This window comes from Pristiophorus japonicus, unplaced genomic scaffold, assembly GCF_044704955.1.
Source record: "Pristiophorus japonicus isolate sPriJap1 unplaced genomic scaffold, sPriJap1.hap1 HAP1_SCAFFOLD_105, whole genome shotgun sequence".
In the NCBI taxonomy this organism is placed as follows: domain Eukaryota; kingdom Metazoa; phylum Chordata; class Chondrichthyes; family Pristiophoridae; genus Pristiophorus; species Pristiophorus japonicus.
Window position 1 is genome coordinate 8,243 of NW_027250702.1, and position 72,089 is coordinate 80,331.

Sequence of the window (72,089 nt, forward strand, 5' to 3'; positions counted from 1 at the left end):
TATCATTAAGGAAGAAATAGCGGGACATCTGGATAGGAATAGTGCAATCAAGCAGATGCAGCATGGATTCATGAAGGGGAAATCATGTTTAACTAATTTACTGGAATTCTTTGAGGATATAACGAGCATGGTGGATCGAGGTGTACCGATGGATGTGGTGTATTTGGATTTCCAAAAGGCATTCGATAAGGTGCCACACAAAAGGTTACTGCAGAAGATAAAGGTCCGTGGAGTCAGAGGAAATGTATTAGCATGGATAGAGAATTGGCTGGCGAACAGAAAGCAGAGAGTCGGGATAAATGGGTCCTTTTCCGGTTGGAAATCAGTGGTTAGTGGTGTGCCACAGGGATCGGTGCTGGGACCACAACTGTTTCCAATATACGTAGATGACCTAGAAGAGGGGGCAGAGTGTAGTGCAACAAAATTTGCAGATGACACTAAGCTTAGTGGGAAAGCGGGTTGTGTAGAGGACTCAGAGAGGCTTCAAGGAGATTTGGATAGGTTAAGCGAATGGGCTAAGGTTTCGCAGATGGAATACAATGTCGGAAAGTATGACGTCATCCACCTTGGGAAAAAAAACAGTAAAAGGGAATATTATTTGAATGGGGAGAAATTACAACATGCTATGGTGCAGAGGGACCTGGGGATCCTTGTGCATGAAACTCTTTTTGGAGTTAACCTGTAAAACAAAAACATTAATCGGTGCCACCTGCCCTGGATGACACACCAGACATTTACAAGGCCCTCTTTTTTTTTTTCCTTTTTTTTTTTTTATGTGCACTACAATAACATTTTCCTTTTTCCAGTGCCCCCTATAAAAGGGGAGGGGGACACTAAAAGCACCGGCAATTAAAACAAATTAAACTTTAAAACGTAAAATCAAATTAAAATTTGGTTGCCGGGCGTGATGATGCACTCTCGTCCCTCCGGTGCCCACCTCTCGCGGAAGGCCGCGAGCGTACCGGTGGACACTGCGTGCTCCATCTCCAAGGACACCCTGGACTGGATGTAAGAGCAGAAGAGAGGCAGGCAGTCAGGTTGAACGACCCCCTCGACCGCCCGCTGCCTGGACCGGCTGATGGCACCCTTGGCCGTGCCCAGGAGCAGTCCTACGAGGAGGCCTTCGGACCTACCCGCTCCCCTCCGCACAGGGTGCCCAAAGATCAGGAGAGTGGGACTGAAGTGCAGCCAGAATTTCAGGAGCAGCCCCTTCATATAATGGAACAGGGGCTGCAATCTCGTGCACTCAATAAAAACATGGAACACGGTCTCCTCCAGACCGCAGAAATTGCAGGCGGCCTGGGAGTCCGTGAACCGGCTTAAAAATTTGTTGCACGGCACTGCTCCGTGCACCACCCTCCAGGCCAAGTCCCCGATGAATAGTGGGAGGACCCCTGCGTAGAGTGCCCTCCATCGGGGACCCCCGCCTCCTCCGGACGGCAAGATGGTATGCCATGGCGTGTCCGGACGGCAGGCGAGGATGGCAAAGTTGAGAGTGTGCAGGAGCAGCCCGTACAAGAAACCCCTCCGCGCCGAACTGAAAGGCACGGAGGGGATTTCCCCGAGGCGCCTCAAGTTGGGAGGCGCCGGGCCCCGTCCCAAAAGGTTAGTTTGCAGGTGCAGCAGGTAATCAGGAAGGCAAATGGAATGTTGGCCTTCATTGCAAAAGGGATAGAGTACAAAAGCAGGGAGGTCCTGCTGCAACTGTAAAAGGTATTGGTAAGGCCGCACCTGGAGTACTGCGTGCAGTTTTGGTCACCTTACTTAAGGAAGGATGCACTAGCTGTGGAAGGGGTACAGGGACGATTCACTCGGCTGATTCGAGAAAAGAGGGGGTTACCTTATGATGATAGATTGAGTAGACTGAGTCTTTACTCCTTGGAGTTCAGAAGGATGAGGGGTGATCTTATAGACATATTTCAAATCAGGAAATGGACAGACAAGATCGAGACAGAGAGGTTGTTTCCATTGTCGGGGGAGACTAGAACTCGGGGGCACAGCCTCAAAATACGGAGGAGCCAAATTAAAACCGAGTTGAGAAGGAATTTCTTCTCCCAGAGGGTTGTGAATCTCTGGAATTATCTGCCCATGGAAGCAGTTGAGGCTGGCTCATTGAATGTTTTCAAGTCAAAGATAGATAGATTTTTAAGCAATAAGGGAATTAAGGGTTACGGGGCGAGCGCAGGTAATTGGAGCTGAGTCCACGACCAGATCAGCCATGATCTTATTGAATGGCGGAGCAGGCTCGAGGGGCTAGATGGCCTAATCCTGTTCCTAATTCTTATGTTCTTATGTTCTTATGTTCTTAAGTGTTTTATTAATAATTAAATTGATGGTAAATTGAATTGTGCCAAGAGATTAAGTTGATGGAGATTGGGTTGTATTTATATGCAGTCCCTCTTATGATGGTGTTGGTTTCGGCAGGGTTATTATTTTTGGGGTGGGGGTCTGTTTGTGTTTGTCGTTTAAAATTGGTTTTTATGTGGGTTGTTAGTTCCTTACTCTTTATCCAATTGGTGTCTGTAAGTTAGGGAACGTATTAATTGTAAGTAAGTCAATAGTATTTTTTGGATTTATTAATAATATTATTCCCGGTGTTCTAAGTTATGGATGTTAATTGGGGAGTTATTGTTATTGTTTAAGCCGTTGAAGGATCCTGTGGAATCTGCCTGTGGGAAACGGAGGCTGTTGCTGCTGTTTGGCTGAATGTTGATTGGTCACAGCGTGGAGCCGTGTGTTCCTGAGTCTGTGTCTTCCCATTTTATTCATTTAAACATTTGTGGATTAAGTTTCAGTTACATGGGGGCGGGAGGGGGGAGGTGGGATTTGATGGGCTTGCTAATTTTTTAGGTTGTGGAGAGTGGGTCCGTTGATTATTTGTCTGGGTTGGAGAGAGCGGTGGCTGAGTGAAAGAGTGTTCGAAAATCAGTTGCTCAAATCTGCCAGCAAGCTCATGGTCTGCAGGGCTGCAGTGATACCCGCCCTCCAGTATATCTCAGAGACATGGACCATGTACAGTAGGCACCTCAAATCGCTGGCGAAATACTACCAATGATGACTCCGCAAGATCCTACAAATCCCCTGGGAGTCAGATGCACCAACATCAGTGTCGTCGACCAGGCCAACATCCCCAGCATTGAAGCACCGACCACACTTGATCAGCTCCGCTGGGTAGGCCTCATTGTCCGCACGTCAGACACAAGACTCACAAAGCAAGCACTCTACTCAGCACTCCTTCCCGGCAAACGAGCCAAAGATGGGCAGAGGAAACGTTACAGGGGCACCCTCAAAGCCTCCCTGATAAAATGCAACATCCCCACTGACACCTTGGAGTCCCTGGCCAAAGTCCGCGCTAAGTGGAAGTGCATCCTGGAGGGTGCTGAGCACCTCTAGACTCATCACAGAGAGCATGCAGTAATCATGTGCAGGCAGTGGAAGGAGCATGCAGCAAACCAGACTCCCCACCCCTTCCCTCAACCACTGTCTGTCCCACCGGTGACAGAGACTGTAATTCTCGTATTGGACTGTACAGTCACCTGAGAACTCATTTTTAGAGTGGAAGCAAGTCTTCCTTGATTCCGAAGGATTGCCTATGACGATGATGACCTCCGTTTGTTGGGGCCTTTTGTTTTGCTGGGAACGCCGATTTTATTTTTTTGAAAACGAAATGTATTTCCGATTTTGTGCAAATGGACCTTGCTGTGGGATTTCGGATAGGTTGTGTGCGGGAAGGAGGGCTCTGGGTTAGCTTGTGTGTGGGGGGTCTCGCTTAGGTTTTGTGGGGGTCTCGGTTAGGTTGTGTGTGTGAGTGGGTCTCGGTTAAATTGTGTGTGTGGGGAGGGTCTCGGTTAAATTGTGTGGGGATGTATCGGTCAGGTTATGTGTGGTGGGGCTCAGGTTATGTTGTGAAGGTGGGGGGGTTATCGGTTAGGTTGTGTGGGGGGTCTCTCGGTTAGGTTGTGCTTGTAGCGGGGGGGGTCTCGGTTAGGCTATGTGTGTCGAGGGTCTCGGTTAGGTTATGTCTGGGGGGGTGTCACGGTTATGTTGCGTGTAGGGGGGGACACGATTAGGTTGTGTATGTGGGGGCACTCCGTTAGGTTGTTTGGGGGAGTCTCGGTTAGGTTGTGTGTGTGGAAGATCTCAATTAGTTTGTTTGTGGGCGGGGTCTCGGTTAGGTTGTGTGTGAGGGGGTTTCTCGGTTAGGTTGTGTGTGGGGGGGTTACGGTTAGATTGTGTGTGAGGGGGTTTCTCGGTTAGGTTGTGTGTGGGGGGGGTCTCGGTTAGGTTGTGTGTGGGCGGGGTCACGGTTAGGTTGTGTGTGGGGGGTGGTTCGGTTCAGTTGTGTGTGTGGGGTGGTCTCGGTTAGGTTGTGTGTGGGGGAGTCTCAGTTCGGTTGTGTGTGGGGGGGGGTCTCGGTTAGGTTGTGTGTGGGGGGTCACGGTTAGGTTGTGTGTGGGGGGTTTCGGTTAGGTTGTGTGTGTGGGGTTATCTCGGTTAGGTTGTGTGTGGGGGGTCACGGTTAGGTTGTGTGTGGGGTTTTCGGTTAGGTTGTGTGTGTGGGATTATCTCGGTTAGGTTGTGTGTGGGGGGTTTCGGTTAGGTTGTGTGTGTGGGGTTATCTCGGTTAGGTTGTGTGTGGGGGGTCACGGTTAGGTTGTGTGTGTGGGGGGGGGGCTCGGTTAGGTTGTGTGTGTGGGGGGTCACGGTTAGGTTGTGTGTGGGGGTTCACGGTTAGGTTGTGTGTGTGGGGGGGGGGTCACGGTTAGGTTGTGTGTGTGGGGTTATCTCGGTTAGGTTGTGTGTGGGGTTATCTCGGTTAGGTTGTGTGTGTGGGGTTATCTCGGTTAGGTTGTGTGTGGGGTTATCTCGGTTAGGTTGTGTGTGGGGTTATCTCGGTTAGGTTGTGTGTGTGGGGTTATCTCGGTTAGGTTGTGTGTGTGGGGGGGTCTCGGTTAGGTTGTGTGTGTGGGTGGTCTCGGTTAGGTTGTGTGTGTGGGGGGTCACGGTTAGGTTGTGTGTGTGGGGGGTCTCGGTTAGGTTGTGTGTGTGGGGTGTCTCGGTTAGGTTGTGTGTGTGGGTGGTCTCGGTTAGGTTGTGTGTGTGGGGGGTCACGGTTAGGTTGTGTGTGTGGGGTTATCTCGGTTAGGTTGTGTGTGTGGGGGGGTCTCGGTTAGGTTGTGTGTGTGGGTGGTCTCGGTTAGGTTGTGTGTGTGGGGGGTCACGGTTAGGTTGTGTGTGTGGGGGGTCTCGGTTAGGTTGTGTGTGTGGGGTGTCTCGGTTAGGTTGTGTGTGTGGGGGGTCACGGTTAGGTAGTGTGTGTGGGTGGTCTCGGTTAGGTTGTGTGTGTGGGGTGGTCTCGGTTAGGTTGTGTGTGTGGGTGGTCTCATGTTAGGTTGTGTGTGTGGGGGGTCAAGGTTAGGTAGTGTGTGTGGGTGGTCTCGGTTAGGTTGTGTGTGTGGGGGGGTCACGGTTGGTTGTGTGTGTGGGGGTCACGGTTAGGTTGTGAGTGGGGGGGGATCTCGGTTAGGTTGTGTGTGTGTGGGGGGGTCACGGTTAGGTTGTGTGTGGGGTGGTCACGGTTAGGTTGTGTGTGTTGGGGGGTCACGGTTAGGTTGTGTGTGGGGTGGTCACGGTTAGGTTGTGTGTGTTGGGGGGTCACGGTTAGGTTGTGTGTGGGGGGGTCACGGTTAGGTTGTGTGTGGGGTGGTCACGGTTAGGTTGTGTGTGGGGGGGTCACGGTTAGGTTGTGTGTGGGGGGGTCACGGTTAGGTTGTGTGTGGGGGGGTCACGGTTAGGTTGTGTGTGGGGTGGTCACGGTTAGGTTGTGTGTGGGGGGGTCACGGTTAGGTTGTGAGTGGGGGGGGATCTCGGTTAGGTTGTGTGGGTGGGGGTCTCGGTTAGGTTGTGTGGGGGTGGTCTCGGTTAGGTTGTGTGGGTGGGGGTCTCGGTTAGGTTGTGTGGGTGGGTCACGGTTAGGTTGTGTGGAGGGGGGTCTCGGTTAGGTTGTGTGGAGGGGGGTCTCGGTTAGTTTGTGTGGGTGGGGGTCTCGGTTAGGTTGTGTGGGTGGGTCATGGTTAGGTTGTGTGGGTGGGGGTCTCGGTTAGGTTGTGTGGGGGGGTCACGGTTAGGTTGTGTGGAGGGGGATCTCGGTTAGGTTGTGTGTGGGGGGGTGTCTCGGTTAGGTTGTGTGTGGGGGGGTCTCGGTTAGGTTGTGTGTGGAGGGGGGTCTCGGTTAGGTTGTGTGGAGGGGGGTCTCGGTTAGGTTGTGTGTGGGGGGGTCTCGGTTAGGTTGTGTGTGTGGGGGGTCTCGGTTAAGTTGTGTGTGTGGGGGGTCTCGGTTAGGTTGTGTTTGGGGGGGTCTCGGTTAGGTTGTGTGTGCGGGGGGGTTCTCGGTTAGGTTGTGTGTGTGGGGGGTCTCGGTTAGGTTGTGTTTGGGGGGGTCTCGGTTAGGTTGTGTGTGGGGGGGTTCTCGGTTAGGTTGTGTGTGTGGGGGGGTTACGGTTAGGTTGTGTGTGTGGGGGGGTCTCGGTTAGGTTGTGTGTGGGGGGGGTCTCGGTTAGGTTGTGTGTGGGGGGGTCTCGGTTAGGTTGTGTGTGGGGGGGTCTCGGTTAGGTTGTGTGTGGGGGGGGTCTCGGTTAGGTTGTGTGTGTGGGGGGGGTCACGGTTAGGTTGTGTGTGTGTGGGGGGTCACGGTTAGGTTGTGTGTGGGGGGTCTCGGTTAGGTTGTGTGTGGGGGGGGGTCACGGTTAGGTTGTGTGTGGTTGGGGGGTCACGGTTAGATTGTGTGGGGGGGAGTCACGGTTAGGTTGTGTGTGGTTGGGGGGTCACAGTTAGGTTGTGTGAGGTTGGGGGGTCACGGTTAGATTGTGTGGGGGGGGGTCTCGGTTAGATTGTGTGGGGAGGGGTCACGGTTAGGTTGTGTGTGTGGGGGGTCTCGGTTAGGTTGTGTGTGTGGGGGGGTTTCGGTTAGGTTGTGTGTGTGGCTGGTGGTCTCGGTTAGGTTGTGTGGGGGTGGTCTCGGTTAGGTTGTGTGTGTGGGGGGTTTCGGTTAGGTTGTGTGTGTGGGGGGTCTCGGTTAGGTTGTGTGGGGAGGGGGTCTCGGTTATTTTGTGTGTGTGTGGTGGGGGGTCTCGTATAGTTTATGTGTGGGGGGGGTCCTCGGTTAGGTTGTGTGTGGGGTCTCTGTTATGTTGTATGTTTGTGGGGGTGTCTCGGTTCGGTTGTGTGTGTGTGGGGTTTCGGTTATGTTGTGTGTGGGGGGTGGGCTCTTTAATTTTTGTGGCTTTTATGGATCGAATAGTCGGGTCAATTCGTTGTTGGTTATTTTAGGTCCTAGTGCCGATTAAAAGCCTCAGGCTGGAATTAAGGTTCGGCCGAGGGTGCAGTGTTGTTCCCGGCGAAGGGATTTGTCTCCGGATTTTGAAGGTGGTTGATTTTAAATTGCTATTACCTTCTTTCGGGAAGATATATTGATGTACGTTGATGTGCTGATTTGTATTTTGAAGATTTTAAATGTTATTAGTTGTTTTTTGTTATTTTTGTATTTATTTTAACAATGTCTGTATTTGGGTGAGGATTGTTTTAATAATTAATTCGGTTTTAGGATGGGGAAGGTGGGATTATTTTAATTGTTAATAGTCTGAGCGGGTTGATCAGAGTCCATGCCACGTTGGAGGACCACGTGGGGGGAGGGGGAGGGATAATTTAGGAAGCACTTTTTCCTTTGATTGTTTTAAAATTTATTTTCTAAAATCATGTGTGTGTCATCATCACAGGCAGTTCTGGGAATCGAGGAAGACTTGCTTCCATTCTAAAAGTGAATTCTCAGGTGACTGAACATTCGAGGATCCGCAAGATCCTGCAAATCCCCTGGGAGGACAGTGGCACCAACGTTAGCGTCCTCGACCAGACCAGCATCCCCAGGGTTGAAGCACTAACCACACTCGATCAGCTCCGCTGGGCAGGCCACATTGTTGGCCTGCCCGACAAGAGACTCCCAAAGCAAGCGCTCTACTCTGAACTTCTTCACAGCAAACGAGCCAAAGTTGGGCAGAATAAACGTTGCAAGTACACCCTCAAAGCCTCCGTGATGAAGTGCAATATCTCCACTGACACCTGGAAGTCCCTGGCCAAAGACCGCCCTCAGGGCAGGAAGTGTATCGGGGAGGGCACTGAGCAGCTCGAGTCTCGTCGCCGAGAGCAAGCTGAAATCAAACGCAGGCAGAGGAAGGAGCGTGCGGCAAACCCGTTCCACCCATCCTTTCCCTCAACCACTGTCTGTTCCACCTGTGACAAGGACTGTGGTTCTCGGATTGGACTGTGCAGCCACCTAAGGACTCATTTTACGAATGAATGCAAGTTTTTCTGTTGGGCAGCGGGGGACGGGGAGCAGAGAAATATCAGTCCCGCACCAAACGCTTATCCTACTAGTTCTAAATAGCAGTACAATTAGAGCTTCTATGCAGAACATCTTTTGTTAAGAAGGGAAATAAGAACATAAGAATTAGGAACAGGAGTAGGCCATCAAGCCCCTCGAGCCTGCTCCGCCATTCAATAAGATCATGGCTGATCTGGCCGTGGACTCAGCTCCAATTACCCGCCCTCTCCCCATAATCTTTAATTTCCTAATTGGTTAAAAATCTATCTATCTGTGACTTGAATACATTCAATAAGCTAGCCTCTACTGCTTCCTTGGGCAGAGAATTCCACAGATTCAGAACCACTGGGATAAAAAATTCCTTCTCAAATGAGAGAGAGGCTGTTTTTTCAAGAAAAAGACTGACACGGTGGGTTGGAAGTGTGGAGAGAGTGAGGGAGAAGTTTCCCAAGGGTTGGGGGAGAAAAGTAAGTTGGGGTTTTTGGTGGGGATGGGGTCGGGTTTACCCTCACTTCATGATCCATCGTCTTGATGGCTAATTATAGTCGAGAGGCCAAACGTTTCGCCCGTACTGGGGCTTCATCAGAGACCAGGAAAAGCAAGCGGGTCGTGGGGCTCAAGGGTCAGAGGGTATCAGATCGAGAAACTTACAGTGAGAGGTTATGGAGAGTTTAGAGCTCCACCTTCCACCAGGTCAGTCGGAACGAGAAGGTTTGGGAGGTGGGAAATAAACGATTTAAACCTCCTCCCTCACAGTGATAAGGTATTAATCCTGAGCTTTGTCTGGAGTTATGGTTCTTGTTTTTCTGTTGAGTCTGTGTGATCAGTGGTCTTCCCTGTTTGTTAGGTAAAAATGTGGAGTTCCTCCCCCTTTTTGTTCATGTTTGTGTGTAGTGTGTGATGCGTCACCTGGTTGAATGCCCGTGGTTCAGGGTTGGGATTTTTTGTGGGGGGTCTAATGTTTTGATTTCTGACAGTTTGCTTCTCTCTTTTAAGTTTTTTCTATCCCAGTTTCCCCTTACTTCCTGTAAAAATGTTTTTTTGATTTGAGTAAATCATTTTTAAAACATTTGTAAATTTATTTTTGTTTTGTACTTTTTTTGGTTTTGTTATAATTTGCGGGTTAGTTCTGTTCGGTTTTTGTTATAACTCTCTTCGTTCAGTCCAGTCTTTTGTTTTATTCCTGATTTGGTTCGCTGTGTCATCTATTGTTCCCGATTGTTGTGGGCCCTTCTGGTTCCTGGTCTACTCGGGGGAGGGCGGCTTGGCACTCTGTTTTACACACATTTCTGTTTAGCTCCTGCTTCCATGAGGCGGAGGCAAGGGGTGGGGGTAGATTTAGGGGCATTTAGAGAAAGGACTTGGGGTTAGGGTCTGCATTAATATATTTTAGGTTAGGGTTCAGTCTTGGGGATCTAGCGTCTGGGGTTAGGACTGAGTTTGGAAGCTGTGGTGTGGGCCGTGCAGCATTAGGTTAGGTTCGGTTTCAAGGGATTAGGATCCAGAGTAAGGGTTGGGGTTTTGGGTTGTGGTCTGCACTGTTATGTTTTATGTTAGGGTTAGATTTTAGGGGGGTTCGGGTCCTGGGTTAGGGTTTGGTTTTGGGGTAGGAGTCTGTGTTTACAAGTTTTGTGTTTAGGTTTCTGAGGGTTAGGATTTAGTTTTAGGGTTAGGATTTGGGGCTGGGGGCTAGATTTTAAACTTCTGCTTAGGGTTCGTTCTTAGGGAGTTGGGGCCGAACTAGGTTTTGGGGCTGGAGTCTGGAAAAATGATTTCTTGGGTCTCGAGTTAATTTTATGGTCCTGGGTTAGGATTTGGTTTTGGGGCTGGGGTCTGTGTTTACAAGTTTTACCTATAGGTTTATGAGGGATAGGGTCTGAAGTTCGGGTCAGTTATTTTCATTATTTTAAATTATTTGAATTAAGAGTATGATTCTTTCTGTTCTGGTTACTTCTTTTTTGTTATCGGATGCTCTGTTCATGTTTGGGATTATTTAGGGTTTATTGTTACAGTCTGGGAACTAGGATTTGCTTCAGGTTTGGGCTCAGGCCTGAGAGTTCGGCTATTCTCTCACAGGGCCGCCCCTCACAGCGCCACTGCTCACAGTGCCGCCCATCACAGAGAAATGATCTGGGCTTGGGTATATGGGGCACGTGACTGAAATCTCTAGGGAACGCCAGAAAGGTCCCATGGCCAATTGTGAAGTGGAGGTTAAGTGCTTTCATTGTCAATACACAGATTAGTAATTGGGGCAGGTAGATGTGAAATGAAATTTAATGCAGAGAAATGTGCTGTGATAGATTTTGGGTGGAAAGTAAAGGGAGGAAATGTACAATAAATGGTAAAACTTTCAATGGAGCCTGGGAACAAATAGATTTATGGTTGTAAGCTTCTAGTTAATTCCTTGTCTTACTGAATATCGAGAGTGTTAAATCGGTGTGCTTGTATTTACTCTGTACAGCCACCAGAGGGCTCATCCCCTGGGGTTCCAAGGGATCCCATAATCCCTTGGGGTCACACTTATTTAAGGAGGCTTCACAGGTTTGATAGTCACTCTGGAGACCTGCAATAAAAGACTAAGGTCACACTTTACTTTGAGCTCACAGTGTTCAGTCTGACGCTTTCTCCATACACACCAACCGGCCACAAGATACAAACAGCGAACCCAAAGATGCAGAGAACAGTGAGCATCCTGGAGAAATTCTCGGAGGGAGAAGTTTGGGAAACATTTGTGGAACGACTCGATCAATACTTCGTGGCCAACGAGCTGAATGGGGAAGAGAGCACTGCCAAATGAAGGGCGATCCTCCTCACCGTCTGTGGGGCACCAACGTATGGCCTCATCAAGAATCTGCTTTCTCCAGCGAAACCCACAGAGAAATCGTACGACGATTTGTGCACACTGGTCCGAGAGCATTTGAACCCGAAGGAAAGCGTTCTGATGGCGAGGTACCGGCTCTATAACTACAAAAGGTCTGAAGGCCAGGAAATGGCGTGTTATTTCGCCGAGCTAAGAAGCCTTGCTGGACATTGCGAATTTGAAGGACATTTGGAACATATGCTCGGAGACTTATACATAATTGGCATTGGCCACGAGAATATACTTCGCAAACTTTTGACTGTAGAGACCCCAACCTTGAGAAAGGCCACAGCGATAACCCAGGCGTACATTGCCATCAGTGACAATACGAAGCAATCTCTCAACACACAAATACTGTGAACAAATTGATGTTGTTTTTGAATCATAATGTACAGGGCAGGTCAAACATATCTGCAGCTGCACGTCCGCAGATGACTCAAAGTCCATCATCAAGGATGATGAAGGCAAGGCCATTAACATCTTGTTGGCGCTGACGTGGTAGTCATCGATTCCATTGATGCCGATTCAAAGAGTACGTTTACAAGGGCTGTGCAACAATGGGACATGTCCAACGAGTGTGCAGGCAAGCTGCAAAACTTCTTCAACCTGCAAACCACCATCTTGCAGAGGAGAACATATCCATAGAAGATCACGATGAACCAGAGCCTCGGACCGAGGAGGCAGAGATACATGCAGTGCAAACATTCACCACGAATTGTCCACCGATAATGCTGAATGTTGAACTTGTTGAACTAAATGGACTCCCGGTGTCAATGGAGCTGGACACATGGGTGAGCCAGTCCATCATGGGCGAAAAGACTTTCGAAATTTTGTGGTGCAACAAGGCCTCAAGCCCAGTCAAAACTCCAGTTCGCACGAAACTAAGAACTTACACGAAAGAACTGATTCCTGTAATAGGCAGTGCTACCATAAAGTTATCCTATGATGGAGCGGTGCACAAGCTACCACTCTGCTTGTTACCAGGCGATGGTCCCATGCTGCTCGGCAGGAGCTGGCTGGGAAAGATACGCTGGAACTTGGACGACATCCGAGAGCTATCGCCCGCTGACGACACTCCATGGGCACAGGTCTTAAACAAATTTCCTTCGCTGTTCGAATCAGGCATCGGGAAATACCAAGGAGCAAAAGTGCAGATCCACCTAATTCCGGGGGCACGACCCATCCATCACAAGGTGAAAGCAGTACTGCACATGATAGAGAAAAGGGTAGAAATCGAGCTCGACCAGCTACAAAGCGAGGGCCTCATCTCACCGATCAAGAGAGTGAGAGAGAGAGAGAAACAGAGAGAGAGAGAGAGAAGGCGAGAGAGAGATAGAAGGCGAGAGAGTTCCAGTCCTCAAGGGAGACAACAATGTCAGAATCTGTGGCGATTACAAAGTAACTATCAATCGTTTCTCCCTGCAGGATCAATACCCACTTCCAAAAGCCGACGACCTCTTTGCAACGCTGACGTGAGGAAAGGCGTTCAAGAAGCTGGATCTGACCTCAGCCTACTTGAGGTAAGAACTGGAGAAATCATTGAAGGCTCTCACCGGCATCAACACGCACAAAAGTATTTTTGTTTGTAAGAGATGCCCGTTTGGAATTCGATCGGTGGCGACGATATTCCAGTGAAACATACAAACTTTACTGAAGTCGGTCCCGCACACCGTGGTCTTCTAGGACGACAACTTGTACACAGGTCGGAACACAGACGAGCAGCTGCAGAATCTGGAGGAGGTTCTTAGTCGACTCAACCGCATGGGGCTCACCTTAAAATGTTCAAAGTGCGTTTTCCTGCCGCCTGAAGTGGACTTCTTGGGAAGGAGGAATGCGGCGGACCGCATCAGACCCATCAAAGCGAAGACGGAGGCAATCGAGAACGCACCGAGGCCACAGAACGTGGTGGAACTGCGGTCATTCCTGGGACTCTTGAATTACTTTGGTAACTTCTTACCGGCACTCAGCACCCTGCTAGAAGCACTCCATGTCTCACTAGAAAAGGGGCGAATGGGTTTGGGGCAAAATCCAAAAAAGGGCCTTTATAAAAGCGAGAAACTTGTGATGCTCGAACAAATTGCCTGTGTTGTATGATCCATGTAAACGTTTGGTACGAGCATGTGATGCATCGTCATACGGTGTCGGGTGTGTATTGCAACAAGCTAATGATTTTAGGAAACTGCAACCGATGGTTTATGCATCCAGGAGTCTGTCTAAGGAGTCTGTCTGCAGCATGACTGGAAACGAAGTGTTAGCGCGTGTCTATGGGGTAAAGAAAATGGATCAATACCTGTTTGGGCTAAAATTTCGAATTAGAAACTGAACATAAGCCACTTATACCCCTGTTTTCCGAGAGTAAAGGGATAAATACAAACGCATCAGCCCGCATCCAGAGATGGCCGTTCATGTTGTCCGCATCCAACCATGCCATCCGCCACAGGCCAGGCACAGAAAACTGCGCCGATGCTCTCAGTAGGCTGCCATTGCCCACCACGGGGGTGGCAATGGGCAGCCTGCAGATATAGCCAAGGTTATGGAAGCATTTGAGAGTGAGCAATCACCCATCACAGGACAAGCAGGACCTCTTATATCCTTAGTCAAAAGCTGTGTGCTTCACGAGAGTTGTTCCAGTGTCCCAGTGGAAATGCAGGAAGATATAAAGCCATTCCAGTGGAGCAAAGATAAAATGTCTATATAGGCAGACTGCCTGCTGTGAGGCAATCGAGTAGTGGTCCCCAAGAAGGGCAGAGGCACCTTCATCAATTACCTCCAAGTATCTGCACAGGCATCATAATGATGAAAGTGATAGGCAGATCCCACGTGTGGTGGCACAGTATCGATGCGGACTTAGAGTCCTGCATTCACAGATGTTACACATGCTCGCAGTTAAGCAATGTACCCAGGGAGGCGCCTCTATGTTTAAGGTCTTGGCCCTCCAAACCGTGGTCTAGGGTATACGTCGACTATGCCGGCCCAAGCTTGGTAAAATGTTCCTTGTGGTTGTAGACGCGTACTCCAAGTGGATTGAATGTGAGATAATGTCGGCTAGCAAGTCTGCTGCCACCACTGAAAGCCTGCGGGACATCTTTGCCACATACAGCTTACCCGATGTTCTGTTGAACGACAACGGGCCATGTTTTCCCAATGCTGAGTTCAAAGAATTCATGAACCATAACGGGATCAAGAATGTCAAATCTGCGCCGTGTCAACCAGCGTCCAATGGTCAGGCAGAGAGAGCAATGCAAACCATCAAGCAAGTCTTGAAGAGGGTCACTGAAGGCTCACCCCAGACTCGCTTATCCCGAGTCCTGTTTAGCTATCGCACGAGACCCTGCTCGCTCACTGGGATCCCACCTGCTGAACTGCTCATGAAAAGAGCACTTAAGATAAGGCTCTTGTTAGTACACACTGAAATACATGAACAGGAAGAGAGCAGGCGGCTTCAACAAAGTGCGCACCATTACAGCACAAATGTGTCACGCGAGATTGAATTCAATGATCCTGTATTTGTAATAAATTATGGACCAGGTCCCAAGTGGCATCACGGCACTATCGTGGCCAAAGAGGGGAGCAGGGTGTGTCGGGTCAAACTTTCAAATGCACTCATTCACCGGAAACACTTGGACCAAATCAAACTCGGATTCACGGACTATCCTGAGCAACCCACATTGGACCCTACCTTTTTTGATGCACCAACACACACACCAGTGGGAAATGACACCACGTTGACCACGAAGCAGAACCCATCACCCACAGCAGCCCTGCAGGGCACAACACACCAGGCAGCCCAGCAAGGCCAGCTGCACAGCAGCCCGGCGAGCGCCCAACAAATGATTCACCTACACCACCTTTCACACCGAGATGATCAACCAGGACAATAAGGGCCCCAGATCGACTCCCATTGTCAATAGTTATACTGTGCGGGAGAATGTTGTTAGAAATGTGGGCTTGTATTTACACTGTGCAGCCACCAGTAGGCGCATTCCCCGGAGTGCCAAGGGATCCCATAATCCCTTGGGAGCACAGACATTTCAGAAGGCTTCACAGGTTGGAGAGGCTCTCTGGAGACCTGCAATAAAAGATTCAGGTCACACTTTACTTTGAGCTCACAGTGTTCAGTCTGACTCTTTCTCCATACACTAGTCTGACATCACAATTGCAATTTTCCCGCCTATCACATTGCCTGTATCTTGCGGTGCTCACTGGGCAGAAGGCTGCAAATGTACCTGCAGACGCTGTGTGATCCCGAAACTCTCTCTCAAATAATGTCTCTCCAACTTTAGTCTCTTTCTTTGCTTTCTGTGTGTGTACAGTATAAATGGAACCACTGTCTGTTTGTCACATAGGCCCCAGGCATTAGGTGTCACTCCCAGAGTTTGAGCTCCCTGGACTTTCTGTGCCATATCTAATCCGTGCTGTAGCTGCCCTTGCATTGTGTGGTGGAACTGTGTAGATGGTGTTTTGCTCTGTATCTAACCCGTGCTGTACCTGCCCTGGGAGTGTGTTGGTACATTGTAGATGGGTCTGTACTCTCTGTATCTAACCCATGCTGCACATGCTCCGGGAGTGTTTGACGGGACAGTGTTGAGGGAGCTTTACTCTGTATCTAGCCCGTGCTGTAACTGCCCTGGGAATGTTTGATGACACAGTGCAGAGAGAGCTTTACTCTGTATCTAACCACCTGTACCTGCCCTGGGAGTGTTTGATGGGACAGTGTAGAGGGAGCTTTACTCTGTATCTAACTCCCTGTACCTGCACTGGGAGTGTTTGATGGGACAGTGCAGAGGGAGCTTTACTCTGTATCTAATCCCCTGTGCCTGCCCTGGGAGTGTTGATGGGAAAGTGTAGAGGGAGCTTTACTCTGTATCTAACTCCCTGTACCTGCCCTTGGAGTGTTTGATGGGACAGTGTAGCCGGAGATTTACTCTGTATCTAACCCCCTCTACCTGCCCTGGGAGTGTTTGATGGGACAGTGTAGAGGGAGCATAACTCTATATCTAACCCCCTGTACCTGCCTTGGGAGTGTTTGATGGGACAGTGTAGAGGGAGCTTTACTCTGTATCGAACCCGTGCTGTACCTGCCCTGGGAGTGTTTGATGGGACAGTGTAGCCGGAGATTTACTCTGTATCTAACCCGTGTTGTACCTGCCCTGGGAGTGATTGATGGGACAGTGTAGCCGGAGATTTACTCTGGATCTAACCCGTGCTGTACCTGCCCTGTGAGTGTTTGATGGGATAGTGCAGAGAGAGCTTTAATTTGTATCGGACCCGTGCTGTACTTGCCTTGGTAGCGTTTCATGGGAAAGTGTAGAAGGAGCTTTTCTCTGTGTTTAACCAGTGCTGCACCTGCCCTGGGAGTGTTTGATGGGACAGTGTAGAGGGAGCTTAACTCTGTATCTATCCCCGTGCTGTACTGGCCCTGGGAGTGTTTAATGGGACAGTGTCGAGGGAGCTTTACTCTGGGTCTCATCTGTGCTGTGCCTGCCCTGGGAGTGTTTGATGGGACAGTGTAGAGGCAGCTTTACTCTGTATCTAACCCCCTGTACCTGCCCTGGGAGTGTTTGATGGGACAGTGTCGAGGGAGCTTTACTCTGTATCTAACCCCCTGTACCTTGCCCTGGGAGTGTTTGATGGGACAATGTAGAGGGAGCTTTACTCTGTATCTAACCCCCTGTACCTGCCCTGGGAGTGTTTGATGGGACAGTTTAAAAGGAGATTTACTCTGACACGTTCTATAATCTATCAGACGTTGATGCATCAGAGTATTTCTCTTTAGCATCACCTGGCACGTGAAGGACCATAATATTAAAAGAGACTGCATGATCCGCCTGTTCGCTGTGCAGTCATTTCGCCTCTGCAGCACAACGTAAAAAGGCTGGGGGAATTGTGTCGTTACAATGATCGGACACTAGGTGGCGCAGCGGCTCCTTCACCGAAGGGACTTGGATTCAAACACAACTCAGACAGGACGGGTGATGAATAACTCTCAGGGGAATAAAACAAAGTGTGATAGGGAAAGGGAACGATGTGAATGAGCCTTGGAGAATGGAACTCAACAAAGTCCAACATATTCCATTTATCATTCATGATTTATTAACAATTTCACATCGAACAATTTACAGAGACGTTTTTAAAATGTTAACACAAATTGAATATAACAAATGAGCGTCACATTGAGCCTGGAACACACGCGGCCTGAGCTGCCAGCTATCTGTACAACTGCAACAGACACCAGGGAGAGAGAAACAGTTCAACATAAAGCGAAGGGAATAATTGTGAATCATGAATGAGAAAAGTGACTTCGTTATACATGAGATATTCAAACAATTATGAAACTCAGAGATACATTTACATTATAGCAACGAATATCTCACTTCTCAAACACAGAGACGAAAAAACTGAAGTCAATTGAATCCGGGAATCACCAAGAGGACCTAGTTTATTTTCAGGACACAGTGATGTTAATAACCAGATGAGGAAAATCCACGGCGTCCGAGATCCAGCCGATCACTTGACCTGTAAAAGAGGGATAAAAGATTGAAGCAGGGCTTTAGTGCTTTGGGGCAATTATCTCAGGGTTTTTATCAATGAAACGTTCAGAGATTTGGCAAACCGCTTCAGTCAGCTCGAAGCGAATGCAGTGAATCTTCTCACCTTCACCAGAGTGACGGCAGCGCTGTAGAACATGCTCAGGAAGAACAGGATGATGAATGTGGAAGCGGTTGTCCAGATGTTGCCGCTCTGGCCCTCGTAGTCTTCATCCCAGATGTGATCTGAGGAATCTGCGGAGATGTAGAGGAGGAAAATATTCAGAACATTTGCTAATCCAAAATATCATATTATTATTATATATTCTATTTTATTTCCTTAAGGTATTAGTTTGTTCTCTAACTTGATGTTCAATGTATGCCCTGTGTTAAGTTAATCACTCTCAACAATTTATCTGTGTTCCTAATTCCACAGTCGCTCTACCTTTATGATCCTCCTACGTCCGTGTTGGAAAATTTGACAGTTTTCCTTCAATGTGACACGCTCATTGATTTTGTATCAATTTCATAGGATTTACCGTTCGGGAATAGTATGATGTAATATCGAGGGAGGTTTACTGAGCGATACCGATTATTTTAACAATAGTTTTAGCGACCTAATTATTTGGAAACTGTCAAGGGGGCAGTGTAAGACGTCAGATGTGAGTTATAATCTTGATTAGTTTGTGACGGTCAGTGTTCTGAACTTAATTAACTTGCATCAGTTTCCAACTAAGAACGTTAATTCAGTGTGTGTGAAGGACCAGAATAGAGGAATGTGAGATATTATGACATCAGAAATGATTTATTGAATATAATGGTTGGGAGACTGTTCCAAGAGTGTATTTTAATTCTATATTCATCGATAGCCTGATGTATTTTGTGCACTTTAGTGTTTACATATATGTGCATGACGATCACTTGTTCTGGTTTAGTCTGTGTTTGTGTGTTGATGTGTGTTAATGTAATGTTGATATGCAAGTTTGCGGGTGTTAATGCGCGATTCTATGTATCTATATTTAAGTGTAAGTGTGTGTTTATTTTCGTACGCTTGTGTACGTTTACTTGTCGGTCTTTGTGTGTTTGTATGAAATTTTGTGTATTTATGTTTAAATGTCTGTGTTTTGTATAAGTACGTTCACGTGTGTGTTTTTCATGTGTGTGTGTATGGTTATGTGTAAGTATTGTGTATGTTTAGGGGTAAGCATGTGTGCGCTTATGTGTAAATGTGTGTGTTCGCATGTAAATGTGTGTGTGTGTGTTATGCGTTAGTGGGATTGTGTTGATGTGTGTGTTTATGCGAGTGTAAGTGCATGTGTGTGTGCGTGTGTGTGTGTGTATGTGTGTTAATGCGTGTGTTTTTGTCTGTTTAGTGTTAGGGTGCGTGTGTGTATTTTTGCTGTCATTCAAACTTTAAGAGAGTACTAATAACTGGTTCAGACAATAAACGTGTGTATTATATTCTGGGCACGTGTAATATCCTGTGTAAGTGTGCCTATGTGCGTGTTTATGTGTAAGTCTCTGTGTGTTTATGTGTAAGCGTGAACTTTCACAAAAACACACGCACTCACTTTTGCACGCATTCTTCCCCGCTCTGTGTAAATGTTTTCAGCGTGAGACGCCAGGTGACGTCAGGCGACGGAATGCAACAATTCAACGATGGGTATCTCTCTCTGGTGGGAATTGAGGGGTACAGTGGCTTAACAATTGCCGTTTCCCCTCACTGTGTTGGAGGATCTGAAACACAATCAGTTAACAATTGCCCTTTCGCCTCTCTCTGATGGGGCAGTGGGAGGTACAGGGGGTTAACAATTGCCCTCTCCCCTCTCTCTGGTGGGGCAGTGGATGTACAGTGGTAAACAATTGCCCTTTCCCCTCCCCCTGATGGGGCAGTGGGAGGTACAGGGGGTTAACAATTGCCCTTCCCCCTCCCCCTGATGGGGCAGTGGGAGGTACAGGGGGTTAACAATTGCCCTTTCCCCTCCCCCTGATGGGGCAGTGTGAGGTACAGGGGGTTGACAATTGACCTTTCCACTCTCTCTCTGGTGGGGCAGTGTGAGGTACAGTGGGTTGACAATTGACCTTTCCACTCTCTCTCTGGTGGGGCAGTGTGAGGTACAGTGGGTTGACAATTGACCTTTCCCCTCTCTCTGGTGGGGCAGTGTGAGGTACAGGGGGTTGGCAATTGGCCTTTCCACTCTCTCTCTGGTGGGGCAGAGTGAGGTACAGTGGGTTGACAATTGACCTTTCCCCTCCCTCTGTTGGGGCAGTGGTCTTACAATGAGTTAACAGTTGACCTTTCCCCCCTCCCTAGTGCGGTAGTGGGAGTACAGGGGGTTAACGATTGAACTTTCCCCTCCCCCTGGTGGGGCAGTGGAGGGTACAGGGGGTTAACAATTGTCCTTTCCCCTCTGGTGGGGCAGTGGAGGGTACAGGGGGTTAACAATTGACCTTTCCCCTCTGGTGGGGCAGTGGGGGGGTACAGGGGGTTAGCAATTGACCTTTCCCCTCGCTCTGCTGGGGCAGTGGGAGTTGCAGGGGGTTAACAATTGACATTTCCCCTCTCTCTGGCGGGGTAGTGGCAGTACCGTGGGTTAACAATTGACATTTCCCCTCCCCCGGGTGGGTCAGTGGGTGGTACAGGGGGTTAACAATTGACCTTTCCCCTCTGGTGGGGCAGTGGGGGGTCCAGGTGATTAACAATTGACCTTTCCCCTCTGGTGGGTCAGTGGTGGGTACAGGGGGTTAACAATTGACTTGTTCTCTCTCTCTGTTGGGTCAGTCGGTGGTACAGGGGGTTAACAATTGACTTGTTCTCTCTCTCTGGTGGGGCAGTGGGAGGTACAGTTCCTGTTCCCGTGTCGCCCTCATTTCAGATCCAAGAGGGTGCGATGCTGCCAATTAAAACCGGCCCCAAATCTGAAGGGATGGACAACACGAGAAACAATGACACATAGATCTAAATGTGCTGCATTTGTTTGTCGGAAAATGGAACTTTGCAGGTTCTGCCAGTGGGAAGAAAGTTGCTGAAATTACTTTGAGGAATCCTGTCATGAAAGAGCTTCACTCTGTCTCCAAACTGTGGTGTATCTGAGCTGGGAGCGCTGGCTGTACAAGCTTTGTGCCCAAGTCCGACAGATATTCTGATTCACATTAACAGCCCGCCTCTTGTCAAAAATGGGAAACAAAATTAATTGAGCGGCTGTGTGTGTAACTCACGATTGGAAGAAAAGGCCTTTATTGGTTTTTATTTAAGAACTGAAATGCAATCGAGAGATTCTCATTGACAAGCATTGACGGTGTCCATCAGACCAAGAGAAATGTTCACAAAACTGGGTTTACCGCTGGATTTATTGACTGTTCTGATGATGGTCTTCAAGGGGATGGCTTCATGTCCTACCACACAGGAGTAAGAAGCACCGCTGGCCCACTCCTCGGCTGCAATGGATAACAGGCTGTACGTGAAGAAAGAGCTGCTGCTGTTCTCCGTCTTCACCTCGGTGTTCGTGTAGTTGCCCGAATTCACCGGCTTGTCATTGACGGTCCACTTGACGAAGATCTCTCGCGGGGAGAAAGCTCTCACTAAGCAGGTGAGGCTGACCAACCTCTGAGCGGAGATTTCTTCTGCCGAGGGCAGGAGGACAGACACGGCCGGTTCCCGCGGATCGTTAGCTGCAGATCAATTACAATAAACATCAATAAACTGGAGACTTCCAGAGACAATGACACCGGTGGTTAAATGTGCGAGATACGTGGTTTGCGCTGAATTTTAAAGGATTCCCTTTTTCGCCTCTGTGGCCTGTCCAGTTTTTCAGCCCAGAACAGAATGGAATAAAATCCTTCTCGCTGGGAGCTTGAAGAGTTGTACTGGAAAATTACACAGGAATCACTGCTAGGAACCAGGCCATTCGGCCAATTGATTCATACCAACTTTTATGCTCCACACGAACCTTCTCCCAGCTCACCATCTAAACCACGTAACATGTCCTTCTATTGCTTTCTCCCTCCTGCAATTATCTAACTTCCCCTTAAATGCATCATCCCATATCCCAGAGTATTTAGTTCGTGGGATTACCATTTGAATTATCAAAGTAATCTATTAATATACTTATTTGAACGAATTGGCCCATGCACAAGCACCGGGAATAGTCACAGCCTCTCACGTGTTACTAAAATCACGCCACTCACCCATTTCCTTGTGGATGGAACCTCTGATCGGAGTGTGCATATCCCGATGGCTCGCCACGCAGTCAAACACATCCCCACTCAGCCAGTCTTGTGTCGAGATGTCTAACTTGCTGATCACACTGTCGCCGTCTCCCGGTTCACCGTGATTCCCTGGTTTCAAAATGTCCTTTTTCCGCTCCCAGGACACGGTGACTCCAAAAGGAGCATTCGACACGATGCAGGTTAAGGTCACTGTCGCCTCCATTAAGACCTGCTCGAGTGACGGCGGCGAAAGAGTGATTTTTGGATCGTTGCACGAGGAATCTTCTGTGAAGCAGAAATGAAAGTCAAGCAAAGCTTCATCTCCAGAGTCAGGATAGCAGCATTCTGTTTAACTCCCAAAAGGAGAATAAATCACCTTTGAGATATTAACCTCTCGTTGTTGCTTAACAACCATCATTATTAGAAGGACAACGAATTGGCAACCATCCCGGGAGACGCTTTAACATTTCCTGTGTATTTGCACCCAGAGCCACCTGTGATCGGCTGTGAGGCAAAGACCCGGCATAAAACATTGAATAAAGTTGGGTGCAATTGTGTTATGCACTGAATAGCGCTCGTCCCGAAAATCCTTGCTCCTTTACGCCCGTCTATCGATCCTACTGCCCGAACGCATTTCCGCTCAGTACAATGGCTTCACCCCCAGGATGAAGAGCTCTACATGGAATTTACACTGGTTCAAAACGAGTGTTAAATCAAATCCAGGATTATAGTTGCAACAGGAAACAAAGTTAATTTTCTGGTGTCTTGTGATTTTGGGGTTGATGAAAATGTGCAGGAACCAGTAGCCCCCCGCCCCCTCCCCCCCGGCAGAGCAGAAGTAAAAGGTCGTGGGGAGGGAATTTCAAGGGGTCTTTTGTCATGGGGAATAAATTGCAATACTGATGTGAAGTAGTTTTTTTTTAAATTTCTGTCATTAGTGAGCTTTTATCATGTCTAGTGAGAGAGAGTAAGGAGGGAATATAACCGCAGAACAGTAATAGAGTCATAGGAACAGGAGAAGTCCATTCAGCCCATCCATCCTGTTCTGCCATTCAATCAGATCATGGCTGATATCTACCTCAACACCATCTACCCGCTTTGGTTGTGCAACCCTTTACACCCTTGCCTAACAAAGATCTATCAATCTCAGTTTTGACATGTTCAATTGACCCCTACCCTCAACAGCTTTGGGAGGCCCGGGGGGGGGGGTGGTGGAGAGAGTTCCAGATGTACACGAGACTTTGTGTGAAATTATCCTTCCTGACATTACCCCTGAATGGTGTAGATCTACTTTTAAGGTTCTGTCCCTGGTTCTGAAGTACCGCACCAGAGGAAATATTTTCTCGCTATCTACCACATCAGTTCCATTTATCAACGTAAACACCTCAATTACATCGCCTCTTCACATTCTACACAAAGGAATACAAGCCTAACCCGTCCTCATCATTTAGCCGTTTTAGCCCGGTATCATTCGGGTGAATTTGATTTGCACCCGCTCTAAAGCCAGTTTATCCATCCTGCGGTGTGGTGCCCAGAACTGAATGCTGTGTTCTAAAAAGGCAGATCATAAAATCATAGATATTTTCAGCATGGAAAGAGGCAATTTTGGCCCATCGTGTCCGCGCCGGCCAAACAAGAGCAATCCAGCCTAATCCCACTTTCCAACTCTTGGTCCGTAGCCCTGAAGGTTCATTGCATATCCAATATATTTGTTTAATGTGCTGATCGTTTCAGCCTCTACCACCCTTTCAGGTAGTGATTTCGAGACCCACACGACGTTCTGGATGAAGACATTTCCTCTCATATCTCCTCTAAACCGCGCCCTAATTACTTTAAATCTGTGTCCCCTGGTTGTTGACTCATCTGCCAAGGGTAACAGGTCCTTCCTATCCACTCTATCAAGGCCCCTCATAATCTTATACATCTCAATCAGGTCTCCCCTCAGTCTCCTCTGTTCGAAACAAAATAGACCCAGACTATCCAATCTTTCCTCATAGCCAAAATTCTCCAGTCCAGACAACTTCCTGGTAAATCTCCTCTGCACCCGTTCCAGTACAATCGCATATTTCCTGTAACCTGGTGACCAGAAATGCACGTGCTACTCCAGCTGCGTCCTAACAAGTGTTTTATACAGTTCAAGCATAAGCTCCTTGCTATTTTATTCCATGCCTCGACTAATAAAGGTAAATATTCCGTCTGCCTTCTTAACCCACTTATTTAGATGGCGTGCTACCTTTAGGGATTTGTGGACATGCACGCCAAGGTCACTTTATTTGTCTACACCCTTTCTAGCAATTTCTAGCAGTGGCCCTTACATAGTAAAGGCCTGGAGACACCGACTGTCGCTCCCAATATGCTCAGGCAACTCAGGATAAAGCTGAGTCTAAGGGCAAGCAGAGGGCAACCTTTCGCAAAGTGATGGAGTCATGAACCGTGAGGAATCCTCAGTCAGGGCTTACACCGAAAGGAAAAACAAACTGTATGATTAGAAATTAGAAATAGTTCTGTGCTTTTTTACTAATTACGATAAAAGCCCTGACTGATATCAGCGCTCAGAGTGATCCGGAAATTCCCGGGGCGGTGTCCCTTACCCGGAGATCTGGTGATAGTTCGGTTTTGGGTGATTCCTTGATGAGAGACCTGGCAGGTATAGACTGAGTGGGCGAACCACTCCGCGGCGGAGAATGTCAGGCGACTGCTCGCCGAGAAGTTCCCATTCACCTCACATACGGGAGAGGTGATGAAGCCCGATTTCATAATTTGTCCATTCTTCAGCCAATTCACGGTCATTGACTTTGGATGGAAATCGATGATTGAACACACGGCGGTTGCAGATCTGCTGCTGGTGATTTCTTCCTTGGAACTCAAGGTAAGGATAACAGCTGGATGATGTACCACAGGTCCTGCAAGAAAATACATTTTATGGCGATTATTTGTTACACTCCAAACAATTAAGAACTTTAAAGTGGTTTTTAGCATATAATCTACATCACCGAAACAGACCATAAGGCCCAACAGGCCTATGTTTATGTTCCACATGGGCTTCCTCTCTCCCTATTGCCTACCCGCTATCAACATAACCTTAGATGCCTTTCTCCCTCGTGTACTTATCTAGATTCCCCTGAAACGCATCTATGCTGTTCGCCTCGTATTCCATGCGGCAGGGAGTTCCATATTTTACCAATTCCTTGGGTGAAGAACTTTCTCCTGGACTCCCTATTGGATTTATTAGTGAATATCTTATATTTATGGCCCCAATATCGGGCTCCTGTTCAAGCAAAATATTTTATCTACGTTTAACCTTTAAATCGCTTCATAATTTTAAAGACCACCATTTGATCACCACTCAGCCTTCCCTTTTCTGGAGAAACGAATCCCACTCCGTTCAGCAATTATTGACAGTTGCAATTTTTCAGTTCTGGTGTCGTCCTTGTGCCTCTGTATCATTCTTATAATATGGTAACCAGCACTATGCACATTACAGTTGATATGATCCGGAGATTAGAGCAGTGTACAGTACTCTATATGTGATATGGAGACCAGACATGTGCGTAGTACTCTGAGTGTGATATGGAAACCAGAACTATGCGCAGTGCTCGAATTTTGATTAGGAGATCGGAATGCACACTGAGATGTTTTATGGAGACCAGACCTGTATGCAGCACTCTTAATATGTTATGCAGACCTTATCTGTGTACAATACTCTAAATATGATGTGGAAACCAGACCTGTACGCAGCACTCACTGTGTGATATGAAGACCAGAGCTGTGCAATGACTCGAAGTGTAAGATGGAGACCAGAACTGTGCACATTACTCAAAGTCTGGTCTAACCAAGGTTGTATAGAAGTTGAACATATCATCTCTGCTTTTCACAATTTGCCTTCCTTGTATCCCACAGCACTCACCTGGCATTTTTACGTCCCAGACCGAGCCACCTCGTCGAACCTCGCAGTAGATTGGGCGACTCCCCACCAATGACTTGCTGATGGTTAACTGGCTGCTCAGTGTGTAGGCTCCCTTCTTGTTGAGGACTGACGGGTAGGTCTTCAATCCAGTGGTGATCGGCGCTTCTTCTGTCCTCCAGGAAAGGCTGGTGATTTCCGGGGAGTAGTCCATCGCTAAGCAGCCATAGGTGACGGGGCCGCCAGTGTCGGGTTGTTCACAGGAGGAGAGCAGGGCATAGAGTTTGGGAGCAGATGGTGTCGCTGGGAAAGATTGGCCAAGTGGACAAGTTAGACTCTGTAATCAGTGCTTATAAAATAACCAAACAACTAAACGTTTCACTACGGGGTAAACTAAATCCATCATTTACCGATCAAACCCGACATCAACATTTGAATTACTAGCAATTATGAGATCCGACGTGAAATGCCTCCACGTAACTCCAGTCCTGTACATAAGGATAGTCACGAGACTTAAAGGGGCTTTCTGTCCAGCAGGCCCCTTTTTACGGAGTGAATGCTGGGATATTGTATCGTGGATTTCTTCCTGCTATTATGGAACTCTCCCCTCAATCTCCAATCACTTTCACAGTAAATTATTTCACATTATATATTCTGAGTTCCTCCCTGCATCCTTTTGCTCTTATAATCTTATTAGCAGCACGAAATCAGGCCATTCCATGATATTAAAGTGAAGTCAACTCTCCATTTTAAGATGCTGTTTAAACTAACCTCTTGGACCAAGATTTTGGTCAATTGCCAGAATCACTGCTGACCATACTAAAGAAAACGGCTTATGTGGCCTGATATCAAATTTTACCTCCTTAAGCTCGTATGAATCGTCTTGGGACGTTTCACTAATTAAACGCGTTGTATAATTACAATTATTGTTTTCAGGGGATACACTTGGTTGAATGTCGGTGGGGTGAATTATCCTAATCACACAACTTCTACAGCAAGATCTACTAGTTGTATTAACTTTTTTTAATCCCGGCATGTTTATAAACATGACCGAGAGTGATAAAATAATACAACTTTAAAGCACGGAAGGAGGCTATTCGGCCCATCACGCCTCTGAACGATCTCTCCACAAATCCCGTTCACCTTCCAATTCCCAATCTTCTTCTCAAACGTTAATTTTTATTAAGCTGTTATGGATTCTGCATGCAGCCCTCTTTCTGATAGGACAACCCATGTCCCAACAGCACCTGTGTAGAATAGTACAATAATACCCTCTCCCTTCATTCCTTTCCTGCTGATATTCAATCAGTGCCATTTACTCACCAACTCACCGACCTGGGAAATATGTTTCCCGAATCCCTTCATAAAACCCTTCATAGTTCCAAAACCCCTCTATCAGACCTCATCTAAATCTTCTTTGTTCCCAGGAAAATATAGGACGTTCAAATAAATGGTTGAAGTCTCCTTTAAAATGTGAATTGATTACTTCAGCGCTCAGATTTGAACCGGGAACTTTTGCACAGCCTGATATCTCGGATTCAAGTTTGATCTCAATCGGGATTGATTCGGGCCTATCTCTTTCCTGCTCCGAATTGGAGGAAGAGCGATGCAGTATGAGTTGTGATCTGTCCCCTGTTACTGATTGGATGTCTCCTGACCTTCCTCTTCCCAATCACTCCATGAAATAATCCGAATGATGTACGGTTCCCAAAGCCGGTTATATGGAACGATGCTCTTTAAAAGCTCCATTTAATTATACAAATTATTGTCCAGCCTCCCGCCAGTGAGAACATGCACTGCTTTCTGGGACGTTGCAATCACTTGTTGTTGTTGTTCGAACCGAACATAATTTAAACATCAGGACAGGTTTTCTTCTCTAAATACCTAATATTGGCAAAACTTAAACATTATAAATCGATTGGTTATCAGCCGGGTCTATGCTAGGAAGGATAAAAAACCTGGTTACTGCTGATATGGGTATCTCTCGATTCTGGTTTGTGCGGATTACTGAAACACCTGTGGTGTATTGGTCAGATAATGAAATCTCGGTCTACACCATAAAGTTACAGAGAGGGTCGATGATGCTGTTGCAATGGATGTGTTATATATAGATGTTCAAATGGCATTTTATAAAGAATCTCATAAAAGAATTATTCGGAAAATTGAAGCACATGTGATTAAAGGGATGGAGGTAACTTGGGTATTTAATTGGCTGCGGGAGAGGAGGCAGCGAGCAGTGGTGAACAGATGTTTTTTCTGACAGAAGAGTAGTGGGGTCGCCCATTGATCGGTATGAAGAACATTGCTTTTCCTGTTATATATATAAATTACCTGGACTTGTTATCGGGAATACAGTTTACAAGTTCACGGATGAGGCAAACTTGGCAACGTGGGAATGTGTGAGCAGGATAGCAGCGGACTTCAGGAGTGCATCGACAGATTGGTGAAATGGGCAGGCACATGACAGATACAATTTAATGCATTTTGGAGGAATAACATGCAGAGGCAATATAATCTAACAGGCATTAATTTGAGGGAGGTGCCAGAGCAGAGGGTCCTGGGAGTACATATTCACATCTCTTTGAAGGTGACCGGGCAAGTTGATAAGAAGTTTACTAAATTGTATGCGTTATTGCCATTGTAAAAGGGGCCTTGAATAGAGAATCACGGGTGTCATGTTAAACCTTTACAAATCACTGGTTAGACATCGGATGCAGTAGTGTATACAATTCTGACCTCCACAATTTAGAAAGGATGACAAGGCCCCAGAATGATACCAAGGACCAGAGACTTCAGTTAGGTGGAAAGATTAGAAAAGCTGGGGTTGTGTATTAAAGCAGTGAAAATTAATTGGAGGCCGAATAGAGGTATTTAAATTGAGAGAGGTTTTGTCAAAGCAAGTCAGGAGAAACGATTTCCACTGATGAGTACGTCGTTAATCAAAGGTCACAGATTTAAAATAATTGGCAAAAGAACTAGAGGGAAAATGAGGGGATTTTTTTTTAAAAGAGAGGGTTAAGTTCTAGAAAAGCTTCATCATGTTGAACACCTCTATCAGATCTATGTTTATTTTCTGTTATAGTGAAATGGGACAGTTAAAATAAAGGGACTGAGAAATTTGGCTCAAACGATTCAATTGGATACCGTTAGAGTCTGAAAGATTATTGTGAATGGCAATTCATCGCAGGCTGAATGTATTTCTTTAAATGCTTCACAGAAATGCAGTTCAGTTACTGTGTGCCTTGTGTTGTGACCCAGTCATACATCTGCATCTGACCTGCGTCTGTCCCTACCTGGTGCATTAAAAAAAAACAATTGAACGAAATGCTGATTTCAAACATAACGTTCCCATGATGGTTATTTGAAGCAGGAGTTCGACATTCACCAGTTAAATTGTCAAATTAACTTCCAGCCTACCATAAGATCAGAACAGGCGCTGCTTTTTGGACCATTTCAATCTTTTCCAGAAACTGTTTGTTCTGAAATTGAACTCAAGATCAGACCAATCTCATTCAATCATTATCTGATACTCAAAATGTTTAACGTTTATCAATTAATCAAAAATGAAGCAGTTATTTTGCAATAAGGTTAAACTCAATTAAGGCATTGTTGTTTCATTGGAGCAATGGAAATATTTATTTGAACATATCTGCCTTGCTAACTCGAACTTTATTAGTTGGATACAAATTAAGGCTGCTTGAATGCCCCTGGATAAAGCATTTTCAGGTCTGTTATATTAAAAATAATATAGAGTAAAGCTCGCTCTGCACTCTATGCTCAGCTGTATCAAGGGATTGATTTCGAGAAAAGCCATGCCAATACTGCACTGTCAAACAGTCCAGATAAGGTAGCGCACTAGTTAAATAGAGAGCAGAGCTCCATCTACTCTGTCCCACCAAACACTACCACGGCAGACAGAACACGAGTTAGATAAAGAGTAAATGTTGCCTCTACACTGTCCTATCAAAGAGTCACGGGACAGTTACAGCACGGGTTACATACAGAGTTAAGCTCCTTATACATTGCACAATCAGACTGACTCAGGGCAGCTACAACACGGGTTAGATAAAGAATACATTCTCCCTTTGCACGATCCCATCCAAAACTCCCAGTGTCCCAGGGCAGATACAGCAATGGTGAGATACAGAGTAAGTCTCCCTCTACACTGCCGCATCAAACGCTCCCAGGGCAGGTACAGCATGGGATAGATACTGAGTACAGCTCCCTCTGCACTGTCTCATCAAACACTCCGACGGCAGGTACAGCATGCGTTAAATACAGAGTAAATCTCTCTCTACACTGTCCCATCAAACACTCCGAGGGCAGGTCTCTCCGGTTAGATACAGAGTAAAGCTCCCTCTACACTGTTGCACGAAACAGTACCGGGGCAGGTACAGCAGGGGTTAAATACAGAGTATAGCTCTCTCTACACTGTCCCATCAGGACTCCCGGGACAGGTATAGCATGGGTTAGAAACTGATTAAAGCACCTTCAACAGTTTAACAGAAGTGTTTTTGAACTTCTGCTTCTGAATGCCACAAATTGCGTTATTGGTCCCATTTGTGAGGTGCCTCCTCAAACTTAACCTGAAACTGTCACATTTTTCAGAGATACAAGCTTCTCAAATAAATGAGTCGAATTGTACTCAACGAAATACAAGAGGACAAACTGGAAGGTTTACAGCCAATCAGGAGGGCTCCTGATTCTCACACAGTGAGCAGGCGCACAGAAAGAGAACAGGCACAATCTTGCTCTCAGCAGATAGATCGGTTCCATCTGTCAGTTTCAATAAAGCTGATTTACAATTGGTCTCTTGTCAATTTCCGATCATCTCAAAAGTGCACGTTTTAAAAAAAATTAAACTGATATTAATTTGGAAAACATTCTTCGACTTCCAATCATGTCTCCCTCCATCTCTACAATCGTACAAATCCTGAAAACAATTATATCGAAATAATCTACATTCCATGGTAATTTGCTGCATTTTATCGGGACTCCCTTTCAGAGTAGGAATTTAACAAACCAAGAAACAGTTACATTGAAAACCGATTAGCCACTGGTTCAATATAATTTTAGAATTAAATATAACCTGTAAAATCATCGAGGCAAAACACGAAGTTAATTCATTAAAATCTGCGGCGACACCTTATCCATCTGAACAAAACTGAGTAAGACAAGTATTGTTTACTAAGTTAATCTTAGACATAATTTAAAATTCTCGCCAACCCTAGAGATGTTGCAGTAACTGTAATCCTGTCCAGTATACAATGCAATTGTGGGAGGTCATTAATGGTTAATCAGTTCACACTGATATTATACTCTAAAGTAATATTGATGTTTGCTGATCTAATACTGCATTATAATAAAATTAGTTAATATTCATTTTAATCCTGTTCCTGCTTCGTAACATGTGACATATTAGCGTTTCAGTTAAGTTAATATGGCACTTATCAATTTTAACATATTAAGAATCATAGTAATAGATGAAGACATTCAGACTAATATATTATGTTTACTTGATTCAAATCACATTTGAATAAGTTAAAATGATCAGGAGCTTCCAATATATTCCCGCTCTCTAGCGACACATGTAAACTCTGCATGTTTCTGAAGTCTCTGATACAACATAAACTCCCTCTTTTCTCAGAGTGGATTTCACATGATGGATTTAGGAGTGGACTATTTTAAATAGTTCAATGTCTGGCCGTTGTTACATCTCACTAACTATCGCTGGGCTGTAACGCTGTATGTTTTCTAAATCAGGGCCCTCCAGTTTAAACATTATCCTCATTCTTAACTGTAAAATATATTTTATGAAGTAACAGGCAACAGACCAGTGTGCAGTCGGCAACATAGACTCCGCTATTTAATAACATAGAGAATCTTTTTTATATTTTACTCCTGTAATTCACCCAATGCCAGTAAGTTAATTATTAAGCTATTTATTGGAACTACTTTCCAGAATGATCAACGTAATATTGGCTGGAAGAATTCATTCAGGCCATCTGCGACACTGACAGTTAATGAGCAAATGGAGGAGAGATTTTGTTCATCAATTTAACATGAACCACAGTTAAACATAACTGTTAAATGTAATGTGTTCACTCTCTATATTTCTACTCCATATGCAGCACAGCTATGGGAGACTGGATGTTGTTATTCAATTCAAAAATAACATTGACCTTATGGTAATTAAATTAATCAGCTTGACTTTGAATGGGTTGTGTGTCTGTCAGTCTGAACTTTCCTTGAATTTAAATAGAATCATATAAACAATGCTCTGACTGGCAGCGACGTCTAACGCTCAGGCTATCATCTTACAAACGGTTCAGATTAGTTTAGTGATAATTGTCTCGCTATGAAACAAAACATTTAATTGAAGAAATTACATAATTTTAGAATTTAATAACCGGTCAGATTTATGACATTTACAAACAGTAATTTACAACTAGCATTTAATTGATAATTGAATGCAATCTGTTGTGGATCAGTGTAAAATAGGGAGATAATTAATTTCAGACCCTCCTTGAACTGCGGTGGAATCAGTATGCTGTTATTAAAATCATTTCAGACCTAATCAGAAATTGTCGCCAGCCTCTAAAATTTCATGCTCATGTTAACTGGGACCAGTGCGCAGCAGAATTGTGGGATGCGAATAATGGTTAATAAAAGGATATTAATTGCAACACATATTTAGTGATATTGGGCAATATTACCGCATTATAATTGTTTGAGTTATATTTATTTAACTGCCCTTCAACCTGCAAATTTTTAATCGTAAATTTCGAAATTACAGTAATATTTCATGTATTAAATGTGTGCACAATAAAGCATAGGTTAATAGTTGAACCTGTAATTCTCACTTAAATAATAAGATGGAGAACATTATTTTGTAACGATTTTTGATTTATAAAACCTACTATTTGTCTGCCTACAATTATCTTTGAAACTGTTTTAAACGGATCATAAAAACTTGCAGCAGTTTGATGTCATTCAGATAAACATCGCACAAAAGCCAAACAGTTTCACAAAAGTTTTGTTATTCAAAGTAACCCAGGCTCACTCTCTGCTCAGAAGAGAAACAGCAAACCACAGCACTGAGCGGCTGGACCCAACAACACAATGTTTTGTGGAGAAGCAGCTTAATTCTATAAACAGTTTCAGCGGAATCAAATGTAACATTGCCAAAACATGTCAATGCAGAATTAAGCGAACCTGTCTATCACTGAACGAATTAATTATTGAAATAAATAGAAATATAAAATAATTAGAGCAGAATTGTGATTAGACAGATCATGTTAATCTATTAATATTGATAAAGGATATTGTTGTGCTATTGCGTGCTATTTCTATTAATTTGTATTAAGTTCAATCTGATTCATATCACAAATATATTAATTATATAGTTCTTCATTACAGTAACATTTCACATATATGAGCATTCGTCAACTTTTGATCAATAAATGACATTGCAATTATCACAAACAAAATACAATAAAATATCTTACATTTACTTATAACATCTAAAGGTTTCTGTTTCTGCCTATAACAATCTTTCAAACACATTTAAATATAATATTTGCATTTGATCAGAAAACATGCAACAATTAGATGTTGCAGATACTAAGCATTGCAGAAACACCAAAAGATTTAACAACCAGTGGGTGTTTAAAGTAACCCAGGAACAGAGTCCCATCAGCATGTAAACACCAAATCACACCAATCTGGGGATCAATCCCACAACAACATGTTCTGTGGAGAAGCAATTTAATTTCTTAAAAGCATTGCAGCAGAAAGATAGCAAAAAAAAAACTCAATACAGAACCCAGCGAACCCAAGTTTTAGTGAATCAATGAATTATTGAAATAAACAGAAATAAAAAATTGAGACACAAATTCTACAGTTACTGAAAGAGTGAATGTTTCTTACCTGCTGTCACTGTCACCATGGTGCCTTGTCCCCAGTAGTCCATGCAGTCACAGTGTTACATTCCCGGGGCTGGGTCAAACAATAACCGGCACTGCGTAAAACAGACAGCAATCCATCATTAGTTTAAATAATCATATCCCAGAGGCAAAGGAAACCCACAATGGATCTTCATAAAATGGTAAATGTATGAATGAATATTGATCACTCTTTATAAATGCACTGGTGTTATATATTTCACAGAGCAACCCGTGAACAGTTCATGAAATTACCAACTGATCAATGAATAATGATCAGTTTATCCATATTAAACTGTGCTGATAGGACAGTGCTGGACATAAATAGGACTTCACTGCAGATACAGTGGATTGTGAAAGCGAGCACTGACCCAGACTACTCAATTAGTGCTGAGGGGTTTTTGTATTGACAGTAATTGCTGTGCCACCCGCTGTACCACAGTGAGACACACCGTGCCAAATACTTCAGCTGACAGTTAACTGTAAAATACAGAGACTAAATTGCACAGTGCTCTAAAAAACTTCATTCCGACTGCCATAGGAGTGCAGCAGCCAGATATTTCAAGCTGTGCTGGTCATTTTAATAATCTATTTTACTTCGACCCATTGCTTGTTTTCAAGCCTCGTTTGCTTCGAATCTCTTGCGGTGGCAATGATCGCAGGCGTGAGCAAACTCCGTGTGGGGGGTTTTTGTACGAGGCGCTCGCCGTGTACAGCACCGTGACCCCCCAGTTGTACCACAGTGGCAGGGACCCGCACAAATACTCTACTCATTCTCTGATTAACGCTGGCAGAAAATAAATTGCTCAATCAACAGAAAGGTTTATCAGATTTTGATTGTCGAATGATGATTCTTTCTGAGAGCGCAGAAATGGACCAAAATCCTACCCATATTTACAATATTAAAGCTTTCATTGAATCCTCGTTGTTAATCCTGGACACAGTAACGATAAACCATCTTCATCTATACAAAGTTAGTTAATGTGCATTTTATTCTTAAACAGTTTGTTGCTGTAGCAAATACATTCTTGCAATCTAGGTTAAACACATCTCTTGATATACTTTACACCGTTACTGACCTAGAATTGGATGGAAGTTGCTGCAATTGCTCTCGTTCAGTTTCTGTCCGAGCCCAAGACGGGTTCGGGTCGCTGTGGGTGACTTGCACAGTAATACATGGCGGTGTCTTCGGTTCTCAGATTCTTGATCTCGATGTAGGTTGTGGAAGATGTACTTGAAGGGATGATCCGACCTTCCACTCCAGGCGCGTAATTTGTGCTACTGGACGCTTTATAGTAAGCAAGCAGCCACTCCAGCCCCTTCCCGGGAACTTGTTTAACCCAGTGCATGCCGTAGCTGTCCAAACTGAACCCGCTCACTGAACAGGACAGTTTGTGAGATTCTCCGGGCTTCATCGACACAGAAGCCGACTGGGTCAGCACGATTTCGGACTGGACATCTGTCAGTGAATGAAATAAATTGTAATTACTTTCGAGAACATTCACATCAATGAATAGCAATAAAAACACAATATCTGAAGCCGCCTTGTATTGTGTCACGGAAGCAGCGAGGAATACTCACAGGTGAAGCAGGCCAGAACCAAACAGAGACACGGGGCAAGTCCCATCGTCGGGTCTCTCGGTGTAACTGACTCGGGAAGGTGTCTCGGCGCCGCAACACCGCCTCCTGATTGTGAACCTGGAGCTGGGTCCCGCTATTTAAACTGTCCGGTCCCCTGTGTGTTTGTGTGTGTGTGTGTGTGTGAGAGAGAGGGGGATGGGGACTGGGAGTCACACGCCTCCTCCAGCAGCAGACTGACTCCTCCCCTATTTTCCTGTCTGAATCCAGCTGTGTAAAATATAATACATCATTAATAATCCGTGTTTTCTGTACATTACCCAAAATTACCTTGACTTTGATTGCCGATATACTGCTGGGCATTATATACCGAATATCGAAAAGATTTTCAGTAGAACACTGAATCAGTGTCAGGATTTACATTCCCCACAAACAGCCCACACTGACTCCGTGTCCAATTCCTCTCAGCTGGATGTAAAATATCCCATTGCATTATTTCGATCAAGAGCAGGGGAGTTCTTCCCTTTGTTTGTTCAATATCTATCCCTCAACAAACTTCACTAAAATATAATTTAGTCATGTATCACGTTGCTGTTAGTTGGATCGTGCTGTGCACAAATTGGCTGCCGTGTTTCCCTCCATTACAACAGCGATAACACTCCAAAACGTAGTTAATTGTCTCGAAAGAGCATCCTGTTTTCGAGAAAGCAGCTATATAAATGGAAGTCTTTATTTTTATGAGCGGCAACTGCTTCTGGGATGGATATGCTTCCCGGTTATACAGCAGGGAAAGCTAAGTTAGGGAACAACATTACATTTTATCAGATAGCATCCATCGCGCCTGTGCAGCTCCACACTTAATACAATCGTTCCTGACCCAAATCGGGCATTGGATCTCAGTCCACCCGTTTGAAGACTGTTACTTTATTTCACGCTGAGCAATTCTAAATGTTAAAAGTGAAGATCTACACCTATCTGTATAATTGTGAGCAGTTCGCACAGTCCGCCCAAAGCTATCTGGGTGAGAATTAAATCACACTGCCTCGCTCTCTAATCGAAATTACATTACTGTCCCACCGACCATTGAAATGTCCTCAATACAAAAGATTAAACGGTGTCGATCAGTGTGAACCGATTATCCGTAGCTTTGGGATATTATTGGTTTGAGGTAACATTTTTAATTTGCACCTGGAAAGGGAAATCATTATAATAAATGCTTTAATTGAGTGTCGCCATTGTGCAGTTTGATTCGGTGCTGACCTTAACCCAGCTATGGCCATCTGTTGTGATGCCAAGTGTATGTCTCTCACAGTTGTACCAGAGGGTGTTTTATTTAAAAATATAAAGGCTATCAATAATAATTAGATCAAAACTTGAGTAACTAGAATTCCCGGTCAGAGGCTCCATCAATGGGACTGTAACGCGGCAGACTGCAGCTCATGGGGTCAAGTATAAATTATCAAAGGAACCAGGAATTGTGTTATGGATTATTGCGATCTTTATATCTGTACCTCTATATGTGTATGTCATACCAGCACAGGCATCAATTGCCGTCTGCTGGATTGTAATAGAACAATCCAGAGAAGATTTGTCCTTCATTAATTGATGCATCAAATGCTTTGCATTGCTCTAATTATATTGTCTTCTGTACTGCACATGTCATACACGAAACATCATGTTTTTAAGGTCATGCCATCAAAATTATATTTTAGATGGATGTTGCCTACTGATTCAGTAGTCGAAGAATTAACTTCCAAGATGATCCCACCCACGCACAGTCCATATCTCTCCCACACATTTTGTCACAGAGATCCATAATTTCACCATGAGTGACGGGCGAGAACTCACAATGTAACTTGCAGGAAACATCTGCTGGTTTGGTGCAGAAAAACATCTAGCTGTTTCCCGCCCGCTGAGCAGAGATAGAAAGCCAACTACAACCACCTGTGAATGGAACCTATTTGTGCACAAATCTGCCCAGCAACAATATACTCGTACTGGCAAGGAACATCCCCATTGGTAATATGGAGATAATTTCAAATGACTTGTTATACCTGGGAATGATTCCCAGATCCTGCGACCTATCTGAGCCACCAGAATCCACAAACCCTGCTGAGTCATTGAATATATTCAAGGCTGAGATACATAGTTTTTTGTACTCTAGGTGAATCAAGGGATATGGGCTTAAAGGAGGAAAGTTGAGTTGAGTTAGATGATCAGCCATGAGCGTACTGAATGGCGGAGCAGTCTCGAGGGGCCTTGTGGCCTACTCCTGCTCCTAAATATTATGTTCTTATATAACTTCATACCTTCCCATGAAAACCTCCTCAGAATTGATAACAGTAATTGTGTCCTTTCTGCATTAACTCCTCCTGATCTCTTAGCCCTCTTGTGGTTTGCTCTGAGAAATTCCTTTGGAGTTTGGAAGAATGAGAGGCGATCTCATTGAAACGTATATGATTCTGAGGGGTATTGACGGGCGAGATGCTGAGAGGTTGCTCCCGCTGATCGGAGACTCTGGAACTAGGCAGCATAATCTCAAGATAAGGTGTCAACAATATCAGGCTGAGATGAGGAGGAATTTCTTCACTCAGAGGTTTGTGAATCTTTGGAATTCTCTGCCCCAGAGGGCTGAGGATGCTGCGTCCTTGATTATATTCAAAACTGAGATCGATAGATTTATGGACTCCAGAAGAATCAAGGGATATGGGGATCGGACGGGAAAGTGGAGTTGAGGTCGAAGATGGGCCATGATCATATTGAATGGCAGAGCAGGCTCCAGCTTCCGTGTGGCTCCTAATTCTTATATTCCTATATCACTTCACATCTGCCCAAGTAAATCTTCTCAGAATTTGCAGCAGTAATTGGACCCTCTCTCCCTTAACTCCACCTGATATCTTGGCTCTCTCGTGGTTTGCTCTCAGAAATACCTCTGGGTGAACGTCACTGGGAAAATGCAAGATGTTGTGTGTGGAATTAAATAATCATGTTGAAAAAACTCTGGCGCTTGCAGTAGATGGTTATCACCAGTAGGTGGCGACAGTGATCATATTGAAACAGGAATCATGCAGAGGCTGCTGTTGCTGAGCGGATAAGTCACCGTCTGCATTCTCAGAACAAGTTACAGCATTGCTATCAATCAATATTTAATAATACTCAGATTACTGCTCAGTTCAATTGGAAGAGAGTTTCATCCTTAGAATTAGAAGGAGAAATAAATATTAGATTTAGTCCAATCCAGACTATGGAAAGTATGTCAAGGCCTTGGTGATGCTGCGGAGCAGAACGTCCAGTAATTTATCAGAGTGAAGTATTTCAGTTATGAGGAGACTGGAGAAACTGAGATTGTTCTACATAGATCAGAGAAGGTTAAATGGTTCTTTAATAGTAATTAAATATTGAAATGTTGTGATAGATTCAGAGAGGATTATTGCACAGAATGAGGCCATTCTGCCCATCGCCCCTGAGCTAAAAAAAAGAGCCATCCAGCCTAATCCCACTTTCCAGCACTTGGTCCACAGCCTTGTAGCTTTGGGCACTTCCAATGCATAATCATGTGCTTTTTAAATGTGATGAGAATTTCTGCCTCTACCACCATTTCAGGCAGTAAGTCAAAAATCCCCACCACACTCTGGGTGAAATAAATTTTCCTCGACTCCCCTCAAATCCTTCCACCAATTACATTAATTTTATGTCCCCTACTTACTGGTCTCTCTGCTGAGGGAAATAGGTACTTCCTATCCACCCTATCGAGGCACTTCATAATCTTATACTCCTCAATTTAATCTCCCCTCAGCCTCCACTGTTCCAAAGAAAACAATCCCAGCCGAACTAAACTATCCTCAGAGCTAAAAATCTCCAGTCCTGGCAAGATCCTCATTATCCTCCTTTGTACCCTCTCTAGTGCAATCTCATATTTCCTTTAATGTGGTGGCCAGGCTGCACGCAGTACTCTACCTGTGGCCTAACTAGTGTTTTGTACAGTTCAAGCATAACCGCCCTGCTCCTTTATTCTATGCCTTGGCTACTCAAATAAAGTTCCTGTATATCTTCTTAACCACCTTATATACCTGTCCTGCTACCTTCAAAGATCTGTGGACATGCACTCCGTCCCTCTGTCCCTCTACATTTCTCAGTGTTCTATCATTTATTGTCTATTACCTTGCCTTGATAGCCCTCCTCAATTGCAGTACATCACACTTCTCCAGATTGAATTTCATTTGCCACTGTTCTACCCAGTTTATCAGTCCATAGATATCTTCCTGTAGTCTACAGCTGTCTTCCTCAATATCAACCACACTGCCAATTGCTGTATCATCTGCAATCTTCCTAATCATGCCCCCGACATTCAAGTTCAAATTATTGATATATAACAAAAAAGCAAGGGAATTAATACAGAGCCCTGCAGAACCCCTCTAGAAACATCCTTCCTGTCACAAAAAGACCCATCGACCATTCCGCTTTGCTTCCTGCCTCTGAGCCAATTTTGGATCGAACTTGCCAGTTTCCCTTGGATCCCATGGGCTTTTACTTTTTCTGACCAACCTGCCTTGTGTGACCTTGTCAACGGCCTTGCTGAACTTGATGTCGATTACATCAAATGATTCCTGATCGACCCTCCTCATTATCTCCTCATAAAATGTAACCAATTTAGTCAGATATGACATTCCTTTAACAAAACCATTTTAACAGTCCTTGATTAATCTGTGATATTCTGAATGAACATTTATTCTGTCCCTCAGAACATTTTCCAATAATGTTCCCACCACTGAGGTTAGACTGAATGGCCTATAATTACTTGGTCTATCCGTTTCTCCCTCTTTAAACAATGGCACAATGTTAGCAGTCCTCCAGTCCTCTGCCCCCATGCCTGTAACCAGAAAGGTTTGAATAATGATGGTCAGAGCCTGCGCTCTTTTCTCCCTTGCCTCGCATAACAGCCAGTGGAACATTGGCTGTTCCCCAGGGCCTGATGGACTGCATCCCAGAGTACTTAAGGTGGTGGCCTTGGAAATAGTGGATGCGTTGACAGTCATTTTCCACATTCCATTGACTCTGGATCAGTTCCTATGGAGTGGAGGGTAGCCAATGTAACCCCACTTTTTAAAAAAGGAGGGAGAGAGAAAACAGAGAATTATAGACCGGTCAGCCTGACATCGGTAGTGGGTAAAATGATTTGGAAAGAGGTGACATGATAGGTCCAAGTCAGCATGGATTTGTGAAAGGGAAATCATGCTTGACAAATCTTCTGGAATATTTTGAGGATGTTTCTAGTAGAGTGGATAAGGGAGAACCAGTTGATGTGGTATATATGGACTTTCAGAAGGCGTTCGACAAGGTCCCACACAAGAGATTGATGTGCAAAGTTAGAGCACATGGGATTGGGGGTAGTGTACTGACATGGATTGAGAACTGGTTGTCAGACAGGAAGCAAAGAGTAGGACTAAATGGGTACTTTTCAGAATGGCAGGCAGTGACTAGTGGGGTACCGAAAGGTTCTGTGCTGGGGCCCCAGCTGTTTACACTGTACATTAATAATTTAGATGAGGGGATTAAATGTAGTATCTCCAAATTTGCGGATGACACTAAGTTGGGTGGCACTGTGAGCTGCGAGGAGGATGCTGTGAGGCTGCAGAGCGACTTGGATAGGTTAGGTGAGTGGGCAAATGCATGGCAGATGAAGTATAATGTGGTTAAATGTGAGGTTATCCACTTTGGTGGTAAAAACAGAGAGACAGACTATTATCTGAATGGTGACAGATTAGGAAAAGGGGAGGTGCAAAGAGACCTGGGTGTCATGGTACATCAGTCATTGAAGGTTGGCATGCAGGTGCAGCAGGCGATTAAGAAAGCAAATGGCATGTTGGCCTTCATAGCAAGGGGATTTGAGTACAGGGGCAGCGAGGTGTTGCTACAGTTGTACAGGGCATTGATGAGGCCACACCTGGAGTATTGTGTACAGTTTTGGTCTCCTAACCTGAGGAAGGACATTCTTGCTATTGAGGGAGTGCAGCGAAGGTTCACCAGACTGATTCCCGGGATGGCGGGACTGACCTATCAAGAAAGACTGGATCAACTGGGCTTGTATTCACTGGAGTTCAGAAGAATGAGAGGGGACCTCATAGAAACATATAAAATTCTGACGGGGTTAGACAGGTTAGATGCAGGAAGAATGTTCCCAATGTTGGGGAAGTCCAGAACCAGGGGTCACAGTCTAAGGATAAGCGGTAAGCCATTTAGGACCGAGATGCGGAGGAGCTTCTTCACCCAGAGAGTGGGGAACCTGTGGAATTCTCTACCACAGAAAGTTGTTGAGGCCAATTCACTAAATATATTCAAAAAGGAGTTAGATGAGGTCCTTACTGCTAGGGGGATCAAGCGGTATGGCGAGAAAGCAAGAATGGGGTACTGAAGTTGAATGTTCAGCCATGAACTCATTGAATGGCGGTGCAGGCTAGAAGGGCCGAATGGCCTACTCCTGCACCTATTCTCTATGTTTCTATGTTTCTATTACATTCGCGACTAGTGATGTGTCTATTTTTAAAGATGCTGAACCACTTAATTCTTCATCTGTCTCTAGGTTTATCCCATCTAATATTTCACACTCCTCCTCATAAACTACAGTGTCTGCATTGTCCCTCTGTCTGTGAAGACAGACGCAAAGTATGTATTGAAAACCATACCAGTGTCTTCTGCCTCCACACACAGGTTACCGTTTTCATCTCTACTCTTTCTTCATTTATTCCCTTGCGTTTTATGTATTTATAAACCAGCTTTGGATTTTCCTTGATTTTACTTGCCAACATTTCCATGCCCACTCTTTGCTGTCCGAATGTCCCTTTTCATTTCAGCCCTCCACTTTCTATACTCCCCTAGGTTGTTTGCAGTATTGAGTTTTCGGTACCTAACAAAATCTTCGCTTTTTGCCTTATACTATCCTGTGTGCTCCGTGACATCCAGGGGATCTAGATTTGGGAGTCCCACCCCTTTTCTTTGTGGGAACATATTTGCTCTGTACCCTTCTTATCTCTGCGTTGAATGCCTCCCAATGCTCTGACACTGATTTACCTTCAAGTAGCTGTTCTGCGTCTCTTTTGTTAAATCACTTCTCAGCTTATTAAAATTGGCCTTTCCCCACTCGACATTTACACCTGGTCTACATTTTCCATAACTATGCTAAATATAACTGAATTTTGATCAAAAGAGTCAAAATGCTCTCCCACTAATACCCCTTCCAACTGGCCAGTTTCATTCCCTAAAATTAAATCAGAACTACTCGTTGGCATTACTACGTTCTGTCCAAAAAAAGTCTTCTGGAATCCATTTTAAGGGTTCTTGGGTAGTTGTCACCCCCTACTAATGTTCCCTATTGTTTTTGGACTTCTCACAAATGTAGTTGTATATTTGTTATTCTATCTCCCTCTGAATGTTTAGGGATCTATAGTTGTGTGCTTGTCCCTTTTTTGTTCTTCCGTTCAATCTATATGGAATCATTTGATGATCCTTCCAACATATCATCCCTCCTTACAGCTGTAATGGTTTCCTTTATAGGAGATAGGGTCATTGTCCTCTCTTGTGTTTGCATTTTCATTTATTGAGGCTTTTCTCATTGGTACCTGCATTTTATTTGTCTCATGCCTCTTATTGCTTTTCGTATCATTCTACTTGCTATTATCCAGTTGTGTTTCAAGTCATGTGTTAGAGCCTTTAACTTTGATTTAACTACTTGAAAAAATATTCGTGCTTAAGATCGAGATCAGGCTTATGGTTGAAGGTATTTTAGGTTTTGGGTTTAGGTTAGAGTTAGGGTCGGTAGTTTTGGGGTCACTCGGGTTAGTGTCATTAGGGTTAGAGTAGGGGTTATAGTTGGTGTTATGGATTAGTGTTGGTGTTGTGGTTTGGATCAGGGATCGGATTTGTGAGCTAGGGTTAGTGTTACGGTAGGCTTTCCATGGTTCCATGGGGGTTACTTTAGGTTTGGATCGGGGTCAGATTTTTCTCGTTTTATATTTGATTGAGTCAATTTGTTAACTGGGTTTCTCATTCCCAGAATCTCTCTCTGTCTTCTTCCTTTGTGGGGTTGTCCAGCTCATTTTGGTTTCAAGCCCCATAATTTCGTGGGACTTAACCCCACGTTCCATGAAATGCCTGATGGTTGCTTTGTCCTCATGTTCTGTTCTGGTGGCACTGAGGTGCCCTGTAAGCCTGGTTCTTTGATAGTTCCCTTTTTTCCAACTATTCAAGATGTAGCATTGTTTGCATCGGATTGCCGTAGTTTCCCCGTGCTCCTGCTTTGTATTTGGTTTTGGATTTGTAACTATTTGCATGTCCCATATTGCTTGCCACCAGAGTTCTGGTTACCTGTACTCTGCTGCCAACCAACATATCATTTACATTATTTTCTCTTTTAAAAGCTGATGTTTTGCTGTACTGGCTGAATGCGTACCTCTAATTTCAGTTTTTCAAAATTATTGAAATTACTCTGTTAATTTGTGAGGCCACTTGACACAGGACCTTACGCAATATAAACAGTGACAGGGTCTCGTATAATGTAAACAGAGACAGGGTCTAGTGTAATGTAAACAGGGACAGGGTCTATTTTAATATAAACAGGGACAGGGTATCGTGTAATATAAACAGGGACAGTGTCTAGTGTAATATAAACAGAGACATGGTCCACTGGAATATAAAAAGAGACAGGACCTAGTCATCTTCATCATCGGCAGTCCTTTGAAATGGAGGAAGACTTGCTTCCTCTCTAAAAATGAGATCTTAGGTGACTAAACATTCCAATATGGGAATTACAGTCTCTGTCACAGGTAAAACAGACAGCCGTTGAACGAAAAGGTAGGAGGAACTGGTTTGCCGCACGCTCCATCTGCTGCCTGTGCTTGGTTTCTGCATGCTCTCGGCGATGAGACTCGAAGTGCTCAGCACCCTCCCAGATGCACTTCCTCCATTTAGGGCGGCCTTTGGCCAAGGACTCTCAGGTGATGGTCGGGATGTTGCATTTTATCAAGGAGACTTTGAGGGATTCCTTGAAAAGCTTCCTCTGCCACCTTGGACTCGCTTGCAGTGTCGGAGTCGAGCGCTTGCTTTGGGAGTCTTCGGTCAGGCATGCAACACTTTGGCACACCCAGCAGAGCTGGTCGAGTGTGGTCAGTGCTTCGATGCTGATGATGTTTGCCTGGTCAAGGATGCTAATGTTGATGCGTCTGTCCTCCCAGGGGATTTGCAGGATCTTGTGGGGAAATTGTTGGTGTTATTTCTCCAGCGATTTGAGGTGTCTCCACATCTCTGAGCTATGCAGGAGGGCGGGTATCACTACAGCCCTGTAGATCATGAGCTTGGTGGAAGATTTGAGGGCGTGGTCTTCGAACACTGTTTACCTCAGGCGGCCAAAGGCTGCACTGGCACACTGGAGGCATAGTGAATCTCGTCATCAATGTTTGCCCTTGTTGTTAATTGGCTCCCGAAGTCCGGAAAGTGGTCCACGTTGTCCAGGGCCACGCCGTGGATCTTGATGAATTGGGGTTAGTGTGGTGGAGTCAGACTTGTGGATGACCTTTGTCTTATAGATGTTTAGTGCAAGGACCATGCTTTCATGCCGAGTGTAATGTAAACAGAGACAGGGATCCATGTAATAAAAACAGAGACATAGTCTAGTGCAGTAATAGCTGAGATAGGTTCTCGCATAAAATATACAGCAACAGAGTCTAGCGTAATACAAACAAAACAGTATGCAGTGCAGTACTCCAGCAGTGTAATATCAAACGGGTTAAAGAAACAGATAAAATATCTGTTTCAGTAATAATTGAGATTGGGACTTGTCTAATATAAACAGATACATGGTCGGGATATAATGTAAATAAAATATGTTCTAGTGCAGAAATAAATGAGACACGGCCAAGTGTAATTTAAAAAAAGACATGGTCTAGTGCAGTAATAACTGAGACAGGGCACAGTATTACTCAGAACATTAGAGGTGCATGTAACAAGGGTAATACAGTAATCATGGGGGATTTCAATCTACATATAGACTTAGCAAACCAAATTTGCAGTAATATTGTGGAGGACGAATTCATGGAATGAATACAAGATGGTTTTCTCGATTAGTATGTTGAGGAACCAGCAAGGGAACAGGCTATATTAGATCTAGTATTGTGCAGTCAGAAAGGATTAATTAATAACCTTGTAGAAAATGGGCCTTTCGGGAAAAGTGGCCACAATGTGACAGAATGTTACATGAAATTTCAAAGTGATTTAGTTATATCCAAAACTAGGGACTTAAGTCTAAACAAAGCAAACTACGTAGCTATGAGAGCGTGTTGGGAACCTGTCTTAAAAGGTATGAAGGTAGACAAGCAATGGATAGCATGTGAAGAATTAATGCATAAGTTAAGACAAACATACCTTTTTTAAGGCACAAAAATCGTGCAAGAAAATAGGTCCAACCATGGATAACAAGAGAAGTTAAATATAGTATTAAATCAAAGGAAGAGATTAATAATGTAGCCAAAAGTAGTAGTAAGCCTGAGGATTGGGAGGATTTTAGAATTCAGCAAAGGAAAACCAAGCAATTGATCAATAAAGGGAAAATAGATTATGAGAGAAAACACCGACACACATAAACAGACAGTAAAAGCTTCTATAGGGCATGTCTTAGTTTTTGCTGAAATAGACCTTGTATCAGTTTATATTACACGAGACAACGTCTTTTTTTATATTACACTAGACAATGTCTCAGTTTATATTACACTAGATAATGTCTCCGTTTATATTACACTAGACAATGTCGCACTTTATATTACACTAGATGCTGTCTCAGTTATTACTGCACTAGAACATATCCCTGGTATATTATAATTGGTCCTGTCTCCGTTAGTACTGTGCTAGACTTTGGTTCTGTTAATATTGCATTAATCCATTCGACCTGGTCACTGGTTATATTAAAGTAGGCCCTCCGTCTGTTCATATTACACTGGGCCATGTCTCTGTTTATATTACACAAGGCTCTCTCTGTTAGTACTGCAGGAGAACATGTATCTCTTTATATTACACTGGGACCTGTCTCAGTTATCATTGCACTAGACCATGTCTCTGATTAGACTGCACTCGGCCTTGTCTCAGTCTACATTACACGATGCCCTGTCTCAGTTATTACTACACTGGAACATGCCCCTGTTCATATTGTCTTAGATTGGATACTGTCTCATTTTTACTGCACTCGCATATGTATCTCTTCATGTTACACGAAATCTTGCTTCAGTTTTAATGTAATAGACTATGTCTATGTTTATAATGCACTGGACACTCTCAGTTATTACAATCTACACCATGCCTCCATTTATATTACAGGAGCCCCTGTCGCAGTTATTATTACACGAGACGATGTCACCTCTTTATATTGCACTCGGTTTTATCTCTGTTTTTAATAAAATAGACCGTTCTTCTGTTTAAATTGCATGGTACCCTTTCTCAATTAGTACTGCACGAGATGAGGCCTCTATTCAATTAGATGACGGATCATCGTTATCTTAACTCCATCGACCAGCATTGGTTAATACCCAGTCCGAAACAAATTTTACAAATCAATCGCTGGCAACAATCAGAAATAAATGCCTCTGCATTTTATATCCTTCCCTTTATGAAGCGATTTGATAGAGTTGATAGTGAGACATTGTTGACACTGAGAGTAGCGTCGGTAACCAGAGGACATGGATTTAAGATCATTTGCAAAAAAAAAAACAGAGGGGAGATGAAGAGATGTTTTAATGTAGCAAGTTGTTCTGCTCTGGAATGCAGAAGGTATACACGAATTTTCGTTTTTATAAATAGAGAAATAAGGTGCAAATGCAAGGAACTTGTTGTTAAACATCTGTAAAACATTGGTTATACCCCAGCAGAAGTGTTGTGTTTAATTCTGGGCACCACATTTTAGGAAAGATTGTAAGGCCTTGCAAAGGGTGCAGAGGGAATTTACCAGTGTGGTACCTTGGAGGAAATACTTCAGTTACGTGTAGACCTTCGGGGCATTGGGATTGTTATCATTGGAGTAGAGAAGTTTAAAAGGAGATTTGATAAACATGTTCAAGATTGTGAGGGGTTCTGAAACAGTAACTACGAAGATTATTTTCCAGTGGCTGACGGGTCTGTAACCAGAAAACATAGATTTAAGGTACTTGGCAAAAGAGCCAGAGGCGAAATGAGGAAAACGAAATACACAGAATGTGATAATCTGGAATACACTACCTGATAGGGTGCTGGACGCAGTTCCAATAATATAATTCAAAAGGGATTTGGAAACAATGCAGGGATATTGGGAAATAGCAGGGGGAGTGGGATTAATTGGTTGCTGTTTCAACTTTGTGCCGGCACAGGAACCAGTGAGCTGAATGTACGCGTTCTGTACAGTATCATTCTTCGATTCTATGATTCTATAACTGCAACATCTCTCTGTTCATATTACACTAAGACCTGTCTCTGTTTCTAAAACTCTACGGGTTAGAATGTCTACTTTTTTTGCATGCTTAACGCCCACTTACCGCCCATTTTACAACTGAAATGACGTATAATGCCCATATATCAATCTTTTTGACATAAAATGGAAACTGGCAGGCATTTTTCGGAAAATTATCGCCGAGCATTACTTTCCCCATGTGCTTAACGCTCGGGAAAAAAAATACTGCCCGTTCACATTTTTTGAGTTGAATCAGCAGAATTCAACGCCCATAATATCACCCAGTGTTAATTGCCAGACTGATTTAACGCCGAGATTCAATATTAATGCCCGCCCACCCTTTGTTGTAGGAAAGAGCATATTTACGAAACTTGCGGCCATGAGATCGTCCAGCATCAATCTCTCTACCTCGCACACATATGGCTCACAATATCGCTCTCCCAAGAAAACGCCCAGTAAATTTGGAACTAAGCGGAATGAATCACAGCGTTATGGACGCAATGTTCTCGATCACATATCGTGTCCTTTAAAAGGCTGCTGTGCTTCAACTTCGACGGAGTTCGGATGTAATCTGCAGGTCGTTGCAGTTGATGTGAACATCTGTAAAAACATCTTGACCATAATTTGGCCGATTGTAATTGAAGAGGTGTCTCCGTCGGGGCATTGCTTGTTTGTGACCAATCGGTGGACAACAGAGAGCGATGGCAATGGTGCCTGTCCTTTCTCACTCTCTGTTGGTGACCAATTACATGCAGTAGACTCGACATCGCCGAAAGAACATTCCATTGCATTATGTGCTCAATATAAGACATGACAGACAGATGAGGAGGACCAGATGTTACATCCCCCGCAATTACAAGTAGAGGCATTCTTACCTCGACTTGCCCGACACCACATGCCTTCAGAGACTGCGCTTTAGGAAAAGGGGAGGTGCGACGAGACCTAGGTGTCATCGAACATCAGTCATTGAAAGTTGGCATGCAGGTACAGCAGACGGTGAAGAAGGCAAATGGCATGTTGACCTTCATAGCTAGGGGATTTGAGTACAGGAGCAGGGAAGTCTTATTGCAGTTGTACAGAGCCTTGGTGAGGCATCACCTGGAATATTGAGTTCACTTCTGTTCTCCTACTCTGAGGAAGGACGTTCTTGCTATTGAGGGAGTGCAGCGCAGGTTCATCGGACTGATTCCCAGGTCGGCTGGGCAGACACATGAGGAGATATTGTATCGACTGGGCCTGTATTCATTGGAGTTTGGAAGATTGAGAGGGGATCTCAAATTCTGACGGGACGAGACAGCTTAGATGCAGGAAGAATGTTCCCGATGTTGGACAAGTCCAGAACCAGAGGTCACAGTCTAAAGATAAGGGGTAACCCATTTAGGATCAAGAAGAGGAGAAACTTCTTCACTCAGAGAATTGTGAACATGTGGCATTCTCTACCGCAAAGAATTGTTGATGCCAGTCTGTTAGATATATTCAAGAGGGAGTTAGATATGGCCCTCAGGGCTAAAGGGATCAAGGGGTATGGAGAGAAATCAGGAAGATGGTACTGAGGTCAATGATCAGCCATGAAATTATTGAATGGTGGTGCAGGCTCGAAGGGCCGATTGGCCTACTCGTCCACATATTTTCAATGTGTCTATGTTTCTATGATTCTATGTTTCCACAAAGAGGTTATCACTGAGGTATGCCAGCTGATAAGGGCAGATCTGCAGCCTGTCATCACCATCAGTACTGCACTGTCCTTCAAGGTCAAAATCACTGCAGCACTGTCGTTCTAAATCTTGATTTTTTTTCAAGCCACAGTTGGAGACATTTGCGGACTTTCTCAGTATGCCACACATCGCTGTATGAGACAGGAAGGTCACGGAAGCCTGTAAGCACACAGGAGGGACTTGATCAGCTTCCCTATCAAATGGGAGGCACAGAATGAGAGGGCTCTCGGATTCTCCAGAAAGGAAAACATCCCCAAGGTGCATGGAGCAATAGACTGTACGCACACCGTGATGTGGGCACCTTTTCAGAATGCTGAGGTTTTCAGGAACCGCAAGGGATTGCACTCCCTGAATGTCCAACTGGTTTTAGACCACCAGCAAATTACACTAGTCATGAATGCTCAATTTCCGGGCAGCATCCATGATGCTCACATGCTGCGCGAGAGCAATGTATCTGACTTGTTCAACAATCATTTACAAGGTCAATGCTGGGTGCTTGGTGACAAAGGATATGGTCTCACCACTTGGCTGATGACACCCCCTGCGCGACACCCACAACGAATCCGAGAGGTGATACAATGAAAGCCACAGAAAAACTCGCAATATCGTAGAGAAAACCATTGGTGTGCTGAAGCAGCACTTTAGATGCCTGGACCACTCAGGAGGCGAGATCCAATACCACCCTGATCAATTAGCTAAATTCGTGTTGGTGTGCTCCATGCTGCATGACTTGGATATAAGGAGGGAACAAGAATTGCCTGATGAGTCTGAGAGTCCACCTCACCAGAGTGAGGAAGATGAGGACGAGGAAGCGGACGCTGACATCGGCCCAGATAATCAGCCTGATGCTGAAACCATTCCGCCTTCCAACTGTAGGCCGCATGAAAGGGCCCATGGTGGCATCATAGCTGCCAGATCCTTCCGTCAGGAACTCAGCAATGATCGCTTTGCCTGAAAGAACGTTGGTGTTATTTACAAGGCTGACACACTGTTGGGTGTGCACATCATAAATCAATGGTGGGCATTACCTTGGTGACAGTTAAAGTTTAAGTTGATTGAAGTTAATTGTGACTTTACCCTTTCATTTAAAGTAATCACCAGCATGTAATGGTGCAGCTTTCTGAGCCAATGTGCTGCAAGGTTCCTTTTTAAATAAAGTAAACAAACATTAATTTGATATCATCAGTATTTCTGTACAAAGCAACCCTTCCCCCCACCACACCCCCGCTTCTCCTTCCGACCTCCACCCCTTCCCCTCCTGACTTCAAGCTGCCTGGCCGAGAAGATCCTCAGGCGATGCTTCATTACTGGATGACGGCCGAACCGCTGTTTGGACGGATGCGGGAGAGGACGGTCCTGAGGTGGGAATGTGCTCTGAGCCAGAAGCAACATGTTGCTATTCGCTCTCATGTGTGGTTGGCAATGGGGGTGCGGCACTTTGCGATGCAGTGCGGTGCTCCGGGACCACTGGGCGCCCTCTGCCACCATTGTTGCTGGCTCCTAGCTCGAGGGCCTCCTCCATCCCTTCCATATTGTACATTATTTTTTGGACAAAGACTCGGTGCCAACTATATTCTTGGTGCTTAGCAGGCTTTTTGCTGATAGTGAATCTCCACAACAGCCAGACAAGCACAGACCACAGCCACACATACTTTCAGTCCCTCTGAGCTCCCTCTCTCTCTGTCTCCACTTCTGCGCATGTCATGATGACCTTGACCTCCTGAATCGTGGGAATCGAGCGTTGCCATGCTGTTGCTAAGGATGGCCACACTTTACGGCAGAAGGACAAAATAATTTAATGTTACCGCCCATTTGATATCGTTCGCAGTAACGCCATTTTCAAAAATGGAAACTAGTTGTTTTGCGAACAGGTGAGAAGCCGGCGAACTGGAAACCATTTTTTAATGCCCACATGGGACATAATGCCCATTTTCGGGTGATAAGCATAAAAGTGGAGGTTCTAGCCTTAGATCCTGTCACAGTTATTATTGCACTAGACAATCAATCTGTTTATATTACACTAGGCCCTGTCTCTGTTTATGTTAAACTAGACCCTGTCTCTGTTTATATTACACTGGACCCTGTCTCTGTTTATGTTAAACTAGACCCTGTCTCTGTTTATATTACACTAGACCATGTCTCCGGTTATGTTATACCAGACCCTGTCTCTTTTTATATTACACTAGGCCCTGTCTCTGTTTATGTTAAACTAGACCCTGTCTCTGTTTATATTACACTGGACCCTGTCTCCGTTTATATAAAAAAATACTCTGTCGATGATTATATTACATTAGACCCTGTCCGAGTTTATTTTGCACTCGACCCTCTCTCTGTTTATATTACATTAGAAACATAGAAACTTAGAAAATATGTGCAGGAGTAGGCCATTCGGCCTTTCGAGACTGCACCAACATTCAATAAGATCATGACTGATCATACCCTCAATACCACTTGCCTGCATTCTCTCCATCCCCCTTGATCCCCTTAACCGTAAGAACCATATCTAATTCCCTCTTGAATATATCCAATGAACTGGCATCAACAACTCTCTGCGTTAGGGAATTCCACAGGTTAAAAATTCTCTGAGTGAAGAAGTCTCTCCTCGTCTCAGTCCTAAATGGTCTACCCCTCATTCTAAGACTTTGTCCTCTGGTTTTCGACTTCCCTAACATCGGGAATATTCTACTCACATCTAACGTGTCCCGTCTGGTCAGAATCTTTTAAATTTCTATGAGAACCCATCTCATCCTTCTAAACTCCAATGTATAATGGCCCAGTTTATCCAGTTACTCCTCATATATCAGTCCTGCCATCCCGGGAATCAGTCTGGTGAACCTTCGCTGCACTCTCTCAAATAGCAAGAATGTCCTTCCTCAGGTTAGGAGACCAAAGCTGAACACAATATTCCAGGTGAAGCCTCACCAAGGCCCTGTACAACTGGAGAAAGACCTCCCTGCTCCGATACCAAATCCCCTCGCTATTTGCTTTCTTCACCACCTGCTGTACCTGCATGTCAACTTTCAATGACTGATGAACCATGACACCCAGGTCTCGTTGCACCTCCCCTTTTCCTAATCTGCCGCCATTCAGATAATATTCAGTCTTCACGTTTTTGTCTCCAAAGTGGATAACCTCACATTGACCCACATTATACTGCATCTGCCTAGCATTTGCCCACTCACCTAACCTGTCCAAGTCACCCTGTAGGCTCTTACCGTCACCTTCACAGCTCACACCGCCACCCAGTTTAGTGTAATCTGCAAACTTGCAGATATTACACTCAATTCCTTCATCTAAATCATTGATGTATATTGTAAAGAGCTGGGGACCCAGCACTGAGCTCTGCCGCACTCCACTAGTCACTGCCTGCCATTCTGAAAAGCACCTGTTTATCCCGAATCTCTGCTTCCTGTCTGCAAACCACTTTTCTATACACGTCAGTATATTACCCCCAATACCATGTGATTTGATTTTGCACGCCAGTCTCTCGTGTGGGACCTTGTCAAAAGCCTTTTGAAATTAGACCCTGTCTCTGTGTTTGTTACACTGGAACCTGTCTCTGTTTACATTACACCAGACCCTGTTTCTGTATATATATATATCACTAAAGCTTGTTTCTGTTTATATTACACTAGGCCCTGTCTCTGTATAAATTACTCTAGACCCTGTCTCTGATTATATTACACTAGACCCTGTCTCTGTTTAGATTACACTCGACCCTGTTTCTGTTTACATTACAACAGGCCCTGTCTCTGTTTATGTTACACGTGACCCTGTCTCAGTTATTACTGCTAGAGATCATGTCTGAAATATATTACACTAGGCCCCGTCCCTGGTCTGATTGCACTAGACTCTGTCTCAGTTATTCCTGTCCTAGACTACGCCTGAACTATATTACACTATATCCTGTCCCTCTTCATCTTACTCTCGATTTTGTCTAAAATATAACTGCACTGGACCCTGACTCTATTTATTATACAAAAGACCCTGTCTCAGTTATTTCTGCACTTGACCATGCATCCGTTATAAAGGCAGAATATAGATAGATGGATCGATGGATATTAACATTCTCTCATTACAACGGATCCCGTCGCAGTTTCTATTGCACTGTATTGTTGATGTGATAGTCTTCCAAAAGGTGTTTGATAGATAATATCCTTGCCAGCAAAGTTGAAACCCATAGAATAAAAAGGACAGGGGCAGCGTGGTTATAAAATTCGCTAAGTGACAGGAACCAGAGAATACTGGCTGTTTTCTTTGATTGGAGGAGGGTATACAATGGTGTTCTGCATCAGTTGGTGCGAGGAACACGGATTCTCTTCGTTTATATTCATGAATTAGACTTGGGTGTAAGGGCACAATTTCATTTTTTTCAGATGACACAAGACTTGTAAGTACAGTGAACAGTGAGGAGGATCGTGACGAATTCAAGAGGACCAAGACTTGCTGGTGGAATGGGTGGACACGTGACAAATGAATCGCAGAAAATTGTGAAGTTATACATGTTGGTTCGAAAACGAGGAGAGCCAATATAAACTAAAGGGTACAGTGCTAAAGCGGCTGGATGAACACAGAGACCTGGGGTATATTTGCACAAATCATCGTAGATGGCAGGGCAGGCTGCGAAAATGTTTAAAAAAGCATGTGGGATCCTGGGCTTCATAAATTGAGGCATAGAATACAAGCGAAAGGTAGTTATGAGCAACATTTATAAAACAGTGGTTCAGCCTCAACTGGAGTATTGGGGCCAATTCTGGACACAGCACTTTAGGAAGGATGTGATGGCCTGCGAGAAGATTCGGAAAAATGTTTACAAATGTGGTTCCAGGGAGAAGGTACTTCGCTTACATGGATAGTCTGGAGAAGCTGGGATTGTTCTCCTTAGAGCAGAGATAGTTGAGATGAGATTTGATAGAGGTGTTCAGAATGATAAGGGATCTGGGCAGAGCAGCTGGAGAGAAACTGTTTTCATTAGTGGAAGGGTCAAAAACAGAGGATGCAGATTTAAGGTGATTGGCAGAAGAACCGAAGTCAAACTGATGTAAATGTTTTTACGTAGCGAGTGGTTAGGATCCTCAATGCACTGCCTGAAAAGGTATTGGGGGCAGCTTCAGTCGTGGCATTCCAAAGGGAATTGGATACGTACCTGCAGGAAGACAATTCACAGGGAAAGGGCAGGGGAGTGGACAAGCTGAAATAATCTTGCAGTGAGCAGCACGGGCTATATGTGCTGACTGACGCTCTTATGTGTTGTAACCATTCTATGATTCTATAATACAGCGGAGCCTATCTCAGTTATTACTATACTAGACCGTGTTCCCGTTTATATCACCACATCCACCACGTTAAATATTCACCACTCCATCACCAGCGCACCATGTCTGCAGTGAGAACACCATCACCTCTGCGTATTCCTCAAAATCACACATCATCCAGACTTGAAAACTTATTACCCTTCCTTCATAATCTCTGTGACAAAGAGGCGTTAATGCTGGCCTTGCCAGCGACACCCACAGCCACATGTCAGGAAACAATAAACCAATGTCCCTGTATCAGTATTTACTGCACTAGGCCCTACGTCAGTTATTACTGTACTAGAACTACTGATATTGTTCCAGGCCCTGTCTCAGATATTACTGGAATATGCCATGCCTTTGTTCCTATTGCACAATAACCTGTCTCTGTTTATATTAACTTAGACAAAGACACTTTTATATTATACTAGTCCCATCATTTCACATTACTAAACTAAACCATGTCTCTGTTTATATTAGATTAGACCCTGCCTCAGTTATTACAGCACTGGACCCTGTAAGTTCCAGGACAGGGACATTATGTGTCAGATAGAGCGTAAAGCGCCCTCCACACCCCGAGGGCAGTTATGGCACGGGTTATATCGAGAGGGATGCTCCCTTTACCTGTCCACACTGTCCCATCATACACTTCCAGGTCAGGTACAGCACGGTTTAGATACAGAGTAAATCTCCCTCTATATTGTCCCATTAAACTATCAGAAGGCAGGTACAGCATGGTTTAGATGCAGAGTATTACCCGTCTACACTGTCCCATCAAACACTCCCAGGGCAGGTACAGTACGATTTAGATATAGTATGAAGCTCCCTCTAAACTGTACCATCAAACACTCCCAGGGCAGGTATAGCACATTTTAGATAAATTGTAAAACGTCCTCTACATTGTCTCATCAAACACTCGCAGATCGTTTAATTCACTGGTCATATTTTGGATTAAATCTCCCTCTGCACGGTCCAATCAAATTGGTTCGAGGCATATCATTAGGGCTCAAGGAAAACTATTGTTTGATGTTAACATCTAGTTGTGGAAGAAGGCCAATTATTCATTCCTGAGAGACAAGACAGAAAGTGGAAATAGGAGAGGGAGAGGATACAGGAAATCCCCAGACACATTTGTGATGTCACTATATACAGTGACTAGAATCGTTCCCCATTCTGACCGTGGGGATCACCTTTACTTTATTCTCCTATAATTTAGAGAAATGTAGCAAAAAACAATTGTTGGTGGAATCTGTTGAGGCATTTGCATTTCTGTCTTAGTTTTTTTCTGTGCTGTATTGGTGGGGAAACATTTATTGTGTTTCTGTCAAACAATACTCTAATCTGGGACTTCTATTTCTGTGTTTATTTAAATAAACGCCTCACTGGTTACCATGAAGTATTCATGGCAGCAAAATCAGATCAACAGAGTCAATTATTGATTAGTCTCAACAAACAACGAGGACTTATTTTAAGAATATTGACAGTTGGTACAAAGAAATATAAACATATCAACAGTGACGTTGGCTTCAGTTTTGTTCAATTAGAACAGATGTGATTTATATTAATGAGAATAAACATTACAATTAATAATTCAGTTCTGATAGTTCTGCTGCCGAAATCAGTGGAATATCTCGGAACCAGGTGTATTCCACTGGATCTCCATTTAGTTGAAGATTTTACCCACTGGAACTGACCAAGTTAAAACAGTGACCATCAGAGTGTCTGAAAATCATGGTAATATCTGAGCTTTTCACATATTGCAACTTGTATTTTAAAATGTTGATATTTAGAAATAACTTGCATTTATATAGTGCATTTCATGAACGCCTGATGTCCCAAAATGCTTTTCAGGTAATGAAACACTTTTGAAGTGTGGTCACTGTTGTAATGTAGGAAACGTGGCAGCCAAATTGTGCACAGCAAGATCCCACCGACAGCAATGAAATAATGATCAGATAATCTATTTTTCAGATGTTGTTTGAGGGTTAAATACTTGCCTAGAAACTGCACAAAACTCCACTGCTCTTTAAGATAGTGCCATGAGTCCTTTAAATCCATCTGAGCAGGAAGATGGTACGTCAGCTTAATGTCTGCCCCAAAAGACGGCGCCTCTGACCGTGCAGCGCTCCCTCAGTCCTGGCACCGGGCGGGTTAGCATAGATTATGGGCTCAGGTCTCTGGAGTGGGGTTTAGTATCTGTGACCTACTGAGTCAGAGGCGACAGTGATCACACTGAGCCGATAATTGAACATATCACAGCTTGTATTTTAAAATGTTGCCATTTAGCTCATCGTGTCTGAAGTTCAGGGCCTAAGCCCAGACTTACCCCGATCTATTTAATTGCCAGCGGTGAGCCCTGTTTTATTCCTTGGGATTTTATTCCCGCTCTATTGTAATTGTGCACGGGATTCCCACTGGGGCCATATAAAAATGTCAGCTATTGCACAAAGAAAAATCTGGATGTGCGCGAGGAAGATGACTCACCAAGTTTGCTGACGATACAAAGATGGTTGAGAAAGCAAACTGTGAGGTGGACACAAGAAATCTGCAAAGGGATATAGACAGGCTAAGTGAGTGTGCAAAAATATGGCAGATGCAGTATAATATGGGAAAATGTGACGTTATCCATCTTGGCAGTAGGAATAGAAAAGCGAATTGTAATTTAAATGGAGAAAAATTGCACAGTGTTGCAGTACAGAGGGATCTGGGGGTCCTGGTGGTTGGAACACAAAAAAATAGTATACTATTACAACAAGTAACCAGGGAGGCAAATGGAATGTAGGCCTTTATTTCAAGGGGGATAGAGTATAAAAGAAGAGATGTCCTGCTGCAACTGTACATGGTATTGGGGAGGCCACACCGAGAGTACTGCGTACAGTTTTGCTCTTCGTATTAAAGGAAGGATATACTTGCATTGGATGCAGTTCAGAAAAGGTTAACTATGTTGATTCCGGAGATGAGGGGGTTGACTTATGAAGATAGTTTGAGCAGGATGGGCCGATGCATATTGAAGTTCAGAAGAATTAGGTGATCTTATCGAAACATATAAGATAATGAGGGGGCTCGACAAGTTGGATGCAGAGAGGATATTTCCACTCAGAGGGGAACCTAAAACTTAGGGACATAGTCTCAGAATAAGGGGCCGCCCATTTAAAACAGATGAGGAGCAATTTCTTCTCTCAGAGGGTTGAAAATCTATGCAATTCTCTGCCCCTGAGAGCTGTGCAGGCTGGGTCTTTGAATATATGTAAGAAGGAGATGAACAGATTTTTGAGCGATAAGAGAGTAAAGGTTAATGAGAGTGTGTACAGATGTCGAACTGAGTCCAGGTTCAGATCAGCCATGATCTTATTGATCCTGGCGGAGCTGATTCGATGGGTCAAATGGCCTAAACCTGTTCCTTCTTCTTATGTTCTTATTAATCAAGGAACTTGAGTTTACACTGTGTGAGCTGCACCATCAGAGCAGCAGAAGCTGGGATTGTTCTCTTTGGAGCGAAGAATGATCAGATTTAATAGAAGTGTTCAAAATCATGAGGAGTTTTAATCGGGTAAATTGGAAGAATCTCCATCACTCCCTCCCTCCCTTCATCCCTCACTCACGCCCTCCAATCCACCATCCCTCCCTCCATCAATTGCTCCCTCCCTGCACCCATCCCTCCCTCCCTCTGTCCATCCCTCCCTCACTCCACCCCTCCCTTGCTCCACTCATTCATCCCTCCATCCCTCCCTCAGCCCAATCGATTCTTATTTTTTCTTTTGCAATGATTCTGCTTCCATTGATGAGGATTCCTCAGATGGAATTTTCTGCGCCCAATTCCTTCAACGGGCTTTCATATATATTAACAAATACGAGAGCGAACGATGACAAATATATATATGTAAACCCCCACCCTAATAAAGCTGACAAGAAATAAAATGATGACCTTTCGGGAGAGGGAGTTGGCTGGGGATGTGCCACTGGGTAGAATTTCTGGTTGGCGCAGTCAGGATATTTTTACTTAAAATAAAAAAATAGGTTAACAATTTGAAAACTTGTTTAAGACATCCTTCTCGCTGTTGAGGACGGGCCAGTGCCCGCCTGGAGCTCGCTGCCATTGAGTATACAGGATGGTAGAACGCAAGCTCTTGCTATGCGGACTGATTTGGAGAAGCTGTGGCTGTTCTCCTGACAGCAGAGAAGGGTGCGGGGATATTTAACAGATTTGGTACCAAGGATGAATGACTAGAAACACTAGTTCGGCCCCAGCTGGAGTATTGTGTCCAAGTCTGGGCACCACACTTTAGGAATGACATGAAGACTTTCGAGAGGGTACAGAAGAGATTTACTGCAAACGCATCAGAGAGGGGGAATTAAATTAAATGGAGAGACTCGAGAAACTGGGGCAGTTCTCCTTAGAGCAGAGAATGTTAAGAGGAGATTTAGTAGATTAGTACCAGGCAACGGAAGGAGCGTGTGGCAAACCAGTCCCACCCAACCTTTCCTTCAACGCCTATCTGTAATTCCTGAATTGGACTATTCAGTCACGTAAGAACTCACTTTTAGAGTGGAAGCAAGCCTTCCTCGATTTCCAGGGACTTCCTATGCCTATGATGATGACCGGCACTATGCAGTCTTATTAAATGAGCTAAGGTCACACGTCTTCATTGTTCAGAGTAATCGGTTCCATCTTTTTAAAGAGTGTATCAATTGCTGACGTGGTAACGAACAACCGTGCAAAAATGCAAAGAACAGTTGTTATCCAGTAAAATTATCAGAAGAGGGTGATTGGGAGGCTTTCGTGGAGAGACTCGACCAATACTTCGTGGCCAATGAGCTGGAATGGGACGAGAACGCTGCCAAATGAAGGGTGATCCTCCTTACTGTTTGTGGGGCAACAACCTATGGCCTCATGAAGAACCTTCTTGCTCCGGTGAAACCAACAGCTAAATCCTATGAAGAATTGTGTATGCTGGTCCGGGAATCCTAAGGAAAGCTTTTTGATGGCGAGATATCGGTTCTACACGTTTCAACGGTCGGAGGGTCAGGATGCGGCAAGCTATGTCGCTAAATGAAGGCTCATCGCAGGACATTGCGAATTTGAGGGATTCCGAGAACAAATGCTTAGAGACATTTTTGCCATGAGGTAATCCTTCACAAACTGTTGACTGCTGAAACCCTGAATCTATATCATGTCCACCAGCGATAACACCAAATAAATTTAGCAGAGCAAAGAGATTTCGGCCAGTCCTGTGCTCAAAGTAACGTCATTTTCGAGCAGGAATATTGATGGCAGAACGTACACTCTAGCGAATGCTGCACGATCTCAGATGACCCAGAGTCTGCCATCAATCGTTAATGCATGGCAGTTTACACCTGGTTGGCATTGTAGGTGAAAGTCGCCCCCTCAATGCTGCTTCAAGCATTATGCGTGCAACGGTTGCTGAACAATGGGACACCTCCAGCGAATGTGCAGGAACGCTGCAAACCCTGCAAACCAGCACATTGCAGACGAAGATCGATCCACTGTGGATCAGGTTGAATTGGAGACTTGTACCGAGGAGGCAGAAGTGTATCGGGTACATTCATTCACCACGAAATATCCACCAATAAGGTTGAATGTTGAACTGAACGGAATTCCAGTATCGATGGAACTTGTGCGAGTCAGTACATAATGAGTAAAAAGGCCTTCGACAGGCTGTGCTGCAACAACGCACAGAGGCCCAAACTCAGCTCCATTCACACCAAACTAACGGCTTACACGAAGGAATTAATCCCTGTAATTTGCAGTGCAGAAGTCAAAGTATCCTATAATGGAGCAGTACATGAACTCCCGCTGTGGATCATGCCAGCGGATGGCCCCACACTGTTTGGCAGAAGCTGGCTGGGAAAAATCCGTTGGAACTGGGACGATATCCAAGCGGTTTCATCCGTCGACGATGCCTCATGTGCCCAGGTTCTGAGCAGATTTCCATCGTTATTCGATCCAAGCGTTGGGAGCTTCTCGGGGGCGAAAGTGCAGAACCATTTGCTTCCCGGTACACGACCCATCTGCCACAAGGCACGGGCGGTACCGTATATGATGCATGAGAAAGTAGTAACTGAGCTGCACAGGCTGCAGCGAGAAGGCATCATCGCGCCGGTGGAATTCAACGAGTTGACCAGTGTGATTGTCCCGGTCCTTAAAGAGTACGGCACGGTCAGAATTTGTGGGGACTATAAAGTAACGATTAACCGTTTTTCGCTACAGGACCAGTATCCGCTATCCAAGGCAGACGAGCTATTTGCGAACCTGGCAGGAGGGAAGACGTTCACCAAGCTGGACCTGAACGCGGCCTACATGATGTAGGAACTGGACGAGTCTTTGAAAGGCTTCACCTGCATCAACACACACAAAGCTCTGTTGATGTATAACTGATGCCCGTTCGGGATTCGGTCTGCTGCGGAAATGGAACATGGAACGCCTGCTAAAGTCGGTTGCTCGCACCGTGGTCTTCCAGGACGAAATACTAGTTGCATGTCTGGACACCATTGAGCAGCTGAAGAATCTGGAAGAGGTTCTTTGTCGGTTGGATCACGTGGGACTCATGTTGACACGCTCAAAGTGTTTTTTCCAGGAATCGGAGGTCGAGTTCTTGGGAAGAAAAATCGCAGCAGACAGCATCAGACGCACCACCGCCAAAACGGAGGCCATCAAGAACGTGCCGAGACCACAGAACGTGACAGAGCTGCAATCGTTTTGGGGCTCATTAATGATTTCGGTAATATCCTACCTGGGTTAAGCACACTGCGAAAACCCCTACATATGCTACTGCGCAAGTGAGACGACTGTGTCTGGGGTAATTCACAAGAGGCTGCCTTTGAGAAAGCATGAAATCTGTTGTGTTCAAACAAACTGCATGCCCTGTATAACCATTGTAAACAATTAGTGCGAGCCTGCGTGTTACAACAGGCTAAAGAATTGGGGATTTTGCAACCAGTCACTTATGTGTCCAGGAGCTTGTCCAAGACCGAAAGGGCCAACAGCATGATTGAAAAAGAGAATCTGGTATGCGTTTACGGGATAAAAAAAAGCACCAGTGTTTGTTTGGCCTCAAGTTTGAGCTTGACATTGACCACAAGCTATTCTCTGAGAGCAAAGCGATTAACACGAATGCCTCTGCCAGCATCCAAAGATGGGCGCTCACGCTGTCAGCATACAACTATGTAATCCGCCACACGCCTGACACAGAGAACTGCCCTGATGCTCTCAGTCGGCTACCATTGCCACCACCGGGGTGGAAATGGCACAGCCTGTGGACTGGCTCATGATAATGGATGCATTCGAAAACGAAAAGTCACCTATTACACTCCGGCAGATCAGAACCTGGAACAACCAGGATCCTTTACTGTCCTTGGTTTAATTAACTTTGTCCTCCATGGGAGCTGGTCCAGCGTCCCAGCGGAGGTGCAGCAGGTGATCAAGCCGTTCCACAGGCGCATTAATGAAATGTCCTCGCAGGCGGACTGTCTGTTGTGCGTTAATCGCGTGGACTTGCCAAAGAAACGCATAGATATGTTCATCTGTGAACTGCACAGCACTCTCCCAGGCATGGTAATGATGAAAGCCACAGCCAGATCCCATGTGTGCTGGCCTAGCGTCGTCTCAGATTTAGAGTCATGCGTGCACCACTGCAACACATGCTCTCAGCTGAGCAATGCACCCAGAGAGGCACCGCTAAGTTTGTGGTCGTGTCCCTCCAAACCGTGGTCGAGGATCCATGTGGACTATGCGGGGTCATTGCTGGGTAAAATGTTCTTGGTTGTCATGGATGCTTACTCAAAATTGATTGAGTGTGTAACAATGTCTGTGAGCACGTCCACGGCCACCATTGAAAGCCTTTCAGCCATATTTGCCACGCAGGGCCTGCCTGATGTCCTACTCAGCGACAATGGGCTGTGCTTCACCAGTACTGAATTCAAGGAATTCATGATCCACAATGGGATCAAGCACGTCAGATTTTCCCCACTCAACCTGCATCCAACGGCCAGGCAGAACGGGCAGTTCAGACCATCAAGCAAAGCTTGAAACAAGTGTTGGAAGGCTCACTGCAGACCTGGCTATCCCGAGTGCTGCTCAGCTACCCACCAGAGCGCACTCACTCACTGGGGTTGCCCCAGACGAGCTGCTCATGAAAAGGGCGCTAAAAGCACGACTCTCTCTTGTCCACCCTGACCTCATTGATCATGTGGAGGGCAAGCAGCATCAATAAAGTCTGTATCATGACCGCGCAAATTTGTCACCCGAAATTGAGGTCAATGAACCTGTGTTTGTACTCAATTATGGACATGGTCCCAAACGGCTCGCTGGCACGGTCATCAGCAAAGAGGGGAGCAGGGTGTTTCAGCTCAAATTGGCCAATGGACTAACGTGCAGAAAACATTTGGACCAAATCAAATTGCGGTTCACCCACAGCTACGAACAACCCGTAGAAGACACGAGCAACTTTGACCCTCCACAATACACACAAGTGGCAACCGACATGATGGTTGACCACAAAACCGAACTCACCATCCCCAGCAGCCCGGCAAAGCCGGCTGCCCAGCTGCATCGTAAAGAACTAACCAACCCACTCACACCCGCATTTGTACCGAGATGATCGACAAGCGAGCGAAAAGCCCCAGATTGTCCCACCCTGTAAATAAGTGTACTATTACATTAACGAGGGAGTGATGTTATGTATTTAACACCTTGCACCCTGCATTATATCAACACCAGAGTGACTATCTATTGGAGTCCCAAGGGATTCCAGCATCACTTTGGACCACGGTATATAAGCAGGCCACTCACGAGGTACCGGCACACTGGAGTCTTATTAAAGGAGCTAAGGTGACACTTGTTCATTATTCACAGTACTCAGTTTCATCCTTTATTACGAGTGTATCAGATTGTACTACCTGATAGGGCGGTAAATACATATTCAATAGTAGCCTTCAAAAGGAAATTGTGTAAAGCTTATTAAAGGAGACTACAAAGGTATGAGGGAAGAGTTGGCTAAAAGGTACTGGGAAAATAGATAAAAGTACGGGATGTTGATGAGCAGTGGCAGATATTTAAGGAGATATTTCATAAAACCCAACAAAAATATATGCAAGATTTTAAGAGAAGGGATAAATATCCGCGGCCAAATAAGAAAATAAGGGATGGTATCAAATTAAAAACAAATGCGTACAATGTGGCCAAGACAAATGAGAGGCCAGAGGACTGGGAAACTTTAAAAAGCCAGCAACGACAAACTAAACAGATGATAAAGAGAGGGAAGATAGATTATAAAAGTAAACTAGCACGAAATATAAAAACAGATAGTAAGATTTTCTGCAGTTCCATAAAAAGGAAAAGAATGGCTAAAGTAAATGTTGATCACGTGTAGGATGAGACTGGGGAATTAATAATAGAGAAAAGGGAAATGGCAGAGACGTTGAACAAATATTTTGTATCCATCTGCATGGTAGAAGGCACTAAAAACATCCCAATAGTGGATAATCAAAGGGCTATAGGGAGGGAGGAATTTATCACAATCACGGTCAAAAATGAAGTCATCTCAGTAAAATAATGGGACTAAAGGCGGACAAGTCCCCTGTACCTGATGGCTTAAAGGGTCTTAAAAGAAGTGGCTGTCGAAATAGTGGATACATTGGTTGCAATCTAGCAACATTCCCTGGAACAGAGTATTGGCTAACAAACAGATCAGCGAGTCGCGATAAATGAGTCATTTTCCGGTTGGAAAACAGTGACTTTTGAATATATCTAACCAACTGACCACAACAACTTTATGTGGTAGAGAATTCCACAGGTTTACAATTCTCTGGTGAAGAAGTTTCTCCTCGTCTCGCTCGTAAATGGCTTACCGCTTATTCTTAGACTGTCACCCCTGATTTTGGACTTCCCCAACATCGGGAACATTCTTCCTGTTTCTTACTTGTCCAATCCCGTCAGAATTTAATATGTTTCTATGAGATCCCCTCTCATTCTTCGAAACTCCATTGAATATAAGACTAGTTAATCCAATCTTTCTTCATGTGTCAGTTCTGTCATCCAGGGAATCAGTCTGGTGAACCTTCGCTGCATTCCCTAAATAGCAAGTACGCCCTTCTTCAGATTAGGAGATCAAAACTACACACATTACTCAAAGTTTGGGTTTCACCAAGGCCATGTACAACTACAATAAGACTTCTCTGCTCCTATACTCAAATCCCCTCGATATGAAGGCCAGCATGTCATTTGCTTTCTTTACTGCCTGCTGTAGCTGCACGCCAAGTTTATATTAAACTAGAACTTGCCTCAGTTATTACGGCATTAAATGCTGTAACTCCCGGGACATGTACAACATGTGTCAGATACAGAGTAAAGCTCCTTCTAAACTGCTCATCAAATACCCCGAGGGCAGGTACAGCAAGGTTTAGTTGCAATGTAAAGCACCATTTACGCAGTACCATTAAATGCTCCCAGGTCAGATACAACCAGTTTAGTTTAATGTTAAGCTCGCTCGACACTGTCCCATGAAACACTCCCAGATCATTTAATTCACGGGTCCTATTTTGGATTATAGCTCCCTCTGCACACTCCAATCAATTTGGGTCGAGGCATATCATTCGGGCTCAAGGAAAACTTTTGTTAGTTGTTGATATCTAGGTGTGGGTGAATGCCCATTATCCATACTTGAGAGACAAGATGGAAAGATAGGGCAAGACGGAACGGGGAATAGATAGGAGTTTCTGCCGCCGCAACCGAGACTCCAGTATGGTATGTTGCCTCCCTGCAGCAAGGGTCAAGGATGTCTCAGAGCGGGTGCAGGACATTCTAAAAAGGGAGGGAGAACAGCCAGTTGTCGTTGTGCACATTGGTACCAACGACATAGGTAAAAAAAAAGGGATGAGGTCCGACGAGACGAATTCAAGGAGCTAGGAGCTGAATTAAAAAGTAGGACCTCAAAATAGTAATCTCGGGATTGCTACCAGTGCCACGTGGTAGTCAGAGCAGGAATCGCAGGATAGCGCAGATGAATACGTGGCTTGAGCAGTGGTGCAGCAGGGAGGGATTCAAATTCGTGGGACATTGGAACAGGTTCTGGGGGAGGTGGGACCAGTACAAACCGGACGATCTGCACCTGGGCAGGACCGGAAGCAATGTCCCCGGGCGAGTGTTTGCTCGTGCTGTTGGGGAGGAGTTAAACTAATATGGTAGAGGGATGTGAAACAATGCAGGAAGACAGAGGGAAACAAAAAGGAGACAAAAGCAAAAGACACAAAGGAGATGAGCAAAAGTGGAGGTCAGAGAAACCCAAGGCAAAAACAAAAAGGGACACTGAATATAAAGGGGCTGCAGGATGGTCAAAACTAGAAATCATGGTTTAAAATCTAGGTTTAAAACACTCTACCTAAACGCACGCAGCATTCGAGACAAAGTAAATGAGTTGACGGCACAAATCATTACAAATTGGTATGATTTTATGGCCATTACAGAGTCATGGTTGCAAGGTTCCAAGACTGGGAATTAAACATACAGGTGTATTTACGAATTGGAAAGAAAGACAAGAAGGGAAAGGAGGTGGGCTAGCTCTGTTAATAAAGGATGATATCAGGGCAGTTGTCAGAGACAATATTGGCTCTAATGAACAAAATGTTGAATCATTGTGGGTGGAGATTAGAGTTCGTAAGGGAAAATAGTCACTGGTGTGTGTAATGTATAGGCCCCGAAATAATAACATCGCGGTGGGGCAACAATAATCAAGGAATGATGGAGGCATGTGAAAAAGGAACGGCAGTAGTCATGGGGGATTTTAACCTACATATCGATTGGTCAACTCAAATCGCACGGGGTAGCCTGGAGGAGGAATTCATAGAATGCATACGGGATTGTTTCTTAGAACAGTATGTTACAGAACCTACAAGAGAGCAAGCTATCTTAGATACAGTCCTGTGTAATGAGACAGGAAAAATAAACGATCACCAAGTAAAAGATCCTCTCGGAATGAGCAATCACAGTATGGTTGAATTTAAAATATAGATTGAGGGTGAGGCAGTTGTGTCAGAAACGAGCGTACTATGCTGAAACAAAGGGGACTACAGTGGGATGAGGGCAGAGTTGGCTAAAGTAGACTGGAAACACAGGCTAAACGGTGGCACAATTGAGGAACAGTGGAGGACTTTTAAGGAGCTCTTTCATCGTGCGCAACAAAAATATATTCCAATGAAAAAGAAGGGTGGTAAGAGAAGGGATAACCAGCCTGGATAACCAAGGAAGTAAAGCAGAGTATCAAATCAAAGACCAATGCGTATAAGGTGGCCAGGGTTAGTGGGAAACTAGAGGATTGGGAAAATTTTAAACAACAGCAAAGAATGACAAAAAAGCCATAAAGAAAGGAAAGATAGATTACGAAGGAAAACTTGCGCAGAACATAAAAACAGATAGTAAAAGCTTTTACAGATATGTAAAACGGAAAAGATTGATTAAAGTAAATGTTGGTCCCTTGGAAGATAAGAAGGGGGATTTAATAGTGGGAAATGTGGAAATGCCTGAGACTTTAAACAATTATTTTGCTTCGGTCTTCACAGTGGAAGACACAAAAACCATGCCACAAATTGCTGGTCACAGGAATGTAGGAAGGGAGGACCTTGAGACAATCACTATCACTAGGGGGGTAGTGCTGGACAGGCTAATGGGATTCAAGGTAGACAATTCCCCTGGTTCTGATTAAATGCATCCCAGGGTATTAAAAGAGATGGCGGAAGTTATAGCAGATGCATTCGTTATAATCTGCCAAAATTCTCTGGACTCTGGGGAGGTACCAGCGGATTGGAAAGCCTCTGTTTAAAAAAGGTGGCAGACAAAAGGCAGGTATCTATCGACCGGTTAGTTTAACATCTGTAGCGGGGAAAATGCTTGAAACTATCATTAAGGAAGAAATCGCGGGACATGTAGATAGGAATAGTACAATCAAGCAGACGCAGCATGGATTCATGAAGGGGAAATCATGTTTAACTAATTTACTGGAATTCTTTGAGGATATAATGAGCATGGTGGATAGAGGTGTACCGATGGATGTGGTGTATTTAGATTTCCAAAAGGCATTCGATAAGGTGCCACACAAAAGGTTACTGCAGAAGATAGAGGTCCGCGGATTCAGAGGAAATATTTTTGCATGGATAGAGAATTGGCTAGCGAAGAAAAAGCAGAGAGTCGGGATAAATGGGTCCTTTTCGGGTTGGAAATCGGTGGTTAGTGGTGTGCCACAGGGATCGGAGCTTAGACCACAACTGTTAACAATATATATAGATGACCTGGAAGAGGGGACAGAGTGTAGTGCAACAAAATTTGCAGATGACACAAAGATTACTGGGAAAGCGGGTTGTGTGGAGGAAACAGAGAGGCTGCAAAGATATTTGGATAGGTTAAGCGAATGGGCTCAGGTTTGGCAGATGGAATACAATGTTGGAAAGTGTGAAGTCATCCACCTTGGGAAAAGAAACAGTAAAAGAGATTATTATTTGAATGGGGACATATTGCAACATGCTGAGGTGCAGAGGAACCTGGGGGTCCTTGTGCATGAATCCCAAAATGTAGTTTGCAGGTGCAGCAGGTAATCAGGAAGGCGAAAGGAGTGTTGGCCTTCATTGCGAGAGGGATGGAGTACAAAAGCAGGGAGGTCCTGCTGCAAGTTTACAGGGTATTGGAAAGGCCGCACCTGGAGTACTGCATGCAGTTTTGGTCACCTTACTTAAGGAAGGATATACTGGCTTTGGAGGGGGTACAGAGACGATTCACTAAGCTGTTTCCGGAGATGAGGGGGTTACCTTATGATGATAGATTAAGTAGACTGGGTCTTTACTCGTTGGAGTTCAGAAGCATGAGGGGTGATCTTATTGAAACATTTATAATAATGATAGGGATAGACAAGGTAGAGGCGAGATGTTGTTTCCACTGGTCGGTGAGACTAGAACTAGGGGGCACAGCCTCAAAATTCGGAGGAGCCAATTTAAAACCGAGTTGAGAAGAAATGTCTTCCCCCAGAAGGTTGTGAATCTGTGGAATTATCTACCCAAGGATGCAGTTGAGGCTAGCTCATTGAATGTATTCAAGTCACAGACAGATAGATTTTTAACCAATAGGGGAATTAAGCGTTACAGGGAGCGGGCGGGTAAGTGGAGCTGAGTCCACGGCCAGATCAGCCATGATCTTATTGAATGCCAGAGAAGGCTCGAGGGGCTCGATGGACTACCCCTGTTCCTAATCCTGTTCCGAATTCTTATGTTCTTATGTTCTTAAAGTAGAAATAGGAGAGGGCGAGGATACAGGAAATCCCCACTGACATTTGTGATGTCACTATATACGGTGACAAGCATCTTTACCCATTCTATCTGTGGGTATCATCTTTACATTATTCTCCTTTAATTTAGAGAAATGTACCAAAAAACAATTGTTGCTAGAATCTGTTGAGACATTTGCATTTCTTTCTCTGTTTATTTCTCTGCTGTGTTGCTGGGGAAACACTTACTATGTTTCTGTCACACAATACTCTAATCTGGGACGTCTATGTCTGTGTTTATTGACTTAAACGCCTCACTGGTTCCCATCAAGTGTTCATGGCAGCAAAATAAGATCAACAGAGTCACTTATTGATCAGTTTCAAGTCACAACAAGGGGTTATTTTAAGAATATTAACAGTTGGAACAACATTAATAGAAATATCTCGAAACGTAATGGTGGGTTCTGTTTTGTTCAATTAGAACAGATGTGATTTATATCAAAGGGAATAAATATTAAAATTCATGATTCTGTTCTGAAAGTTCTGCTGCTGAAATCAATGGAACATCCCTGAACAGGCTGCTATTCCACTGGATCTCCAGTGAGTGGAAGATTTAACCACTGAAATTAAAAAAGTTAAAACAGTGACCAGAGGAGTGTCCTGCAATTGCATTGATGTTTGAGCTTTTTACATAGCGCAAGTTGTATTTTCAAATTTTGACATTTACAAACACCTTGCATAGATTATGGGCTCAGGTATCTGGAGTGGTGTTTAGTATCTGTGACCTTATGAGTCAGAGGAAAGAGCGATCCCACGGAGCCGAGAATTGAACATATGACAGCTTGTATTTTAAAATGCTGTCATTCAGCTCATCGTGGCTGAAGTTGAGGGCCTGAGCCTGGTCTTACGCCGATCGGTTTATTGTCAGGTGCGAGTTCTCTTATCTTGCCTGCCGTGTCATTTCCACACTGGGATCTCCACTGGGTCCATATAAAAGTGTCAGTGATTCCACAAGGAACAACTGGAAGTGCCCGAGGCAGCAGGACTCACGGAAGTTGAGTTAAACACAGTGTGAGCTGCACCATCAGAGCAGCTGGAAGCTGGGACTGTCCTCCTTCGAGCCGAGCAGGTTCTGGGCCCTTATTAGAGGTGTTCAAAATGATGAGGAGATTTGATCGGGTAATTTGGGAGATAGTCCATCACTCCCTCCCACCTCTCTACCTCCCTCCACCCGTCTCTCCAACACTCCCACCCTCCACCCCTCCTGCCCTCCATACCTCAATCCCTCCATCCATCAATCTCTCGCTCCCTGCACCATCTCTCCCTCCCTACCTACATCCCTCCAACCCTCCATCACCCCACCCATTCCTTGCTCGAATCCTCCAACCCTCTATCCCTCCTTTGGCCCACCCGATACTTATCTTTCTCCTTGCAGTGTCTCTGCTTCCAGCTATCAGGATTAGTCAGCTGGAATATTCTGAATCCATATCCTTCACCGGGCTTTCACATTTATTTACAAATAAGAGAGACAGCGAAGGCAAATATATATAGTTAACCCCACCCCGAAAAAAACTGACAGAAATAAAATGGTGACATTTTCGGAGAGGGAGTTGGCTGGGGAACTGGCACTGGTTAGCAATTCTAGTTGGGGCAATCAGGATAATTTTCCTTTTTTAAATAAAACAAATAAGGGTAACAATTTAAAAACTTGCTTTAAGATATCGTGGACTTTCAGCTGTTCCTTTTCCCTCCCCCTTCTCACTGTTCAGGACGGGCCAGTTCCCGCCTGGAGCTCGCTGTCATTGTGTGTACGGGACGGTAGGACACACATATTCGCTACGTGGACTGACTTGGAGAAGCTGGGGCTGTTCTCCTTACAGCAGAGAAGGGTGAGGGGAGATTTACCAGATTGGTACCAGGGATGAATGACTAGGAACACTAATTCGGAACAGCTGGAATAATGTGTTAAATTCTGAGCACCACACTTTAAGAAGGACGTGAAGAACTTCGAGAGGGTACAGCAGCAATTTACTGGAAAGGCATCAGGAATGGGGATTCAAATTACGTGGAGAGACTGGAAAAGCTGGGGCTGTTCTCCTTAGAGCAGAGAATGTTAAGAGGAGATTTAGTAGACTAGTACCAGGCAGCGGAAGGAGCGTGCAGCAAATCAGTCCGACCCACACTTTCCTTCACCACTGTCTGCCCCACCTGCGACAGAGACTGTAAATCCTAAATTGGATTGTTCACTCACGTAAGAACTCACTTTTAGAGTGGACGCAAGTCTTCCTCGATTTCCAGGGGCTGCCTTTGCCTATGATGATGACCAGGAAAGAGGGACATCAGTTAATGTGGAGAGACTGGAGAAGATGTTAATGTTCTCCTTAGAGGAGAGAAGACGAAGAGAAGATTTGATAGAAATGTTTAACATCATCAATTGTTTAGATCGGGTAACTAAATAGAAACTGTTTCAGATGTAAGGTGATTAACAAAAGAAGTAGAGGCGATATGTGGACGAACTTCTCTATGCAACCACTGGTTAGGATTTGGAGAGTACGGCCTGATAGGGTGCTAGATACAGATTTAATAGTGTCTTTCAAAAGGAAATTGTATAAATACTTGAATGAGAATAAAATGCAGGGATATAGGGAAAGAGTGGGGGAGTGGGACTAACTCGATTGTTCTTCGAAAGAGCCAGCCCAGACTCTATGGACTGAATTGCCACCCTCTGTGCCGGACTGATCTATGAGTGACCATAACGTGGTTGAATTTCAAATTCAGTTGGAGAAGAGAGAGTTCATTGTCAAACCAGTGTCCTCAGGTTTAATAAATACGAATACAAAGGTATGAGGGCGGAGTTGGCCAAAGTGGACTGGGAAAATAGTTAAAAGTATGGGACAGTTGATGAGCCGTGACAGACAATTAAGTAATTATTTCATGTCTCTCAACAAAAATATATCC

General features: G+C 44.7%; 1 gene segment (V, D, J or C); it reads right to left on the bottom strand.

Annotated features, from left to right (window-relative positions):
- Positions 1-17,891: 17,891 nt before the first annotated feature.
- LOC139241362 (Ig heavy chain C region, membrane-bound form-like) lies at positions 17,892-33,893 on the bottom strand (the record flags this gene model as incomplete). The annotated part of the segment is given in 6 exon segments: positions 17,892-18,019; positions 21,107-21,436; positions 21,953-22,258; positions 24,565-24,876; positions 25,881-26,180; positions 33,807-33,893. Coding segments are annotated over 6 exon segments (1,419 nt in total), but the record flags the coding sequence as incomplete, so codon positions are not given.
- Between the last annotated feature and the right edge of the window lie 38,196 nt (positions 33,894-72,089).